The 68,436-nt window shown below is 51.9% G+C and overlaps 4 protein-coding genes and 1 long non-coding RNA gene across 11 annotated transcripts in view; 3 read left to right on the forward strand and 2 right to left on the reverse strand.

Annotated features, from left to right (window-relative positions):
- Nucleotides 1–7,033: 7,033 nt before the first annotated feature.
- On the reverse strand, nucleotides 7,034–21,858 carry VEZF1 (vascular endothelial zinc finger 1). 5 transcript variants are annotated; one of them, XM_061469969.1, is made up of 7 exons: nucleotides 21,626–21,858; nucleotides 15,520–16,325; nucleotides 14,844–14,907; nucleotides 13,760–13,943; nucleotides 12,085–12,303; nucleotides 9,837–9,881; nucleotides 7,034–9,454 (listed from the first exon to the last, which is right to left on the reverse strand). In XM_061469969.1, exons 1-7 carry the CDS (start codon nucleotides 21,656–21,658, stop codon nucleotides 9,027–9,029), a joined length of 1,779 nt encoding a protein of 592 aa, XP_061325953.1. In that variant the 5' UTR covers nucleotides 21,659–21,858; the 3' UTR covers nucleotides 7,034–9,026. The 5 variants fall into 5 exon arrangements, with proteins under 5 accessions (XP_061325953.1, XP_061325955.1, XP_061325956.1 ...); XM_061469971.1 differs by having other exon boundaries at nucleotides 15,607–16,325; nucleotides 21,626–21,857; XM_061469972.1 differs by having other exon boundaries at nucleotides 15,628–16,325; nucleotides 21,626–21,856.
- A 9,499-nt stretch (nucleotides 21,859–31,357) lies between these two features.
- Nucleotides 31,358–35,064, reverse strand: SRSF1 (serine and arginine rich splicing factor 1). Its single transcript, XM_061469976.1, has 4 exons — nucleotides 34,701–35,064; nucleotides 34,220–34,404; nucleotides 33,790–33,962; nucleotides 31,358–33,535 (listed from the first exon to the last, which is right to left on the reverse strand). The coding sequence occupies exons 1-4, from the start codon at nucleotides 34,892–34,894 to the stop codon at nucleotides 33,341–33,343; spliced, it is 747 nt and encodes a 248-aa protein (XP_061325960.1). The 5' UTR covers nucleotides 34,895–35,064; the 3' UTR covers nucleotides 31,358–33,340.
- Nucleotides 35,065–47,082: 12,018 nt separating this feature from the next.
- On the forward strand, nucleotides 47,083–52,678 carry DYNLL2 (dynein light chain LC8-type 2). 2 transcript variants are annotated; one of them, XM_061469978.1, is made up of 3 exons: nucleotides 47,083–47,194; nucleotides 50,506–50,644; nucleotides 52,279–52,678. In XM_061469978.1, the coding sequence occupies exons 2-3, from the start codon at nucleotides 50,513–50,515 to the stop codon at nucleotides 52,414–52,416; spliced, it is 270 nt and encodes an 89-aa protein (XP_061325962.1). In that variant the 5' UTR covers nucleotides 47,083–47,194; nucleotides 50,506–50,512; the 3' UTR covers nucleotides 52,417–52,678. The 2 variants fall into 2 exon arrangements, with proteins under 2 accessions (XP_061325962.1, XP_061325961.1); XM_061469977.1 differs by lacking the exon at nucleotides 47,083–47,194 and having other exon boundaries at nucleotides 50,487–50,644.
- Nucleotides 52,679–55,724: 3,046 nt separating this feature from the next.
- Nucleotides 55,725–60,937, forward strand: LOC133277814 (uncharacterized). 2 transcript variants are annotated; one of them, XR_009746348.1, is made up of 5 exons: nucleotides 55,725–55,864; nucleotides 56,346–56,621; nucleotides 59,268–59,406; nucleotides 59,982–60,074; nucleotides 60,221–60,937. It is a non-coding gene; the product is annotated as an uncharacterized LOC133277814 (long non-coding RNA). The 2 variants fall into 2 exon arrangements; XR_009746349.1 differs by having other exon boundaries at nucleotides 56,479–56,621.
- Nucleotides 60,938–63,102: 2,165 nt separating this feature from the next.
- Nucleotides 63,103–68,436, forward strand: part of HEATR6 (HEAT repeat containing 6) — a 15,193-nt gene continuing 9,859 nt past the window's right edge. Inside the window, exons 1-8 of the mRNA XM_061470717.1 lie at nucleotides 63,103–63,107; nucleotides 63,141–63,414; nucleotides 64,232–64,339; nucleotides 64,771–64,911; nucleotides 65,852–65,967; nucleotides 66,647–66,761; nucleotides 67,013–67,114; nucleotides 67,526–67,663. Coding sequence (XP_061326701.1) covers nucleotides 63,103–63,107; nucleotides 63,141–63,414; nucleotides 64,232–64,339; nucleotides 64,771–64,911; nucleotides 65,852–65,967; nucleotides 66,647–66,761; nucleotides 67,013–67,114; nucleotides 67,526–67,663 — 999 coding nt within the window. The remainder of the gene's footprint in view (nucleotides 63,108–63,140; nucleotides 63,415–64,231; nucleotides 64,340–64,770; nucleotides 64,912–65,851; nucleotides 65,968–66,646; nucleotides 66,762–67,012; nucleotides 67,115–67,525; nucleotides 67,664–68,436) is intronic.

A 68,436-nucleotide genomic window follows, 5' to 3' on the forward strand; every position in this document is an offset into this window, starting at 1 on the left:
CACTCTTCTGGGAACCCAAGGAAGGGCCAGAGCATCCATCGCTGATAAAAGCCATCTGGCACTGAAGACCTGAAGCGTTTGCACTTCTCCGTGGATGGATTTTATCTCCCTTCCCATCACGGTGTGCTTTGGCAGGGAGGATCCTCACCAGCGAGCTGGCAGCCTGCCTTCCCCCTGCTCACTATCACCCCAAACCAAACCAGCCGGAGGCAGCAGCACCAGCGCTGGGGCCATGCCAGAGCCCTGACACGCACAGCCGCGGCAGGAGGGGACAGTTCCTGCACGGCTCCGAGCTGGGCGTTTAAGACACTTGTTTGTTTCTTTGTCACCGAGCAACGGGAGAGGATGGAAAGAACCATCAATGTCACATTGTCACCTCTGAGTCACCGCCGCTCCTCCCGCTGCCAAGACCCTGAGGCACCCCAAAAGCAGCTCTCGGTGCCCCGACGACACCTTCCCCATGGGTGGCACAAGGACAGCTTTCCAAGCGCTGGGATTTGCGTTTCCTCCGGTTTCCATGGCAGGTTTGGTGCGCACCCCGAGAACCGAGGGACGCACAAAGGGGCCACAATGGCCCTGCCACTCACACACATCAAAGGCGGGCGGATGGGGCACTGCAGCCTCTGTGTCCCCCCCTCCCCAGCACCAGGGTGGACACGGGGGGGGACCCCAGTGCAGCGGCACTGCTGGAGCAGGGGTGGGGATGCAATGGGGCTGCTTGATGGATCTGAGCCGCCGTCACCCGGAGGTGGGAACCACCCCGTGCCCATCGGAAGCGGTGCAAGAGCCAGACCCAGATGTTCCCCCGTTCTCGTTCCCTGTGTTTCCACCCAGCTGGGGAGGGTTTCTTTCCCCTTCCATCCTCTCCGTGCCTGCCCTGGCCCAGCTCACACACTGCTGCGCCCATCCAGCTCCCGCGCTGACCACAGGGAACCACAGACCACGCAAAGCAGGGACCAAGGAGGGGAAACCCTGGTCCCAGCGCCATCAGTCAGAGGCGAGGATCCAGCTGGCATCTCTCCACACCCTGGCCACGGTGATGGAGACGCTGCCACGCCGGCCACAGCATAGGAGAGGAGCCCATTACTAAGGGCTCCGTGCTTCAAGCGCTTTCCTGACTTTACAGCTTACAATTATCACCATCATCGCTCACTCACGCTGCCCCAAAGCTTCCCTGCTCTGACCACAAGCACCCTGTGATGCTATGGCAGCAACCTCCTCCCTGCGGGTCCCACCCTGGGATTTCAGCCTCATGGCACAGCCACTGGACACGAATGACCTGCAGCTCCTCTGCCAGCAGCTCCCAAGTCCACAGCACGCAGCATCCCTGTTATCTGCTCCCTGGCAGAGGGTGTTTGTGGAGGCAGATAAGAACCAAGCACTTGCTATCACGCTGGGAAGCCCTGCTTGCTCTCATCAGCCTGGGGTGAAGGGGAATTGCCATGGGCAAAGCCGGCTCAGCCACGCCACGGTCACCTCAGGTCACCCCGGGATGGCGGCATTCCCGCACGGATACCCATTCCCGCACGGATATCCGTCCCCCCACGTTTGCTGTCAGAGGCAGCAGCAGGAGGAGGTGTGAGGAGGAGGTGAGACTCCACTGTTTAAAAAGTCATAGAAAGGAGCCTTCCCATCCCGCCTGGGGAGACTGCATTGAGAGCACTGCCTTGAGCAGGGGCTCGCATGGGCACTGCCTTGAGCAGGGGCTCCCATGGGCACTGCCCTGAGCAGGGGCTCGCACGGGCACTGCCTTGAGCAGGGGCTCCCATGGGCACTGCCCTGAGCAGGGGCTCGCACAGGCTCTCAGACCCTTCTCCACCGGCGCAGCCCATGTCAGTTTCAGCGCTGGCCGGGAGCAGCCTGCTGGGACGGTGCCCTCCATCCTTACGGGGTCCGCAGCGAACCCCGAGCCCGGGAGCTGGCACCGAGCTGTGCCCCAGCCCGGCCGGGGTGCGGAGCTCACCGGGGAGCTTCACCACGGAGCCGGGCAGAGGAGCGGACGCCGTCCTGCAGCAGGAACCCCCCGAACCGCGGCCCTGCCCGCACCCCCCGCTCCCCGCAGGGGTCACACCGCTGCTGCCCCACGGCTGGCGGCCCCATCCCGGCCCCACGCACGGACGGGGACCCCGCACCCTGCGCCGGGCTCCACCCGCACCCGCACCCCCCCGCTCCCGGCTCCCACCCCGCCGGTGCCCGCGGGCCGAGCGGCCGCTCCGGGAGCCGCGGCGGGGCCAGGCCGCGGGGCTGCAGCCGCAACAGGCGCCGCGCCGGGCCGCGGGCCCCGCTGGAGGCCGGTCCGGCCGCACCCCCCGCTCTCCCCGCCGGGACTCGCAGCCCCGCGCTCGGCCGCGCTCAGCGCCGGGGCCCGGGCTCAGCCCAGCGAGGCTCCGGGCCGCGGCCCGCACAGGCCGCCCGCCCGCCCGCCCCAGCCCTGCCCGGCTCAGCCCCGGCGCACAAAGAGCCCCGACCCGGCTCTTCCCCCCCCCCTTACCGGCGGTGGGCGCCGCGCTGCGGGGGTGCGGGAGGCGGCAGGCACCGGTCACGCCGGGAACCATGGAAAGGAGCCGGGCCGAGACGTGCGTGGCTGCGGGCGGGCGGGGGCGGCCGTGCCCGGCAGCTGGGGGCGGCGCGGCGGGGCCGGGGCCGGGGCCGGGCAGGCCCGGGGCGGGGGGGCGCTGGGAGCGGGGCCTAGCGGCGGCCGGGCCGAAATGCAGCGGGGCCGGGCGGGGGGCGCTCGGGGCCGGGGTTGACCCCCCCCGGGGCTGGGGTTCACCCCCATGTCCGCACGCTTCGGTGCTGGGGGGCCGGCACCGCCCGGTGCCCTCAGCCCCCGCGGGGATGCTCGGTCCCTTGGGGGGGGGGTCCCAGCAATCCCCGTGCTGCTCCCAGGCTTCCCAGCATCGCGTGGAGTGAGGCACCCCCGGCACCCGCAGCGGAGCTGCTCTGTTCCCAGCCTCCGTTACGGTTCCCGGCTCCTGGCTCTTGGACCCCCATCCCGGTGCACACAGGGGATGCAGGAGGAGGAGGAGGATGCGGCACTCCTGCCCCAAAGGGCTGAACACGGGAGGCGGATTCTAACAGAGCATCACTTCGACCACAGACAGAAAGCAGCCGCCTCCGGTCTCCGGCGCCTGACAGCTTGCAGCCATCCCGCAGCCCAGCACAGCCCAGGCCGGGGAGCGAGCTCCTCTTACACATCACAGGAGCCGATTTACACGGAGCGAACGCTTCCCGTTCTGCGGGCACCGCACACGGCAGCGGGTCAGGGCCGGCCTCCGCTTCCCTCCCCGCTTCCAGACCCTTCGGGACACCGCAGCTCCCGATACCCAGCTCGAAAGGACGGCCTCGAGCACGGGGATGGTCCAAAGCTCCCGCAGGACAGGCTCCATGCCGAGGTTTATCCCCGCGTCATCCACGTCTGGCAGCTAAGCGGTGCCGAGCCTGGCTGGCAACCTGTAAGGCTTTGACAAGGAACACAGACATCAGTAACAGAGAGAACATCAGAGGCAAACCTTCGGCTTTCAGTGCGTTCCTTTGCTTTCCCGAAGTTAACGCGGATGAGATGAGCATCTCTACCGTGTCACAGCGCTGTGCGGAGAGATCTGTTGACTGCAATGATCTCTTTTCCTGATCCAGGCTTGATTCAGGCAGGGGAAATGGGTGATTTGGTCAAGTTTCTTTACTGTCCTTTGATATGGGCCTTAGGTGCTAATGGCGCTAGGAAGTAAAGAAGAAATGGGAATAGAAATACACAACTATAAGGAATTACAATAGTGACTTTAATTCAACCAGTTCCAACGGAATCAGGAATTCCCTGAAAAACAAACCTGGCACAGAAAACACAGAACACAAATGGGTTTGTCTTGACAGCCAGGGAGCACAAGCGAAAAGGTGAATGGAATCTCTCTGCCTTCCCTGGAAAACAAAAGGGTCCACACGCTCTCAAAACGCCCCTTGCTTTCTTACTACATGGGTCGGGTTTGGAGGTAGCCACTGGAAAAGCTCTGTGAGGAAAGCCAAGGTCTGCCACAAGCAGTAATTCCAGATGCCCACGTTGAAATGCTTTACAAGTATCTTATTGTCAAAAAGTGTTTAGGTTTCCTTCAAGAAAACCCCAGGACTTTGACAAAAATAATTCCAATTAACCCCAAAACCTGAACACCTCCCCCTCCCCCCAGAAAAAAACAAACAAAAAACCTCTTAATTTTGTAAACCATAATCCCACCTTTCCCAGCAGTCTTTACTTGGGCTTCAGGGAGACACAAGGCACGAGGAAGCGATCCACTGACGAGGCTCTGAGCCTGGGATCAGGGCCTGAGCTCCTGGCTCGGCTTCTCCCAGCCCTGGAATACCTTTTTCCAAAGCAATACCAAAAAAGGGCTGTTTCTAGGTCAAGACCTCAGCGCTCGGTTTTCAGCAGGGGCTGACAGTCGAATGTGAACACAGCTGTAAAATGGATTCGCAATGGGAGCTCAGGCATTCTTTTTCTGATGAGGAAGCAGTCCCCGAGCCTTGTGCGCTTAAAGGTGAAAGCTATTTTTGACATAAAAAGGAGCACGTAGTTCCTCTGTCATCCTTCGGTGGCTGCTCTGGAAGCTGTGAGTGAATGATCCAAAGATAAGCAAGGAGTACAAACATGCGGAATTACACGAACAGGTAGAAGGGGATGGGGTTTTATTCTGCCTGACAATTAGGAGAGGAAGAGATTTCTTTCTACACTCCCTACTTAGCCTGAAAAGCACTGCTAAAAAAGGGCCACTTAAGCACTGAGACAGACCTCGATGGCATTTAAAAACTGGAAGTGCTTTTAATAGCTGCCTTTTGAAAATAATGTTAAGTCTATTTTTGAGATGGAGAAACTGAGCCACCAATAGAGCAAGGCAGGATCCAGCACTGAAGAACTGCAGTCTGCTTCCGAGCCCATACAGGGACCCCAAGGTAAGAAAACAGCAGTGGACTGGATGCTCCCAAGTGTTCTTTAAAGCCAAGTTCTCCTTCCTTCATTCTTTGAGGGGAAGCTAACCCCGCGCCTTCAAATTAACCCAAAGCAGCTTGAGAACACAGCTCAGAGGGACTGCTGCTAAAATAAAAGTGAGCGAAGAACAAGCAGAACTCGGAGGGCTTATCGCCACCCGTAATGCCCCGGCTAATCCCCGGCCCCTTTATGTAACGTGGGATTGCTGCAGCTCAAACAGCTTACTGGGGTGTGCTGCTTTGCTTTAAAGCTCTCGTGGACAAATGCAAGCACATTAAATACTTGGGTTTCTTCTGCCACTCGCAAGAAAAAGTTATTGTAAGGGGGGGGGAAAAACCCCAATCTTTTATTTGTGAACAACGGCAAACAGAACGTAACTCACACACTGAGAAGAACACGTGTCTTAGCCGTGATCTTGACAGAAATCCACCCTCTTCGCAACACCCAGGGTAACCCCCCACTGGCAAGACACAAAAGGTCGAACCCCACATTCCTCCTCCCCCCAGACACCCTCTGGAAGCGGTGGGGTGCCCCAAACCAAGGCAACACCGTGCCCGAGCTACACCTTTGGCGCAGCTCCCGCAGCACGGGTGCCTGCGCTCTCATACTTACTTCCCTGTGCCCACTTGCCCGCAGTGCTGAGCCAGCACCCAGCCGGGCACCGGTGGCTCCCTTTGCCCGCAGGACGAGCTCTCGTGCCACTGATCTGCTCTGACTTTCCACTGCACCGATCCTTCCAAGGCAAAACGCAACTTCCAAACTTGCAGTCGGTGCTAAGCCTAAGGCCGGATGCTTATGGAAACTTAAGGAGGAAAAAAAAGAAACCCCTTATTGAGCTCCTTGCAATCGGAGACCTGAGCGGGCTGGATCTAAACGCCACTCACATCAACGGCAGCAGTAGGCTTCCCTGGATGTTGGACTAGATCCAGCTTAAAAGTTTCCATGAAATAAACTAGGCTAAGCGCATCAGCTGCATCGCAACTAACTCGGTGTAACAGGAGCATCTGTTCTTCACATCCACCATTTGCTTACAGCCTCAAACTCCCCGGCGCCGCAGCGGCACGAGCTGCCGTGCGAATGGCTCATCGCTGTCGTGACACGAGACGTCGTCTCCCGACAGCAGCCGCCTCGTTAGACTGTGGATGAACCAGCGATTAGAAGGTAGCATGCATGCCGTATAAACTACTTGACCAGGTAGCTTTTGGGTGTCAAAAAACAGCTTAAATGTATTTCGTACGATGGCATTACAACGTGAAATTCATGTCCGCGTCGAGACAGCCGAGGAGCACACCTCGGAACCATTTATACACAGTACAAAGCAAATGTTTACCCAAGTACAGATGAAACAGGTTGACAATTAGCTAATGTAGCTTTGTGGACATAAACCAGGTACATTCGAGCAGAACCAACATAAAATAAAAGAGGAAACAGCCCTTTTCCTATGCCCTGCTAAGAGCAGCGTGGTTTAGTGGTTTGGGAAGCCTCTGTCATGTCGAAAAGTCTCCTTGCCGGGGTTTAATGGGTTTATTCTACTGCTACGCTGCTGGGGTATACGTAACAGCAGCAGGGCTGCACGGACCCACTGTCAGTGCTACAGGAACTGACAACGTACAATTAAGTCTCACACCTGTTTATTGTCAGTAATTCATAGATCACCACGTCTCGTACACATTTTCATCTTGGCTTTTAATGCTTCTTGGGGGTTGCTTTAAGCTCAGGGACACCCAAACTTCACCTAAGGGTCATCTCTGCAGCGTCCCCGGGTGCAGAACGCTACACACCTACTGTGTAAAACTGGTGCGAGCTGGTGTCACTGCCACGGGTGGCAGAGATGCTTTGGAAACTGCACGTCCCAACATGCACGGCCCCACCAGCACGGGCTGCTCTACGCTACGGGAGGAGGGAGTTTTCCTGGGGTGCATTCCCTTCACATGCCTCGTTCCGGCCGGATCAGCCTAAGTCATGCAGCTGTCTGCACGCAATGCTCTACACAGTGCAAAAACGAAGACCTCTACACATCTGGAGTAAGAACAGTGGTAACAAAGTCATAGCTACATATTCTTCTCTACATTTTTGTTTATTGAGACAAACTAATTAAAAGGCACAAACATAGGGCATATGTTTACATGGACATTATAACAAACATATACATTAAAAGTGTAGGAATGTGTTTCCTTTCTGCTAAACAGAAAGTTCCTAAGCTTTTATATATACAAAAGTTGTACAATTTGATGTCCTAAAGTACAAAAGATCATTTATAAAATTATTTTACACTAAGCTCTATTTTTTTTTTGTGGGTTTTTTTTTTGTTGTTTTACTATGTAGTCCAAGCCCCTAGAACAGTTTCACGTAATGATACAGATACCTGTCACCTGAGCCAGCAGCCTGGCAATCACTGCTTGTTACTGACACGGCAGGGTAGGAACGGAAGCAGCCAGTCCATTTTGACTAGTCAGTCCTGCTAGCACTCTTGTGAAAATGCACACACTCTAATCTCTGTAGCTTTCAACTTCATTAAGATATAGACATCTCAACTGTAATCTTTATTTGTCTTTTTAATGTAGAGTCTTGGGTTTAGGGTGTTTGGTTTTTTTTTTAAACAAAGGTTTAAAAACGTGAATATGTGACATGATAGTCGAAAAAGTATAGCTGTTTCCCTAGATCTTGCTTTCTACTTTATGTACAGATAAACAGGTTAAGAAATAAAAAGCACATGTAGCTTAAACATGTGTGACCATTTGTGGAGACGTTCTGGGCTGCACAGTTGAAACCATCACCCCAGAAAGCCCCACAAACTGATAGAAATGTGTTAACACAATAGAAGAGTAACGTAAAAATGATGATGTTTGCAAATATTTACAAAGTTGAACAGATTTGCACAACACTTGATTAAGAAATAGGGGAGAAATTAAAAGACGCTCTCTGCTTGTCCTGGAGGGGCATCCTACCTAGTTAGTGGTTAGAATAAAAACTGTATACAATTTAATATAAGACAAAACTTCTAGTGAACAACTAACACGTCTGTCCCCTGCTGCAACACCAGCAGGCTCTGATTGGGAGGCAGAGGGCATAAAAATCATACCCAGTGCCTCCAGAATCTTCCAGCTTAAAGCAATATTTCTTAAGTTTCAAAGCACTCCTTTTGCTCCTAGATAAGAGTCCCATAGGGGTCTGACTGTTCAGAGACCATGTTTACATACATCTCGACTCCTCTTCTGTCAGCCACGGCTGTTTCTCACCAAACCATAAGCTTTCTTAAACAAAATGTTGACTACAATGCTCTATTCCCTTAGGGTAATATGTTGGGTAATATTTACATCTCCAAATATCAGGTCACAATCCCTATTATACGTTGAAGTTAGAATGATAAGTTATCATATGCTTTGCATATCAGAGCTGGTATCACCTTTCCCATAGGGAATGCTGCCTGAAATTACCATATTCCCAAAGGTAAAATGCATATTTTTCTCCAAAATGCATTTTTCTTTTGTTTAAAATGACAACATTGTAATGCATTTACTCCGTAAAAGAAAAAACATCAACACAGACAAGGATTCTACACTAGCTCAGAAACTTAAACAACTGTCAAGTTAAGATTAGCCATCCGCCCTGTTAAACACGCAGAGGGGTCTTTGCTAGTGCTTACATTAAAGTAATTCTCTAAGTTATAATTTGGGGGATAAAACATAAAACTGGTGGGTTTTTTTAGTTGTTTTTTTTTTTTTTTTAAAACTCTGGCAATAAGTATCTGCTCTAATTCAGCATCAGTCAGCTAAGAGGGAAAACTTGCGTTAACTCAAGTGCTCCAGTGAAACTCAAGGTTGAACCATACGAGCCAAATCAACAGGGGAAGATGCTACTATGGTCTCTGATGGTGCATGTTGCCCCAGTGTCTTAGTCTGAATTTATTATTAACTAAACCAAAACGAAACAAAACGAAACAAAAAAACCCCAGCAACAGAAATAATAATAAACCCAAACAAAAACCCAGAAAAGAACTGCTGGTAAGGATTCCATTTTAATCCTTTTTAATACTGTTTAGAAACTCTTTTTACCAGGGAGGAGACGTGGGCAAGGCCTGGGGCAGGAAAGGCATGCTCTCTACCGGTCTCATGGCTATATTTAAGGGACCAGCTAACGTCATGGGCGTGGGGAGGTTCATGGGAGATGTTATAGTGACTGGATGTGCTATATTCACTGGAGCTGTTACTGGGGTAGGTAAATTGACTGGTGTGGTGAGCGTTAATGGAGATGTCATGGATAATGGACTTGTTATAGTTACAGGATGCCCTAGGTTCATCGGACTGGATATATTAACTGCACTTGATACATTTACTGGACTTCTCATGCTCATTGCAGCTGCCACTGTGACTGGGTTTGTGATAGTCCCAGAAGCCACAGAGGACGTTATATTGAATGGAGTAGTAAGAGTCACAGGCGTAGTAGCAGCAGTGGAGGTTTGGCACAAGTTAGCAGCTTCTAAAAATGAGACATAAAAAGACAAAAAGGTTTTAACACATAAAAAAAAACCATGGACAAGATATATATATAAAAAAAAATAAAAAGTAAAAAAAAACGAAAAAAAAAGAACAAAACCAAAACCCAAACAAGAACAGGTACAAATTCTGGCATCATTTTCTTTAGGAATTATTAGTAAGTTAAAACTGTTAACATTCTATAGCCTACAAGAAATACAAACTCTCATGCACTTCATTTCAATGCAATATCTTTTTTTTTTTCCCTGAGAAGTCAAGCGAGGTTGTCTTATAAAGAGGGTTTCCATGTGCATAAAAACAGTACTGTACAGTCAAAGAAATCCTCCCAAGAGGAACATTATAAATAGAGGAGAGAGTGTACATACCGAATGGTACGTACTCTATAGCCTTCTCAAAGGTGAACTGACATTCTGTGAAGGTTTTAAAAAGTCATTATTAGGGACTGATTAAGCAAAGCTCGTTTCAATATTTACCTGCTTATTTCAGTCTTAATTATTGCCACTAAATACCACTCCACTGGTCACACTTAGCGATTTTCAAGGCTACCCAGTACACCCTTCCAACCCCCAGCATCTCCTCAGCTTCCACATAAGCTACAGCTCCACACCAGCTTGGCTTGCTCTGCGGGGTTTTGGGTTGGTGGGGTGGTTTGGGTGGTGCAGCAAGCAGGAATTAAGTGCCGAACAAAGCAGCCGAGGAGCAGATCAGTGCCCGGCCCTGCTGCCACGGGGTAGGGGGGGGTGGCTCTGGCAGGGCTGGGCACTGGGGAGCGGGCAGAAGCGGTCCAGGACGTGGAGGGATCACTACACATCCATCAGCACCACCTGCCGGCTACCCATACGAGAAGGCTCCAAAACCAGAAGCGGGTTGGTGGACAGGGGTAAAGGGAAGGGATGAGTGCTAGAGAAACCAACAAAAACACATCCTACATCAACGTTACAGCACTTCTAAGCCGTGTCTTGCTCCACATTTGTAGGGTAGGACACCAAGCTCAGTCTACACCCACGTTTCAGGAGGTAAGCCAGGAGCAAAGAGTCCACTCTTGCCACTTGGGCAATACAAATGTACCAAGACAGAGTTAACTTTGAAAGCAACATTAGCCCCATTCAAGGGTTACTGTTGGTTCTTCAAAGTCCATATCTAGGAGGGGTGGAAAGGAAGGGAAAGAGTAAAAAAATAATAATAAATTGTGAAAATGAATCGTATTAGACTAAAAAAAAGTATCCCATAATGTGTTGTAAAGCCAATGCAACAGGGGGCACAAGCACTGGAGAATCAGCATGGAAAGAGCAGCACGAGGCATGGCACTGTCTGATCTAGCTTCACCTTTCAAGCACAGTAATATGTGAAGACACATCCCACCCGTGCCCCTTCCCAGTTCAGTTAAGCTCGTATCAACTGACAGCACCTCTACCCACCCGCCTCCCTCACCCACCAGTCTGCCCCAACCCACTCTTCATGTGAGTGCATATTCAATCATCTGAACAGGAAAGGGAGAGGGAACAAGACACAGGAAGGAACAAGCAGAAACCCCAAATTCTCAGAGATTTTCTAACTCTGACACCCTTCTGCTTTATCTAGTGGCCTGATGGTCTTTAACGTTTCTGTTATCACTGCATCTGAACATGCTGAAGCTGTTTCTACACTGTCTGATCACAGAATTCAACTGGAATAACAACCAAGGCAAAAGGAGCTAAGCAGCCTAATACACAAACAAGACCTAGAAAAGAAAAAAGACTGAAGATACTGAAAGTAAGCTTAGGAGAAAAGGAAAAACAAGGTGAGTCAATAACATTTATTACTAGAACAGCTAGTGAAAGCAGCAAGCGGTGGCTAGGAATTCCTTCTAAAAGGAGAGTCACAGATAGGCATTAGAAATCAAACTGTTGTGAAAGAGTAAGAAAGCAGTAACTTGAAGACTTTAAGCTGCTGAACTCCTACACTAAACTGAAAGCAACCTATTCTTTGACACAAACTGACACATTGACCAACAACGGGAAGCCATTCAACTGCAATGGCAGCAGCACACATATATGTAAGCTGTGAGCTAGTGATAACGACAAATGGGATCACTTATGAGTTAGCTCTGCAATTAAGTGAAAAATACCCCAAACAAACAAACAATGTGTTCTAGAAAACCTTCTGCAAAGCCAGTGACATGATGCTAAAGCCAATGGAATAAATTGGGGGGAGAAATGATGAAAGGGACACAGAAAGCACCCACATGCAAACTGATGATGATGCAATGACCGAGGGTGTTATGTGTGTATATACATATAAATATATATGCACACAAGTTAACAACTGGTAAATATGCACAAACACAGCTGAAAACCACATGCAAGGATAAAAAACACACTCTTGCCTTGGAGCAGACACAAGCATCCCTTTATAATGATGACTGCTCTGCGCACAGACCAAAGGGAAGCGGGTAATAAGGAGCTCATTTACAACAGGGTAATTTTGGCCATGTTATCCTCCTGCTAGTTTCTAGCTATTACTAAGAATGAAACGTTCCTGTAAGACATCCTTTTCTGACATCTTAAACTCCCTATAGAACTATCAACTCCAATATCTTACAAAGCCAAGACTGTAAGTATTGGTTTGTTTTACCTTTCTTCCTTGCTTTGACGGCCTCTTCCCATAGTCTCAGGGTCTCTACCTGCTTTCCAGGCCAACTTGTTACATGCTGCTGCTGCTGCTGCTGTTGCTGCTGCTGCTGTTGTTGTTGCTGTTGTTGTTGCTGTTGCTGCTGCTGCTGCTGCTGCTGTTGTTGCTGTTGCTGCTGCTGCTGTTGCTGCTTCTGATTGCTGGTCTCTTCACTCATGCACGCTATGCCAATTAAGTAAGAACACAAATTCACCTTGAAAAGTTACTCTGTTTTCTGCTGACATCACAAAGGCTTCTTCCATAAAGAGCATGTGGAATCTCACAGGATTCCAAGAGCAAAAATCAAAGGTGCTTAAAACCACATAATTAATTCTGTGCTTTAGAAAACTACTTTTCCAAGAGCTAAAACACAAAGTGCAAGTCGGGAACATCTGCTCTGACTTCCTTTCTGATTATTTTGTTTGCATTTTAGGAAGAATTGAAGAAAAGTCTCCAGGCTCTAGACTTCGAGCTGCTGAGCCAACTGCGCTGGTTCTAAATCTCAGCTTTTGAAAGAAAAAAGCCTTTTAACTTGTTATTCCAAGTATGACCTCACACTTTCAGTTTACCTTTACATCACAGAACAGTGCGTTACTACTCTCTGGCCGCCCAACAGCTCATCATTTCCACCTCTAACAACTGCTGTAAATGCCTCATGTGAACTGGCCGAGCAGCCCCAAACTGGCTTGGGAAGCCAGAGCTGTAACCCTATACCTTGAAAAATACTTCACACCCAAATTCTGTGTTAAGCTCAACCATCAGGCATTTCAGACATTCCCAGGACCTTCAAATTAGCCAGGAGTAACAGGCACTGAAAAGATGCTGTAAATTAATACTGTTTAAAAGGCATTAAGGACAAAGTTTCCAAAGACAACCCTTACTTCTCCCTCTAGATTCCTCTGAAAACCCATTCTGTATCATTAACCGTGCAGGTTAACTTAAGTTACAGGTATTTTAATAGGGAAGATGCGAAAACCAAGCCTTTCCTTGCTTACTAAGCACTCCCAGGTTCAGGCTTCAGCACTTCCACAGACTTTAAGACTAGAAGGAACTATTACAAGCATCCCATCTGAACTCCTGCACACCACCAGGCACATGCCATTAATGCTCAAAACGTTTCAGGGCTGGATTTAAATGCTTTTCCTGTCAGTTAATGCCAAAGGGAGGCATCATCGAACCCAAAGGGTCAAAGCTTGGAGAAAGCACAGAAATCTTTCTCCTATTTTTGAGGAGCTGTAGGGGAGGCTTCACACCTGAAACTTGCCAGATCTTAGCAGCTCTTAAATATCCTAAGCTCTCCAGAATTACCTGCTGGACTTTTAGGCCTGTGTGGTTCAGCAAGTACTTAGAAGCTGAGAAAACCTGGGAACTCTTGTTGTTCAAAGAGATGGGTTACCCTCACAAGTTGCAGCGATAACAGCACATTCTAGCAGCAAACCAATTCCACACAAGCCAATTCTTGAGCAGAAGAAGATTCTGTTATCAACCATCTATTTTTAATAGGTGTGAACAGAGCATTCACACCTATTAAAACGCACGCCTAGGACCGAGGGGTGCGTTTTGGCATTTTAACGTCACCAAAGGCAATTCCCTTTGCAAACACACTGTTATTAGAAATGTTTTTAAAACGTTCACCTACTTTTATTGATGCCTTGTTTACAGGTATTACAGTTGATACTTTGGCTCTGCCCGTGTGTCTTTAAGTGGCTGGTGATATATGCTGCACTCAGAAGTTTACCACAGATATTACACGATACCTTTCCTTCATGGCGCACCATGTGTGTCCGCAGTCTGTCTTTGGTGGCAAAGGCAGCAGTGCACGTCTATATAGAGGACAACAGTTACACTTGAAGTGCAGACAGCATCGTTACAGTATGAACTACATGCCCACCATAAGGCTGGTTTACCTTGTACGTGCAAAAATCACACTCTATGCTACTTGAACTGTCTTTAAACAGTGGTTGCTTTACCTACCATAACAAGAGGTATCTTATAAACAAAGCCCAGAAGAGGCAAAGTTGGGTTTTGATACAATTTAACTGTACAAATATGAACCTGATACCCTCAATTGCTCAATTACGTTTGTTCCTATCCAAATCAGAACAAGGAAATGAAACCTTCTACTAAGGCTATTCCTTTTACACAAGGCTTTTATTTAATGCGATGAGTCACTAAAACACAGGTTGGAACAAGCATGGCTATTCCAAGCAAAACAGTTAATTGTTCCAGGGCAGTCAAGTTTTCTTCTCTTAGACTCAGTCATCAACTTACACCAACTTGCTTTCACCTCCCAGCAAAGTAACGGACCCAGGACCAACTATTCCAACCCATTTTACATGGATATAGTGAGGAACATACGTAATTGAAACATGCTGAGCAACACACTGCACACATGACTCCAGTGATCAGCACTGAGCTGAGGATGCTGTTACAATCCTACTGCTAAGTTAAGCACATCTTAAAACAGAGCACCTATGTTGATCTCCAAGAAAGCAAAAAGCCTCTCATCTTCCTTAAAGAGCAGCCGCAGCATCCTTTTAAACTGCATCTACACTTCCATCAGAACTACAGCGCTGCTGGTACGTAAGGCAGATGTAACTTTATTCCTAAACTTCCTTGTGAACGAACAGTCCAGGAGCAAATACAGTTCTGGGAAGATTGTTCACCCGAGATGCTAACGTTACAATAAGGCATTGTTCTTAACAAATCACTTTAGCCCTTACTTGGCATTTGAAGGGTCTCTCTGTTGAGTGAACATGTTTAACGTGACAGCTTAAATGATCAGGCCTGCAAACAAGAGAGGAACAGAGAAGAGAATGCACACTGTTACAAATACATAGTAAGGACACGGCGGCTAGCAGTGCTGAACACTGCTGGTGACCCCTTGCAGCCCACCCCCTCTGCACAGCACGAATAAATCCACCCCTCACCTACGCAGTGGCTTTCAGCTAGAGTAACACACGGTTACGCTGAGACCCAACCTGCTGTGTAAAACTTAACCACGTTCCTCTTAACACACCTGAAAGTGGCACGTTTGGTGGTACCCTGTGTAAAGGTGACAGAGCAACGGCTCTAAAGGTTGAAGCTTTCTCTCTGTCACGAGCACAGGTGTAAATACAGCCAGCAGCAATGCAAGCTCCCCCGCACTGCTCTGTCAGTACACCTCAACCCTGCTACCAGACGAGGAGGCGGTTTGCCTGCTGTGCCCCATCCAGCCACTGGCCTCTGCAAAGGCTGGTCAAGGGGCTCCGTGACGCCCATCAGTGACACGGACACTCGTCCTATGGACCTGGATGAGGTCACAAGATGGTTTCAAAACACTCCCACAAAAGAACGAGCACTTTTGGCTCACAGCAAGACCCACACCCTAGAGGTAAACAAGGCTCTTTATCCCCTCACCAATCTTCTAAGATGTCTGGTTCTCCTAGCCCCTCGCTATGATAGCTTAACCCTTCTTGGTTATGAAAAGCCAATACTTGAGCTCGCCTGGGATTTTCTACATGGTACCTCGAGAAGCCTTTTCCACAAACACCACAGGTGTAGGGTTTCGTGATGCCACCTTCGTGGGACCTCACGTGGTAGGTCATGCGATCCTTCCTCTTGAAGCGCTGATTGCAAATGGGACATTCAAAGGGTTTTTCATCTGAGTGGGACAGCTTGTGCCGGTTGAGGTGGTAGACATCCCGGAAGGCCTTTCCACACATCTCACAAGCGTGGTTCTTCTTAACGGGCTTGCTGGGCTTCTTGGCTGTCTGAGTCACTGCCATGGCCGTCGCGCCGGCACTACTGCTGGGGTTGGTGGCAGAGGAAGACGTAGTGACTGTGGACAGGATGCCTGCGATAGTCGACACCAGTGAACTTCGGCTGTTGTCACCAGCGATGGTGGAGATAAGGGGCACCATTGTGGTGGGAGTTTTCTTTGGCCGTGACACTAACTTTATCCCTGTGTGGCAGGACTCGTGACGCCTCAAATGGTAGCTGTCCCTGAATGCTTTGCTGCAGTAAGTGCACACAAAGGAGGTTTTAGGTTTTTCCTTTTTAATCCCAACAATAGCATCCTTTAATGTTTCTGGTGCAGGCTGAGGTTTCTGCGTTATTGGTAAGGGCAGAATCGGCTTCTGATCGGGTGGCTCAACAGCAGAGCTCAGGAGAGGCAACAAACTGTTCTGTGCTGCCTGCTGTTGGTGATGTGAGGCTTCGTGTGCCTAAAACCAAACATTCACACTTAAATTCTATTGATGGGTGCTCGCTCTGACACGGTGAGAACATTGACAACCTACAGGAAAGCGCATTCTACACCAAAAGCCATTGAAGTTAACAACTGGAAAAGGGAACAGAACTCTGGTTTTGGACAAGAACAAACCCGCTCACGCTGTACATGCACTGGCTGTGCAGATTCTGGATGGCACACATCATAACAAGCAAATAATTAATAAGTTTCCGGAGGGCAACACTTCCTATGGAAAACAAGGAGGCGCTTGTCAGATCTTTTCCTAACACAGCATTTGATCTTTACATAACAGATAACTTGTTTTGCTAGCGATCGTATCAGACGCCACCTTGGGACTATCTTTGGAGCTTATGAATGCACTGACAGGAGTTGCAAAATAATGCCCCACCTTTAAGCCGAGCTTAGTGCACGCTGAGAATCAGACTGCAGCCACAGGGAGCCAGGATGCGCTAAGGTGTCTTATTTAAACAGCGGGCTCGTGCTGGCGCGTTAGCACTGAACCAAAGCAGCTTGAATCCAGGGCTGTCTCAAGCCACATTGCTACACTTAGCAGGCTCCCATCGCATTTATACACTGAACAGCGTGCTCTTTGCATCTGGAAACGAACGAGAATAGTGACATGTCCTTTTTCTCTCCGTCAGCAGCTACTGTGTGATAGGCAGAGGAGCTAATTGGATGAGCACTGTAGATACCTAGAGATGCTGGAGAACACAGTTGGGGGCGTTGGGGGAAAAAACAGCCCTGAGAACTGTTTCAAAACAGCCACTACCAACTGCCTGCGAACTACAGAATCAGTGGGAGAAGCTAAAGGGAAGAGACAGAAGGGGATCCCCCGCTCAGCTGAGCTGCAGCCTGTGCTGCTACAGGCTGTCCTACACGCCGCTTGTATTTGGAGGCTGTTTATTCTAAGGCAGAAAACACGGTGATTAAAACTCCTCCAGTCAGACTAGGACAAAACCCTAGCAGATTCAAATTTAAAGCGGTTTAGAAACCACACAAACCAATTCGGTCTAATGGAGCATTAAAATAAATCACTCTAGCACCCTAAGCCAGTTTAAGCGCATCTGTATTCAAGATGTGCCTCGGTCTCATCAGACCAGTTTTAAATCAGTCTCGTTATTAACGCAGCGTGCCAGGGCTGAAGCTGAGTTTGGGGAAACTTGCATTCCCATTGGATCAGTGCTGCAGCCTTCCAGGACTTCTTTCCTATGGTTTCCTTCACAAAATAACACGACCCGAGGCTGTCAGAGCCGAACAAAACGCTGCGCTGGCTCGTGCCCCCCAGCCTGTCTCCGTTTACAGCAGTTCAGGACGGGCAGCACTACAAACCGCGCTCAGGCTAATACTCTTCCTATGGGAATCCATTCCATCACGTCCTCTGGAGAAGTCAGTACCTCCACGAGCTCACTCGGGGACTTTATTCTTAGTTGCATCCAAGCTCTGGCCACTTTGCCTCTCCCGACTGCTGCAGCAGCTACAGCACCTCAGTGGGGCTCCCCCCTGGCTGCAGGGGGGGGGTCCCACCTCCTCCTGCCACCGCTGGGGCCCTGCAGCATTCAAGCCACTCACTTTTCAGGAGCACGATGCCGGTGATCTTTGGATAGAAGCCACCGGTGGACACAAACACTGACCCACGTGGGTGTGAATACGTGCTCCCTAACACTCCGAGCCTATGTGACAGGAAAACGGCTCACGGGAGAAAGCCTGGATTCGGTGTGACAACGTGCAGGACTCGGCAGGAGCCAGGCCAGCCTGTCCGGTTGGATCCCATCCGCGCCGGAGCTCGGGATGCAACAGGTAGGTTGAGAATTACCACACCGGGCCTGGCCACAGCAGCCACCTCAAACAACAGCCTCAGGGGCTGCTTTGTGATTGCTGAGGAGCCGAATGCAGAGCTCTCCTGGAACCAGCACGGTCCCAACTCCAGCGTCTCCACTAAACTCCTGCCTGACTTCAGTGGCAAACGCGGAGTTCCAGCCGCTCCTTTTCCATGATTTTACAAAGCCACTGGGACATCTACGTTGCATAAAACCAGCATGCACCACACACATTGAAAGCACAATATTAAGCAAGTTGTGTACTTAAAAGACAATTTTAATTTAAAAACTAGAAAATCTGAGATGTTTTACAGCCAGCTTGAAATAAGCGTTAGACAATGTTGTTAAACTGCATCAGAAGACACTTAAGAGCACCTAAGGATAGCTCCAGAGATACAGTTACAAAGGCAGAGCTAGCAGATCGGATAATAGAGAGCCCAAATCCTTTGGACAAGGTTCAAACTTACGCAGTTTATGGATATTTTTAAGCCTTAAAGAACCGTGAGCACTTGATGGCAACGATGCACTTATTGCTACGGAACCGATCCGGATGGGAGCCATAAAACAATGTATATTCATAAGGCTACAGGCTACGGAGCCGCTGCTTATATAAGTCTGCTTATCTTGGTTCCCAGATAGCCACCGCTATTAGCAGGGCTGTCTTCCTAACAACCCCTGTTTGCAACAAGCAGTATTCCTCCCTTCCCGAGGGCTGCAGCATCAAAGCCTTTTAGCAAAGGATCAGGCGGTATTTGTTTCACTCCCTGCTCCAGAAGGGAGCCGGCACCTGCTGCACGCCCCTGGCAAGTCATTCCTATTCAGGCACAGACCCGGCTTTGCCTGACCCAGCATTCACATCAAGTCAACAGTTCAGTGATACTTGGCTCGCCCGGGCCAAACCCCCCTTGGTTCTAGCACTGATTTGTGCTTTCCTTGGGGGGCAGTAAACACCAGCGAGCTGTAATTCCTGACCCGCAGTGCTAGGATGTGGCATTGTGAACTCCCAATGCCAGAGGCGAACATTTTTTTGCGCTCCAGCCTTAATGTGAGAGCAACAAATTAGCATGAGTCATATCTCCAGCGCTCTGCTTGATGGATGAGTCCTCCTCACATTAACAGATACAACTTTCACTTTCCCCAGCAGATACTTAAAGTGGGTTTCAAAATGAGCATTTCAGGCACTATTAAGATCCCAACGAGAACTGCTCCAAACAAGAACCGCTTACTCAGTAGCGCAGCCTTTAAAGAGAGAGCTACAAGTCATCAAAACGCCACCTAAACACAATCAGACAACTTTATTTGGAAGGAGCAATTTACAGTCACGCATCCCATCGCCGCCAAGGCTCGAATTAAGGCATCGAAGCCTCCTCCAAACACATTTAGCTAAGAATTACAACTCTACACACAGCGCCGTGAGCTGTCCCTGAGAAATCCTGTCACAGCTGGAGCGTGCTAAAAGCCCCCTAGAAGAATGAGGGGTTTATTCAGTCCCTGGCATTTGTTATTTAACCAATACCGAGGAGGGACCGGGAAGGGCTTTTAAATCCACTTTTTCCTGCTAGTTTTAACTAATCCCAGTTGGATCTCGGCTGACAGGCTGCTGGTGAGCAAGGAGGAGAACTAAACTCACATCAGGAGTTGTCTGAACAGCGCTTTCTGCCCGCTGCATGAGGATGCTCGCACCCTACACCATTATTTGAACAAAATGACTCAAGGGACGATATCCAACATTTCTTCCAAGGTCTTAAGGCTTTATTCTTTGGGGCAAAAATAAAGGAGTCAGAGGAAAACTTCCATGCCACGGCTTTATGAAGATGCTTCCAAGTCGCACAGAGCTGAGCACGTTAGGAAAGGGAGCTGCTGACTCCTTAATTAGAAGCAGCAAAATCCTACTCCTAAATCCAAGTGCGGCACCGCTATTGCAAAAGGCAGAACCCTCCTCCAGCATCAAGAGGAGCAGGAAGACGCTGGACACGTACTTAAAAGTATTACTTGGCGTTTCTTAACGGAGGCTCCTGCAACGCCACGCTGCCAGCCTGGGAAACGCTCAGCTGGGAGGCAGCAAGGCGATAAAAGCAGCCCCAGCTCGGAGGGAGATGGCCCTAAACTAAGGAGATTAACTTCTTAGCGTGAAGTTTCCTACGTGCGAATCACAACTGCCCACTAGAGTGAGGAATAATTCGCCAGCCCTCAGCCAAACTCGATGGCATCACCCATGGCGAAAAGGCGGAAAACCCAGCTCCCGGTACCGGCTCCCCGGGAACATTCCCGGCGTGTTTTTGGAGGCAAGAGCACCCGAGCGAGTGACTCATCCCTCGGTACTTGCAAGGGAATGATTTTGCCCCTCTCTGAAGGAATGGTGCTCGCTCTCGGCGGATTTATTCATTCAACTCAGGCTTTCGAACTCGTGTCACGGGGCGGGTTTGGGATTAATCCCGAGGAGGACAGGGAGCGAGTGCCCGCCGCCGGGAACGTGCAAAGGGGATTACTGTACCTTGACAAAGGTGATGTGCGGGGCTGCTTATTTCTGTCCCCTCTGCCTCCTATTGCAGCCACACATTCCCAAGCTCCGAAAGAGCAGGAGGCACCAGAAAACGATCCGGCGTGAAAGGGCTCGGCTCACAAAAGCCAAGGGAGGATCGTGCTTTCTTTTTTCCTCCTCCTTTTTTCATCGCTACCCTGCCTTTCCCTTGGAATTACATAAACAGCGGTGCTCCTAAGTCAGCCTCTCGCAGACACAGGGGGGAAAATAGTGACTCAGTTGGCAAAGGGAGGGGTTGCCCGCTCCACCGTCCCTATTCCTGCCCGTTACCGTTAGCATTTCGCCAGTTTTCACACGAATCCGGCCCGCTCGCGTCCCATTTTAAACGAAAACAAGCTCCCCCCGCCAGCGGCCCTGAGTCAGGCCGGTTAAAGAGGGATTAATGCATTCTCCCAGACACGGTGTTTGTTCCATCGGGGTTTTGTTAGAGCCCGGTGGAAGGCTGCGCTGGTTTTTATTGTTGTTTTTCTTTTTGGCGGCGGGGGGGGGGGGGGGGGGGGGGAAGGGGGTTGTTGGGAGAAAAGCAAAGCAACAACAACAAAAAGAGGTTATTTGGGGGAAAATGAAAGGTGCGGAACGATATCGGCTTCCTCTGGAAATAAATAAATAAGGGAGCAGCATCGCGGGCGGCGGCGGAGCGCGGCCAAGCCGGGAGGCGGGCGGGGAGGCAGAGGCGAGGAGGGAAAAGCGCTGCCGGCGGCGCGGGGCCCGGGGCTGCCGCTGCCCCAGGCGGGCCGGGCCCCTCCGCTCCGCTCCGGGTCGAGCCCCGCCGCCGCCGCGGGCCCGGCCGGGGGGAGGCGGGCGGGAGGCCGGGCGGCGGCGCTGACTGACAGCCCCGGCCTAGCGGGGAGCCCGGCGGGCGGCCGCTGAGGGGAGGGGGGGGCGCGGGCAGCGCCGGCCGCCGCGGGGCCTCACCTGAAAGAGGAACGCGGTCCAGTTGGCCTCCATGGCGGGGGCGTCCCGGCCCTCGGCGGGCGGCGGCGGCGGCGGCTCCGGCGGCGCGGTCCCCCCCCTCCCTCCCCCGGGCCTCAGCTACATGGAGCCGACAACAAAGCGGCGGCGGCGGCGGCGGCTCAACATGGCAGCGCCGAGCGGCCGCTTCCGCTAACCTCCGGGCTGCACCACTGCGGCCCAGAGGGGGGAGGCGGCGGCGCGGCGGCCCGGCGGGGCGGTGCGGGCCCGGGCCGCCGCGGCGCCGCCCCCGCCGCTCCCCTCACCTCGGGGCGGGCGGCGGACCCGGGCCGGCGCGGCGGGGTGTCGGGACGAGCGGCGGGGCCGGGGCGGCGCGGAGGGCCGGCCGCCCCCCCCCGCGGGGCTGGCAATGGGCCGGTCCCGAGCTGGGGAAGCCGAGGCGAGCTGTGGCGAGAGAAGATGGAGGAGCGGCCGAGCTGCCCAGGGCCGCCGCCGCCGCCGCCCCGGCCCGCGGGGGCCGCCTGCGCCGCCCGCCCTCCTCCTCCTCCTCCTCCCTCCTCTCCCTCTCCCCTCCCTCCCCGCCCGCCGCCTCCGCCCGCCGCGCAGGGAGGGAGCCGCGGGGGCGGCGGGGGGCGGCTGCGCCCGCGGGTGCGGGACGGCGCCGGGAGGAGGCCCCGCAGGTGCCGCCCCGCCCGCTGCCGCCGGGGCCCGCGGGGATGAGGCTGGGGAGGGGGGGGGGGGGGATCCCCGGGGCTGCCCTGACCCCGGTCCCCCCGCGGGGCCGCGGTTCGAGGCTCCCTCCCTCAGGGTGCGCAGCCCCGCGGCCTCCAGCCTGGCCCCCCCCAAGGCTGCTCGGCTTTACCCCCCCACCCGCACACGCCGGGGTCCGAACTGACCGGGTTCCTCGCATCGAGGCGTCTCCAGCGCAGCACCCGAATGCAAATCAAAGCCGCAAGCAATTAAGTGTATACTTACCGTTAATTACGTGTTTACACACATCAAGCGCATCCCTGAGAGGCGAAGGACGGGGCCCTGGGCTCCCTGTGCCGGGAGGGCGCCTCCTGCTTCCTGGGTGCTCCAGGAGGCAGGGAAGGATGCGGGGGCACCGCGGGCACCTGTATCCCCACCTGAGGATGAGGGACCCAAGGGGTGGATGGCGGGGATAGGGAGAACACGGGTGTGGTGACTGGATGCTGCAACAGGGACGGGGTGTTCTGAACCCAAACCCTGCTCACGCAAGGGGGGAGATGACAACAGCCTGACAGCACTTTATTATGCTTCCCCCCCTTAGTTCCGTTCAATCCCGTGCTCGCCGACCCCGCTGCATCCGAGGCCTCGGTGCCCGCTGCACCGGCTTCTGCACAGCCTGACCTCAGCGAGGAGCCAGGTTGGTCTCTCCTCCTGCTACCGGTAACACAAAGGCAGGTCCCAAAGCCCCTAACCCCGGTGCGGCACCGCTCCGATGCCCCACTGGGGGTCCCAGCCCTCCCCGGGCGTTTCTTTGCTTTCCAGGAGCGTTGCAATGGAGCCGTCGTTCCCCTCGGGATGCTTGCGGTCGTTTCACGCCTCCCTGGCCATGTGCAAGCTGTTTTCCTTGAATCCCAGTGCCAGGGTCAAGTGGTGACGTCAAATTCTGTTTGCGTTCAAAAGAACAGTAATAGGGTTTCTCGTCCGTGTGCTCCCAGAGGGAAGTTTGTGGGAATGAGGCTTCCCGGAGCCCTCTGACCCCCTCTCGGGTTCTTTTCCCTTGGGGGAATATGGAGCCTGATTGCTTTTGCCCACCCCATCGGCACCACGCAGCCCCCTGTGCCGATGCCTCAGGTGGGCGGCGCTGGGGATGCGCAGATCCCCCCCCACACACACCCTGTTCTGCAAAAGCCTTGGATTGGGAAAACCAAACCCAAATAAAGGAGCCCAAGGGGGCTCGCACATGGAGCGCTCTGAGCCCCGCTGGGATCACACCGAGCGGCTCGCAGCTCGCTCACAGAGCGGTTGTTGCGCTCGCAGAGATGCTCTTCCCGTTGTGGCACGGGGATAACCACAGCATCTTCCGTTCCACCCCGCGCACCGCCGCATTCCCCTCTCCTGCCCTTTCCCAGTAGCAGCGACCGCTATCAGCAGAGCAGGGGCTGCAGGAGAGCCGAGGGGAAGCAATGCCTTGGGAACAGGGGGAACACCGCTGCTGCTCCTGGCTACGTTCCTCCCTGTTGGTCGGGTTGGTTTGTTAATGCCCGTTCATGAAGACCTGGGAGGGCTCGCGCTGGCGTCAATTAAAGGCTAAGAAAACTGCCCGAGCATCACTGAGTCATGGGAGAAATCCCGATGAGCACGGAGGAGGCTGAGCCCCGTTCTTGGGGCTTTGCAACCGAGGAGGGGCTACGGGAACAAAACTGGGAGCTCAAACCCTTCCTATGGAGTGAGAGGAGAGGAAAACGGAGCTGGAAGCCGCTTTCCTTTCACCAGCATGCAGCTGAGGCATCCCAGCACGTCCCACAACAGCCAACACTGGGAGAGGAGCTGTGTTAGGAGCAAAGCAAAGCAGGAGCTCGGAGGAGCTCTGTTAATAAAGGGCAAGTCTATGCCAAACCTGACGAGCTTCCCTTTACCCAGAATTATAACTGGAAATGCAAAAGCCACAGTGTTTGAAAACACGTTATTTGCATTATATATGTACATATACATTATAGATGTACATATACATTATATATGCCCCAAAGCAGAATAAACAAAGGTTTGATTTGCAAACTCCCCATCTTCATTACAGCAGCGCTGCTTTGGACAAACCCACATCACAGGTGGCTTCAGGTGCTCTGCTGTTTAACTTACACCTTCCAGCTCCCTTAGCCATGGAGCCGGGACAGCGAGAGCATCATCAGCCTCCACGCAGTGCTGCCGCTCGGGTACCCACACAGGGAATTTCTAGGGCACCAGGATGCGTGGCCCATTTAACCATCCCCAGGGTGCTCTTTCCTGCCTTTCCGAACACAAACCTGCCTTCCTTTCTCGCTCAGCGCTTCCCAAGCTGGTGTCGGGAATGCTGCTGGGGTATCCCCTGCTTCCAGTGCCCCACCTCCAGAGGAGGCAATACCCATGGGTCATGTGTCAAAGCCACTTCACGGCACGACTCATACAGAGAGGAGCAGCTTCTTCCACCGTGCTCGGCCACAGGACTTGGTAAGGTGCCTGTTTGGATGGGCACCAGTGGGTGTTGCTGCAGCAAGGATGCAGCTCCCCTCCATCCAGGAGCCCAGAAGGGCTAAACTCTGAATTCCATCTAAACTCTAGTCATTTTATCCTGTTATCCTTGCAGAACCCGCGTGGACTGTCGTGGACATGAGTGATAAAGTCATAACATCTGCTCTCTGCACACTTCCCATGGTTATAGAGCTGATGGGCTGGGTCCCATGGCAGGGACCCTCCTCACCCAGCACCTTCCCAGCCCCTATCTCTGGCACGCCGTGCTCTGCTTCCTGTGTTGAGCTTGCGTGTGCATCGCTCAGAATAGAACACATTGGACATTTCAGTGCTGGAGGAGCCCCTCTCTGTTTGTCTCTGCTCCTCGAGTGGATTCCACAGCTCCGTGGGGCTGAAGAGCCCTCGAGTGTGTAAATAAGCTGCAGTGACAGAATGTGCTCCCTGCAGGCAGCTTCCCTTCAGCTGCTTCCCCAGCTCGTGTCTTCTCTGGCGTCTCTCTTTGCAGCTTCAACTTCCCTCTCCAAGTGATTAGGGAAGCTAAAAAGAGACAGTAACACACGTCAGCGGGGAGCACGCACTGCAGGCTCAGCCGCCAGCACGGCTGCCCTGTGCCAGCTACACCATGGGATGGGGCAGCATCCTCCAAAGAGCATCCCACTGCCTGCTGGACAAGCGCATCCTTGACCTGCAGCAAACACGGATAGGAGGTGCTGCAGGGGTAAAGAGCGTGTTTGCATGCAGAGGGAAAGGGAAGGCTTTTGCCATATGGCTGCCCACAGCCATCCCCTGCTGCCACCCATCCACTCTCCATCCTGTGCCATTGAGTACCAATGCCAGGACCACCACACGCACCAGCCCTGGGGCTCGGAGGCAGCACTGCTGCTGCTGCTGGTGCAGAGCGCGCCGTCGCCTTCCCATAATTAGCACATCTGAAGGATCGCTCCAGTTTTCAGAGGAGGAAAATAGGATGCAGGAATTCACCAGCCGGCTCGGCTGGATCGCTGCGGAGAGGCGTGATGGCAATCCACGGAGGAGCAGCAAGGAGCTATCAAAGGGAAGGAGCCTCCTAAGCAGGAGCCTGCGGGAATACCGCTGCATTCCCTGTTTTCATGTGTTTAGCACCAAACTTTTGAGGTGCTGCTGCTGCAGCCATGTGCATAGGAAGGACACGGAAAAGCCAGTGTGATGCCAAGGGTGGCAGAGAGACTCCCAGGTCCATATGGAGCTGGGTGTCAGCTCCCATCACACACATTCACCAGCCCAGGGCTCCCCAAGAGCCAGGCAGGAACAGTGTTACAGCTGCTCCGTGCTGTCGAGCATTCCCTGGTGAAAGCATTCCCATCCCAAACAGCCCTGCCATGGCCGATCCGTGCAGTTCTGAACACTCCCTTCCCGGCTGTCCTGCTATGGGAAACCCTCCCGCTTCCCTGGAATATCATCCTCCTCCCTCTCTGCCATCCCTCTGAATCCAGCACCATCCCAAAGACAGGCAGATCCCTGCCTTCCTGCAGCCCGAGCTTTGCCTTTATGGCACACAGCACCCTGGCTCCCATCTCCCATAGCCGTGAGTGATGCTCAGCGCTGCGGCGGGGCCAGGAGCCATCCTGGCTATGTTTAGCAGGGAGAGTGCCGTTATCTCTTCCCACCTCCTTGTCCTCAGCTGTGCCTGGGCTAATCTGCCCTCTGCACCTTGCAGCGGAGCTGCACCGCGCTCCTCATCCCCTGCCCTTGGGTGTTATTTTGGGTGTCTCCATCACAGCTGCTCTTCCCACCAAGAAGCTGCTGTCGTTGGCTGCACCGATGGAGACGAGGGGCAGGGGAAGCTCCTGCTTTGAGGCTGTCCTCAGGCATGTGCGAAGTGATTGCCCCTGCTCTAAATGGGGCTGCGCGCTGTGGGTGCGCTCACCAGGGACACCCCAGAGCAAGCGGTATACGGAGAGATGCACAGTGCCAGGGCACTGGTGCTGTGCAGTGAGGATTGCCCATGCTTAGCATCAAATACTCAGTTCTATGCATGTATATAATTTATACATATAGGTTGGTACATGTATATTAACGTGTTTATACACATGCATGTTTTACAGAGATATGCAGATATAAGGAGGACGTGGAGCTGTTGGAGCGAGTCCAGAGGAGGCCATGGAGCTGCTGTGAGGGCTGGAGCAGCTCTGCTCTGGAGCTGGGCTGGGTCAGCCTGGAGAGGAGAAGGCTCCTGAAGGGGAGACCTGAGAGCAGCTCCAGTGCCTGAAGGGGCTGCAGGAAACCTGGAGAGGGGCTTTGGACAAGGGATGTAGGGACAGGCCAAGGGGAATGGCTTTAACCTGCCAGAGGGGAGACTGAGATGAGCTCTTAGGCAGAAGCTCTTCCCTGTGAGGGTGCTGAGGCGCTGGCACAGGGTGCCCAGAGAAGCTGTGGCTGCCCCATCCCTGGCAGGGCTCAAGGCCAGGTTGGACACAGGGGCTTGGAGCAAGCTGCTCCAGTGGGAGGTGTCCCTGCCTGTGGAGCAGGGATGCTGTGCCCGAGGCTCCTGCTGGTGCTGGATGCTCATTCCTGTGGGATCAGCTGAGCGATGCAGCCGAATGCACAACCATCGATTGTCGTGGAGACGATCCATAGCTGCCAAATGGGATTAACCAACACCCGGGCCCTGGGAAAAGAGTAAACAACAAAGAATAAGGAAAATGGGGCACGGCGCTGGCAAAGGCACAAGCGGGTGCAGGGGGACCGCGGCCCTCCAGCCGGGCACTAATCCCCACCGTTCCCTCTCCCGAAGGATTTGTGAGCTCTTCTCCGCTCTTAATCACGGCAGGCCCGCGGGGAAGGTAATGCAGCATTATCCGTGTGTTCCAGCTGTGGCTGGGAGCAGGGAGGCAGCCGGCTCGCCCGGGCTTTGCCGTGTGTCAGTGAAAGATCAGGGATTAGCGCCCGGATTTCCTCGCTGCCTCGGCTGCTCTAATTCCGTGGCTGTGTTTTTCCCTGAATGCACTGACCTTACGTGCCTGATGCTGTTAAAGCCATTCCCCTTGGCCTGTCCCTACATCCCTTGTCCCAAGCCCCTCTCCAGCTTTCCTGCAGCCCCTTCAGGCACTGGAGCTGCTCTCAGGTCTCCCCTTGAGGAGCCTTCTCTTCTCCAGGCTGACCCAGCCTTGCTCTCCCAGCCTGGCTCCAGAGCAGAGCTGCTCCAGCCCTGCATCCGTGCTGGCCCGCGTCCCCAGTAGCCATCTGCGTGGTGTAAGCTCATCAGCTCCATTGCGTCACAGCGACGCAGAGCACAACCGAGGCATGCGAAACAGGGGGATATTGCTTAAAACACTGTTATAGCCAAAGCAGGGCTCTTTGGCTGACTCACAGAAACATGAAACTCGCTGCCGGGATGAACGGGAGCTATTAGAACAGCGAGGTAATTACTCATGCGAACAATGCCCTTCTCAGCTCTTTAATGATTACACAAATTAGTGCATAAAATTATGCTAATGGCCCTACAACTGTTGCACACACACGCAGCGCTCCGGTGGGGAAGGGGCAGGAACAGGCTGAGCCTGGACCCTCGCATCACCGGGAACAGGGCACAGAGGAGCTGTGGCGGCCCCATCCCTGGCAGTGTTCAAGGCCAGGTTGGACACAGGGGCTTGGAGCAGGGAAGGTGTCCGTGCCCGTGGCAGGGAATTAGGATGGGCTTTAAGGTCCCTTCAACCCAACCCATTCCAGGATTCTATGGCCGAGGGGCAGGCGAGGCTCTGTGCCCTTCAAGGAGCACACAGTGTGGCTGCTTACATGAAGCCCTGCAAGTCTGACTCACCTCTGCAGGCATGCGGGAGAGGGATGTCAGGGAACATTGGTTCCACAGGGAGCTGCCTGGAATCTTGATTCGATGGGGTGTTTCCTCCTGAAGAATTCACCTTTCTGTTTGAAACAGATTCAGCCGCAGGTGCAGCGAGGCTCATTCTGCACCTACCCTTACTGGAGCTGGTTTCAGCCAACACAGGAACTGCTCCAATTGTGCTGTACAGCTAAAAACTGCTGTTACCAGGAGCGAGAAACCTGAAGCCACAACCGATACGAACAGATCAATGAATGACTCTGCTGTTCTAAAGCAGAAGTTTCTGTTCATTAAAACAACAAACCCCCCCAAACCGTGGTTTCTGGGAGAAACCACAACTTTTCCACCCATTTCAGGTTTATGAAGCGCTCTGCTACCAGTGGGATTAAGGACAGATTCCCTCCCTCACCGCTGCGCTTCCCAAAGTGCCTGCACAATGCCAGCAGTGCTGGGCTGCCAACAGGCAGCTGCGTGGAGCCAGGGCGGCACAGAGGGACCACGCAGCCCCAGGGAGGACAATTGCCCTCAGCTGTACCAAAGCAGCACTATGGGAAGCGCAGGATCATCAGGAAAAGCAGATTCCCCTGCACAGGAACAGCAGAGCTGCTCCAGCACCGTTGCGTTAAAAGCAGGGACATGGATCAGCTGCAGCAGCCCCACATCTCTTCCCTCAGGGTAGAAAGAAGGAACTCCAGCATTCCGCCATTCCCCTTTTCCAAGTGAAAACACAGCATTCCCACCCAGCAGGGAGGGCCGGCAGCCTCCTTGCAGGGATAAAACCCCCCATCAGGTCTTTGAGAACTCAGTGTTAAAAGCTTGGCACAAAGGTGATCTGGTCCACAAATCCCAACGTGGAGGAACACTGGTGTTTCCTCCTCCTCCTCCTCACAGCATCTGGTGCCCTCCTGTGCCAGGGAGGAAGGGCCTTCCCACGAGGTGATGCTTCTTACCACGCTGCAACCCCTTCAGAGCTTGTACAGGTCCTGCTGTGTCTTGAAATCAGCTGAACCACCTCTTCAATTAGTGCCTCGGCACATTAATCAGCTCCTTATGCCCAGTGCCATTGGACTCCCTGCGTCAGAACCCAGACCCTCGTGTTTCGAAGAGGGGCCTTTAGCCCCTCCATCCCTGAGGGTCTCAGCCTCCTTCACTCCTCCTACCCCATGAAGGTCCCCTTCTTCCCAGCCCCTCGGCAGTCAAGAGGGATCCGCTCCAAGCACCACTCCAATTCAAACCAAACTCTTCAGGTTTCCTTTTGTGCAAGAAGAGGTTTTGTTTCCCTGAGCGCACTCAAACACTGCTTTAAAGCCGCTCCCATTTCACCTTCCTTGAGCTCAGGCCACACAAGGGTTTGGGGTTTTTCAGGCCAACTTCCCCTCCAACAGCACACACCTACATGCCATCGAGCACACGCTGCCCCCTCCACTCCCCGACAAACAAACCTCTCTGGCAAGAGCCACCCCACCTTCCTGCTCCCCATCCCACTCATCCCCACAGCTCTTCCCACCCAGCATTGTCCCACAACCACTCCAGCAGCCAAGTGCATTCTGTGTGCAGCATGGCTCTTACCTTGCCCTCAGGCACAGGGCTTTGCCATCAATCAGTAATTGTTTGAGAGTACATCTCATAGACACGTCTTTGGCTCCTCACGCTCATCCCCGCTCCAGCATAGGCTCCTCTCTCCATGGGACCACAGGTCCTGCCTCGACCCTGCTTCTGCACAGGTTTCCCCACATGCTCACAGCTTCCTTTGGGAATCCCCCTGCTGCACCTCCAGGGGCTGCAGGGAATCCCTGCTCTGGTGCCTGGAGCACCTTCTCCCTCCTCCTGCACTGAGTGTGTCTTGGTGTCTGCAGAGCTCTTCCTCTCTCTTCCAGCTGCTGTTGTGCAGGACTTTATCCATCTGCTTAAACGCATGATCCCAGAGGTGCCATCTCCACCCCCGAGGGCTCAGCCTTGGCCAGAGGCAGATCCATCTTGGAGCTGGCTGGCATTGGTGCCATCAGACACTGGGGAAGCTACCAGCAGCTTCTCACAGGAGCCATCCCTGCAGCCCCCTGCTACCAAAACCCAGCCCCAGCCGCACAAACCCAAGGTACCCACTTAAACAGTGACCCAACCACCCAGCCTGTGCTCCCCAGGACAGCCCTGTACACCACACTTACACTGTGCAGAACCACAACCCCTGTGCTCCACACTGACGCTTTAATTCCCTGCAAGTTTCACACAAACTTTGATAACCAAAGGAATTTTCATGGACTTCATACTAAGCGATGAGAGTCACCACACAAGAAAGGAGCCACATTCCCAGGCTGGATGTTGGGGATGACTGTGACCAGATTACATCAGCTCCTCTGTAATCATCTTCACTTGCTGCCTCCAGCCACCACCAAGGTCTGCACATCCCATTTGCCCTCAAGAGGACTGCAGGGCCAGCACAGAGCCTGCCGAACCTCCCATTTTCCCTTGAGTATCACAGGCAACATGAATATTAACACATCCTCTTTTAAGCAGCGAGAAGTCTTTCTTTCCCCCTTCTCCTGTAATAAATTCCACCCATTTCCCAGGGAACGGAGCCCTTTCTTTGGGAGCAGCTCAAACACCAGCGCTTCCTGTGAACACTACATCTCTGTGGAGCACAAAAGGCTTTTGTGCAGCCGAGCGGGGCCGTGATGGCGAGCGGAGCCCTCAGCTTGGCAACAAACCACAACCCCCGGGTGTGTGTTTCTGTAAAAATTTTATTTGTTAAAGGAAAAGAAAAAGGCAGAAGCCAATTGAAAACCTGCTCAATCTTTAACTCCAATTGGTCATTAAATTTAGAGAAATGACTTCGGTTTTATGTTTTAAACAACCCCCCCCTTTTTCCCCTTTAAGCGTTTACCATCTACTCGTGCTGAATCCTTCCAAGGAGATCGCTCCAACGCACCTCTCCAGGTCCTCGCTTTGCTCCTTTTACCAAAAACCATGGAAAAACTCCATCGTGCATCTTAAGGGCTCCCATCGTCAAAAATAGGAAAAAAAAAAAGGTATCTTTGGAATAGCCAATTGAGTTGAATAACAAAAAGACTCCACACGAGTGCGGTTTGGTTGGGGCAGGAATCCACTCCTATGTTCCTGGTAATCTGATCCCGCTCCATGAATCCTTGTAATTCAGCCTCCCTATCCTATCCACATTATGATTTGAATCCAATGATCCAGCTCCAAGGATTGGGATCCAGTGAGCCCTCTCCAATCCAAACCTTTATAACCAGCAAAACCAAAAAAGAGGAGGCAAAAAGTTAGATACTGTAATGAAAAAATAGGATTCTGGGGAATGATCAGTTATGTTTGCCATCAATTAACAGAGATGTACAGTAATAACTATCAATTCCCCAAAACAAACTCGTGAATGGTGATGCTCAGATAATTCTTTCTTAGAAATGTTAATTACTACTGGGAGGAAACATCTGTCATATTTACAATATGTCAACTGAAAATGCCAACATACTCATCGCTCGCACGGCTTTGTGGTCGCAAAAAACGGCTACGAAACTGGAAGAGCTTTAACTGCTAACACTATCCACCTGCTGCAGGCCTGAGCTACAACAGCATTCCCGGCTGGAAGGGAACGCTGGGAACTGGAGCTCGCAAACGGATCGGTGAGTCAATTGACAATTAGTCTGAGGGGGCAGGGCTGAGACTTTAAGTTATTCCCCACTTGGTTGTCTAAGTTGTTGGTTGTATTTTTGCTTTCAGTCTGATACTTTAAGAAATGCAATAGCAACGCTGTATCAGTCACACAGAGGACATGCAGATTTTAGCAGTATTGATATTATACTCCGATTTAAAGATACCCTTTGATCTACTACAAGTGCACAAATACTACAGAACATTTAACACTTGTAACCAAATGCTACATGACAAAGTAAACCAAAACTCCCACCCCCGACCCGGTTTATTCCTTAAAAAACCTAAAAATAGAATGGAATAATGGACTAGAGAATAAACAAAAGCAAGTATTTAGCCACAATTGCCCCCCCAAAAGAAGAGTTTTAAAGCAAAGAGCAATTGTAGCCTGCGGTAACTAGACCGTGCCTGACGTGACACAGAGGTGCACGCGCTCCATTAGCCTGACTCTCAGTATAAGGTCAATACTGCCAAGTTCATCTGTGACAATAGCACTTGGAGTCATACCATTGCCTCCATTATTGATCTGATCCTCCTCAATCCTCCTTTTGACAATCCTAAAATGATTGACATGTGCTCCACAATCCTTTAATCCAAAGCATTCTTAATCCATCTCTTCAGATATGTCTACAGAAAGACACACGAAAAGGCAAGATAAAATATAAGATCCCCCAGAAGAGACAAGTTAGCCACAAACATCCCAACATCCCCAGCTCGTATAAACCATAGCTGAACACTGAGACATTTACACAGCAATACCACAGCTCCAAGAATGTTGGTATTTGAACTAGAAACTAAACCGAAACAATCCTGACTGACATCAATTAAAATACAATTTACCAAAGACATGAGGGGAATGTCGATGTGAAGGAGCAAATACTCACTAGGGATTTTACACAAGAATGCAATTCAACACTTTAGCCAATTCGAGTAAAACAGTTGGAATTAAAAAAAAAAAAGAGGATAATGAAAGACTGTACTAAAGGAAAACTGTGTACAACATGGGCTTCTACAAAAAGATCAGAGCTAGTGATCGCTTATGTGCGAGATCGGGATCTGCTGTGGCGGGGAGAGTAGCGTGGAGATCCTCTGCTTCTTCTTGGGGAATAACTGCGGCTTCTGCTGTTGCTTCGACTACGGCTTCTGCTACGACTACGGCTGCGTGACCGAGATCTTCCATAGCTTGGACTTCTTGGGCCATCAACTTTAACACGGATGTAGGCAGTTTCTCCCTATTGAATAGACAGAACTTTCGATTGAAAAGTCTAGGCTTTAGGGCCATCTTTTTAGGCATGCTGACAGACTGCAGATATTGTTTACTAGCAGCACGGAAACAGACAAAGCTTTAAAGCCTATCTCCTGACAAACTGACCACAGACTTACTCAGCCGCTTTGTATATAAACGAACACCACACGTTCCTTACCTTCAAATCCTACTGTTAAGCCCCTTGTATCCAATTCTGGCCAAAGAAAGTATGAAACCTACCTCATGAGATCTAAATTTAGTGTTATCCAGTTTTCGCACAGCGTAGGTCATATCTTCCTTCCGTACAAACTCCACGACACCAGTGCCATCTCGGAAAACATCAGCATAACATACATCACCTGCTTCACGCATGTGATCCTTTAAATCCTGCCAACTTCCACTTGGAGGCAGCCCTATGTAAAAAGCAAGGAGCGACTTTAAAACCGAGTTGTACTCTAGCCTCGTGTAGCTACAGCATCAGCTCAAAGGAATCGACAGAGGCTGTTGAGGAAGCAGACAGCGTGCCTAGAGGGGATGCTCGCAGGCACAGCGTTCCTCCCAGGCTATACGAGGCAAAACAACTTGGAGCTGCACCACCTCTCCGCTGGGAAGCCTGCCTGGAGGACCCCGGGGGAGCACTGGGGTTAAGAAAATGAGAGCAAGGACTCACCCGAGACGATCACTCTGTACTCCGAGCGCCGGGACGGGGGGCCGTACCTGCCCCGGGGGGCTCCACCCCCTCCGCCGCCGCCGCCACCTCTGCCGGTGCCCCGGCCGCTCCGAGGGAACTCCACGCGGAGGCGATACCCATCGTAATCGTAGCCGTCCCGCCCGTAGACGGCGTCCTCCGCGTCCCTGCGGGACGGGACGGGGCGGTGAGCGCGGCCGCCCGCCCCGCCCTGCCCATGCACCGCCCCCCCGCCTTTGTTCCCGCTTCCCGCCCGCCCGGCGCCCCCCTCCATGGGCCCCCGACACCCGCAACGGCGCGGGGCCCGTTACCGCGGCGCAAGGAGCCGGGGCTGCAGGGCGGGGAGCGGCAGCGCGGGCGGCTGCCCCCGCCTCGGGCCCAGCGCTGTGGGACACGCACACGGGCAGGCCGCAGTGGGTTCCGGGCCGCCCTGCCCTATGGGGGGAGGCTGTGGGGGTCTCACCTGGGGTCCTCAAACTCGACGAAGGCGAAGGGCGGGCCCCCGCGGCGGTTCTTGAGGTCGATGTCGCGGATGGCCCCGTACTTGTAGAAGACGTCCTCGATGTCCTTGGTGCGGATGTCGGGGGGTAGATTCCCCACGTAGATGCGGCAGTCGTTGTTGCCGGCTGGGCCGCGGATCACGCCCCCTCCGGACATGGCAAGGTCGGCAATGGCTGCGGCGGTGCAGGGCCGGGGCGCAGGGAGCGGGCGGGCGGCGGGCACGGGGCCGGGCTGGGCACACGGGAGCGAGCGCGCCGCCTTCCCCAAACACCGCTTCAAAATGGCGACCGCGGCTCCCTCACGCTCGGAATGCGCGCACTGATTTCACCCCGGGCCGCAGCACCTCCCGCGCCCACGCAGAATGAAGCGGGAGCCGGTGTCTTCCGCCGCGTCCTCACTCCTCTATAACGCGCATGCGCGGATCCGGTGAAAAGAAGTCCCTCTTTTCTAGCCCCTCAACGGCTCCACCCGGAGCAGCCGAACGCGCGCTGGCAGCTCGGTTCCTCCGCGGGAGGCCGCAGCGGGCCCGGTTCTTCCCCGGGAGGCTCCCGGTGCCCGCGGTGAGGGAGCAACGCAACGGCCGACAGCGGCTTTTACAGCGGCAGGCCGTATGACGTCACGTCCGCTGCGGCGTCCGCGCCAAAAAGTCCCGGCCGGGGCAGGGGAGGGTGTGTCCCACAATGCACCGCGGCGGCTCTTGGCGCCAAGCGCGGGGTGTGTCCCACAATGCACCGCGCGGGTGGGGGGGTGCCGTGGTGGCAGTGGGGGTGATGGTGATGGCGGTGCCCCGGGTCCGCCCGTGCTGCCGCGGGGGTTGCTCGGCTATGTCCCCGCTCGGGCCCCGCTCCGTGCGCCCAGGAGCGGGTGCTGCTGCCGGGCAGGCGGCAGGGCTGGGGCTCGGCCACGCTGAGGTAAAATGGCTGCCCTGAGGGCACGCAGAGCCGAATCAGGCCTGGGTGCGCTGCTCAGCCGTGCCAGCCTGCTGCTCTCAGTGCCCGTCAGCAGAGAGGTGGGGTCAGGTTTTATGGCTGCGGGGTTATGGCTGTGTTGGTTTTAATCCCCCTGACGCTGCTGTGTTGCGGCTCTAAGGGGCTCTTGCATCAGACTCATCTCAGTGGTGTGCTCTGGAAGGACTCTCAAACCGACACAGGGCAGATCTGGAAGAGTACTTGGCTTTGTTCCGTGTCTGTAAGTTAAGAAAAGAACACAAGAGCACTGGAGGTGGAGGCAAAGGCACATCTGAAGTGGACACGTTCATGAGCGCATCGCTCCCCAGGCACTGGGTGCTGCGGAAGTGCCTGCTCTGTGTTGTGCCTGCAGAGTTATGCCGGGAATGGGCCCAAAAGAGGGTGGAAAAGGATTTCTGGGGAAGCAGCAAGAAAACAACAGGACTATGTTACATTTATGAGGTTATAATTTCAATTAAATCCGTTTAAAGCAGAACATATCCACAAGAAAGAACAGAGGTGGGAGGGATCCTTGTCAAAATGCTTGGAATAGTTGTACTCCTGCAGCCTGGATGTCTCATTTATCCCTTGGCATCTCTTCTATCAGCACAAGCAAATCCACACAGTGCCGGGAGGGTTGAGGCTCTGCAACCACTGTGGTGGGGTCGGAGCAGTACCTGAGCACGTAGCAAACCCCTTTAGGCTCCCTAAGTTAATTAAGGGATTTGAGAAGTGTGTCATGTCTCTTCAGAGCTGTTGTGTGCTTCATTCTTCATTAACCACGCATTTTCCTCTAGAAAACCCAGCTTAGAGAAAGGCTTGCAGGGCAATGGTATGGTGTGTTTAACTTACAGATGGAGGTGACATCAGTCATGCTTGGCTCTAGTGATTTTAGCACTGGTGATATCTGTGTTAGATTGCCCGTGGTTCAATAAGGACTGGCATTAATCACTGAAGGATGATGGGAGAAAGCCCTTCCTCAGAAGAGGAGGTTTGTGAAGTCTAAACTAGCGTCTTTCTAGGGGTTTCGTATGTTTTTAAGAGTCTTAAAGCTTCACTGTTGCATTTGTAGTGGAATGGTGACAGTGACTACTGTGGTTCCAACACTGATCTATGTGATTTCAGTGGGTGCTTTGGAGCAATAGAACATCACTTTAAACCAGCACAATTTAACCAGCTAATTCAGTTATTTGCCAGCTCACTAGAAATACTCATTGTCCCTTAAAAAGCCCAAAGAACAACTCATCTCCTCACAAAATAATCACAAAGACCCCGAATATGCTCTTCCCCAGTGCAGGAAAGGCTCCATCCTTTGCCAACAAACGAGTCTTTCCTTTCAAAAGCTTATTAAACCACTTTATTTCTTAAAGGCACCATAAAATACTAGTGAGTCTGCCCAAAAGCCCGTTGCATAATTTCTTTTGTGTGTTAATAATCCTTTAAATGGCTGCCTTAATTACCTTAATGAAGTGTCTCTTTATAGAAGTATTGGATGCTTTCTTCCTCATTACCTTTCTTAGCCTTGTGTTATCCGCAGAGGCTTGAAACACTTGGATAAGCTGCAGAGCATTTGTTTGCTTTGTCTGAGTCACTTTTGGCTTTCTGGCTGAATGTGTATGTGGAGAACCATTAGACATTAATTATGGAGGAAAGAAATGACTGGGAAGGAAATGGCAAATAATCCTGGTGGAAAAGGCAGCTACTGTAAAATGACAAAGTTTTCCTTCTCGGAATGGGAGTGATGGAAAACAGGGACTTCCAACTGTGAACGTCAGTGGATGGTGCAAAGATGGTGTGTCGCAGTATACGGAAGCAGGGCAACTTCACTAGAGCAGGTTGCTCCAAGCCCCTGCATCCAGCCTGGCCTTGAACATTGCCAGGGATGAGGCAGCCTGGGCCACAGGTACTTCTTCTTATGCAAAGATACTGAAATGCTTTATAATGGGGTCACTTGGTTTCATTTCAGAGCCGTGGCTGAGCGGGCTGCACCGCGGTTCTGTGAGCAGCTCCCATCACCTTCACCACTTGCCTGGCTCCATCAGACAAAACCTGTTTTTCCTAATCCTCGGACTGCACAATCCAGCTGGGATTAGTCTTCACTAATCTTACTTGGTGGCAAAATAACAATTCATCAAAGCCCAGATTGTTTGGAAGAAAAGGGTCATTTTCACAATGGCGCCTTAGTTATAACAGGGGGGTTTGAGAACTAAGCTTTGAATTGTCCAAACTTGTCTTTTCCTTCCCTTAACAGTTGTGAATACGCTGCTCAAGTGCTTTCCTTTGCCATTTCGACAGTAACATGAAGCTGCACAGACAGTGTCTATGGAGATTGAAATGTAAAGCTCATATTTTGGGGGCCTTTGATTTTAAAGAGTGCCTCAATGTGATCAAAGTTACTCATTTGCCTGTAGAAAAAGACAGAAAAATAGAGGCTATGATTTTCTTTCAGAGAAACTGAGTACAGCTAAGGCAGGGGGAGCATGTGCAAGTTGGAAACGATTCCCATCAAGTTCATGGTGACAGAGCTTGTTTTAGTTATGTAGGTTTAGATGTCAGCACCACGCTTTCACACGCACATGCTGCAGCATGTCTTGATGCAAACAAACACCACAAAGCGCTCTGACAGTGTGATTTCTCCTGCAGGGACACACGCAGGTAGGGATTTAAAGCAGCAAAGCCACCCAGAGGAGGAGGCTGCAGGAGAACCCTGGTGTTTTGTGTAGATAACAGCACCTGGATTCAGATCATGCCTGGCAGGCGCCATGAAAGTGCTCATTTATAGATATTCCGAAACACTGCTCTCTTTATGTCGTTAGAACAGCCACAGCATCGCAAGGCTTGGGCATGATGTGCTCAGCAGAGATCTGATCCTATGGAGCAGAAGCCTGGGGCCCTTCCAAGAGCATCCATTGCAGCCCAAGCCCATCCCTGCAGGACCATGAGCCACCTCATCACCCAACTCCGGTCTCTATCTGCCCAGCTGGCTGGAGGGACACGAGGAAATGGAATGTAGTTAAATCCTATGTGGTATTTGCCTGGCTAGTAGCAATTAAATGTTAAATTAATTAATCGTTAATTTAAGTTAGTTAATTAAAGGTTAATTTAAAAACCATTTTCAAAGAAATAAAACTTAGGGATTTGATGTGATTTCTGCTCTCATGTTTGTAATTTACTCTGATTTTCAGTGCCTTATTTCACCTTTGATTCCTGCACCATGTCTGGGGGCAGTAGTTAGCACAGACTGAAGAGTTTAAATGACCCCCTTGCCAAACCTATTTTAATTGATTTCTATCCCTGGGAAAACGTTTATGTTCCTACAGCCTGATGTGGATGGAGGAAAATGGATGCAAACTGTTAATGAAAATAAACATCAAAAAGGAGTGTATCTGTTTGGGTTGCTGATTTGAGAACGATCCTTGTGGTTAGGCAGAGACCTCAAACGCTCCTTTGCTCCTTTTTCTGTTGCCGTTTTTATTTCCCTGTGCTCTTCCTGCAGTTCCCTCCTTTCTCCTCGACACCTTCCCACGTCCCAGGCACCAGCACCAGGAGCTCACCGACCCCATTTGACACCTGCTTTCCCACCACTTGGGTTTTGTCTTGGAGCAAGTGATGCTGTCCTGATAGAGGGAACTGAAACAGCGAGTGGTGACAAAACACTGAGTGAGGCAGCCCTGTGCTGCCGGGCTCTTAAACAGGCTGTATTTGTCCATTACCAGTATCGATGGCTTCTTATTTGACACCTGGCATCTGTCACCTTCCCCACCAGGAAACCACATCAGTGAGCACACTGCATTTAGATATCCTGTGGACATCTTCATGGTGGCTGTGCCACTGAGCTGAGCCCTGGGAGCGTGGGTAGAGCTGAATCTTTTTGTCCTCCCAAAATAACCCTCATTTGCTAGGCCTGAGTGGCTTCTAAAAGGAGGTTTTCCATCTTTCCATTAGCTTTCCATCAGAGAGCCGCCGGCAGCGATGCCACCATCCCCGCTGCCTCCTTGGCTGGGGCTTTCAGCGATATCAGGATGCAGACCTTGTGGCATCATTGTGGGTTTGCTGAGTTTATTTTAATACAAGGAAATAGAATGAGTGAGAAAGGCATTAAAACGTGTTTCAAGCAGAGTAGTTTTAAATGCAACTAAAGTTTTTGGAAGTGTTTCATTGACGTGCATAATTCTATATGAACAGCTGAGAAAGGCGAAGGTAAAAGGTAAAATCAACTGCTTTTAAATGAGCAAGTTAGACTATGTCGTCGGAAATGAGGAGTGGAAGCACCCTGGTTATCTGCTACTGGCTGTTCTGCACCAAACTATGTGGGGCAAAGCAAAACCAAGTCGATTTTCTTGTCTTTTATGGTATCAGGCTTACAGCCATGGTCTTGGGCCATCCCTTGCGAGACTTTTTTGCTGTTAAGAGCAGAGGAAGAAAGAACAATGAATGTGTGCTGCCTGGTTGTATGGGCACACATAAAGCAGAGCCTCTGTGTACTTTTGTTTGCTCTGAGAGCATCAGAGATGTCAGTGAGTAATTTTTTGTCTTCAGGGCTTTCTTTTTATTATTATTCCCCATTTTACTCCTCCTTATCCACAGCAGAAGGCAGCTTTGCTCCCTAACCGATTGCTTGCCTGTTTGGGAGTTAAACACAAACTGAGTGCTGTGATGGACCTAAGTACCCCCTGAGCACTGGTGGGGCTGGGCTGAACTGGAAATGCACCTTCCAGACACCCACATGGTGGGTTTACATGAAGGAGAGGGGTTTGGGTGCTCACAGGAGCCTGGGGAACCTGCCGTGTCCCTGGTGCTCCATTGGCACAGATGTGTTTGCTGCGTGGAGCCCAGCACGGAGGCAGAGCCATCTGAGGCCACCGACGCTGTTTCCAAGGACACATGCCATCTGTGCGGAGGTTTGCTCTCCTCCACGGATGTTTCCTTGCCATGGGACCTCAGCAGCTGCTGCATTCCATTACCAACCACCACCTTTGCAGGCTTTGCCAAGTTTCCTCACTCGAAACCTCTCCTCTTCCCTTGCCATGAAGTGCATTCCTGACACCTCCTCCCTGTCTCGCCATGAATAACCAGCACCCCTCACACTGGGAATGTGGCAGGATCCTGCCCAGTAACTCCCACTCTGGGGGGCTGCCAGGCAGGGGATGGGATGCACTCACAGCCCCTGGAGTGAATTACACCCCAATAAATCAACTCTGGTGTGTTTTGCTGTACTTCCATGGCAGATTAAGCAATAGGCAGAGTAACCTTAAGCATTCCTCTAATTAAAACAAAATCCCTTGTGGCCTCTTATATACAGAGAGATACTACAGACTTCAGGGATGTATAAATTCCATTATTGATGGGATGAAGCATTGCAGCTCCTTCCATAGGGTTCAGTGAGAGCATTAACAGAGGAGAGGCCAGGCTGGTGAGGAGGGCAGGGAAGGTTTGGCTGGTGCTGTCACTGAGCCTGTGAACACTTGCCTGTATAAATATACATTTATATGCAGGGCTGCCTTGCAAAGCATCACCTCCAGTGCCTGCCCCTCATTTCTGGTCCTGCTTTAAGGGGTGTTTGTGGGTTTGCAGAGTTGCACCCACAGTGCAACGAAATCCATTCACGATGGTCGTTTTTAGCATTGCAGGATCACTTCTGGTAAAGCCTCAGCAGTGATCAAAGGACGGGACGTGTTTTCCACTGAGAAACAACCACTCAGAAGCTTTTTTTGGGCTAATTTTATGCTTAGTAAGTTGCTCTACCTTGAAGAACAACCCCAAGTAATGTGAGTGTGTAGTGGAAACGTCTGCCAGCCTGGATGAAAATGGTGCTGGCTGTAGCTTCTGCAACATAAACATTACAGAAAAATAGTGTAAATATGGGGGATTCTGTCGTTTTTTCCCCCTCATTTCTTCCCTCACGCAGGCCAGGAACTGCTACAGCTTAAATAAATCACTGCAGAAGTGAGACTGACCTAAATCGTTCTACACCATGCAGACCTCCTCGCCTGCTTTTGGAGCAGCTCGTGTTTATACTGTGCCAGCACAGAGTTTAAGCTGTCTGTGCGGCAGTAGCTGCTTCCCACACCCTGGGGAGCTCGGGGGAAGGTGTGAGATCAGCTCCCGTGTGGCTGCTGGGGAGACAGAACCACCAGCTCAGCGGGTATTGTGGTGCTGTACCATCCCATGCCTGGTGCTGGTGGGATTCCCTGCCCTGTGGGAATGCTGCTGTGCATCCATTTGGGCCAAGCACAAGTGCCCAGTTAATTAATGCACAAGTGTCTAATCACTGAATGCACAAGTGCCCAGTTCGTTTACATTTGAGCACCCAACATGCTCACGCATTAGCACCCAATTAGTGCATCAGCACCTAATTAGTTCACCCATTAGTGCCCTGGAGGTGCATGAGTGCCAGACCAGTGCAGGAGCAACCAAAAAGGTCCTGTAGTGAACCTGCACAGAGTCACAGTGAGCTCTTGCACAAGTGCAGGATTAGTCCATGCATGGACACAGGGTTGGTGAATGCCCAGTTAGTGTGCACATGACTGCTGAGCTATTCCATGCATGAGCACCAATTTACACTGGTTTCCCAGTTGGTTCCTGAAGCAGGGACACCCCATGGGGCTGAAGCCTGTGCCTCAGAGCAGGGGAGGAAGGAGGAAACAGAGAGGCTGCTGTGGATGTGCTGCAGGAGGAAACCCCAAACCTGCAGCCACCCCAAAGCAACCTGGCATTGCCTTGGCACCCACAGCTCATCCGAGAGCAATGCTGTGGTCTGCTCAACCACGAAACCAACACTGGTGGGCCCTGTGGCTCACAGGAGGGTGCAGTAGAGGATCCCAACAGCACTTCCAGCCTTAAGAGATTTAGGAAGCCTTTGATGTGGAGGCAGGGCCCCTTGTAGGACCAACTTCCTTGTAGGACCAGATTCCTTTGTTTATGTTGTCTCCAAAGCCATCTTTCACTTCGGGACAGATCAGATTGATGCGAGTTCCCAGCTCTCTGCACCCAGCTGGTGTGGGAGCCAGGGTTGGGCTGCATCACCCCTCGTCCCTCCGCATGCACAAAGGCAGATGTTGTATTACTGATAGGACCCCGCTGAGATTCCAGGCTCTTATTTACAGCTCCTGCATGAACTGCACACCGCGAGTCACTTGCAAAAACTTGCAGCAAGCGGATGACCTGAATCCATATTAATAAGGCTCACAAGTGGTTTAGTATTAGTTTTTCCTACCTCGCTTGCAGGATGCCAAGGAACGCGCTACCTCCTGGAAAGCGACGTTAGACAAGAAGCCATCTACAGCTTGTCACAGTTTTAAGCCCGTTTGCCTTGGAGATGAGCCCAGGCTGCCCTGCCGTGGTGCCACGCTGCAGCTACCACTGCTCCAGGGCAGATCCAACAGGAGACATGAGCTATTGTCTAGTGCACAAGTAGACAAGTCTAGCTATTGCATAGTGCACACCGGAGACACCAAAGGGCCTTGGTGGCTTTGGGGACAGGGCATTGCATGGCCCAAGGATGTATCTGGGGGTTTGAGACACACTGATCCCAGCAGCAATAATGGGTAGTGGCCCTCTTCCCAGCTGGGGAGCCTGGGGGACAGCTCCAGGGCTGGTTTTGTGCACTCTGGTCTGTAGATTAGGCATGGATGAGGTGCCCGGAGCATCAGGCACAAGGAGAACGTGATTCCCATTCCCTATGGGATGTGAGAGTAACTCATGGGAGACAGAAATGCACCCAGACTGGATCTGTGCCTCAAAGAGGATGGCAAGTAGTGAAAACACTTTATCCTCACAAATTTGTGAACCATAAACTGAAGGACTTGGGGTCTTATATTGAGTGTTTATGGTCACCAGATCCTCAGCATCAGCATTGCAGGTCCTCACTGGAGTTTTACATTTCCTTTTGTAGGGCATTTTCTTTTTCCACGGGATTTATTCAGGTTCTATAGCAGGATTCAGGGAGACAATAACGTACATTAACGAGGGCGCTGAAAACTGCTTCACAGACAAGACTGATCAAAGCACAGCCCTGGACTGATCACAAACCCTCCCTCATGCAGTTTGCAAAGCACTTGCCAAAACAATCAACTCCTGGTACAAAATAACAGGTGAGGATGTGGCTGCAGCAGCTGGAAAGCTGGTGGATGGAGACTGCAGCCTGTGGAAGGGCAGATCCAGCTCACCCCATGGCTGCCTCATGGATGGGCTGTCACTTGCAGGGGAGAATACTGCATCTTGTGAGGGGTCTGACCCTGCAAGGCTCCCCTGTGGCGGGAGCTGTGTGCGGGTTGAGCTGCTGGCAGTGCTTCCCTCTCACCCTTACATCTCCTTTCAGTGCAGTTGCTTTGCAGTGCATCTCTGCAAGGAGCTGCCGGCTCCCTGCTCGATGCCTCAGCCACAGGAGGATGATTATCGGTGATTGCAATGTCACCAGACAGGAAGAGTGCCCGCAGCGTGTGATGTTCGTGCTCCAGCTGCATCAGGCAGGGCCTGACAGAGAGGGTTTGTGCTGATATGATGAAGTGGCCAAATCTCCCTTAGTGTGGAGTGGCGGCTCTGCTCCAGGGTGCCTGGTGCTCACACACATCCTTTGGGACATGTGGGGAGAGTGAGGAGGGGAATTAATAAAAGAAGGTTCTTTACTTCTGCTGGTTTTATTGATTATTGGCAAAAGAGAGTGACTCATGCTGGAGCCTGGAGAAGCACAAGGAGACACGAGGGAAGGACACCAAGGTGACATTTCGACAGTCGTCTGCTACAGACCCATGCTACAAAATACATCTGTGTGCCACGTCCATGGCAGGGCAGAGCACAAGTAATGGGCTAAGTTATAGCAAAGTGGGTTTAGATTAAATAAGAGGAAAAATCTCGTGTGAGGGGTGTTACAGGGGAGGTGCAGGATGGATGCACAGTTTGTGGGATGCTGCAGCCACACTCCCAGCCTTTGGATCCCAGATCTCTGCATTTCTTATGGCAGTCTGTGGGTTTTGACTTCAAATCGTCTGGGATTGGAAATGTGTCCCATGGGAAGTGCGTGGCCACAGGGCAGGAGGAGCAGAGCCTTAGATGGCAAACGGCTCCTCGCTGCCAGACCCTTTTCCTGTGAATCCCTGTGAAGTGCCTTATATAGTGACTCAGAGGAATTTCTAAATAAATGATTTTTGTCACCATTCAGGAACGCAGCTCCCTCCCTGGCATCTGGAGCACTTTCTTCCATCAAGGCCGTGCTCCTCCACATGCCAAGGGCAGCGCCAAGCCACAGCCAGGCTGTGCTGGGCAGCAGTACAGCTCCTCCGCCTCCTCTTGCTGCAGACTCTTTGGGGAAGGAGGCAGGATGGATCTGGGATGGGGTTACAGAAGCAGCCACTAATGCTGGAGCCTGCTTTTTGGCCCACTGATTTCCCAGACAGGACCTTTCCCCCCTCCTCAGCCCCAAGATCAGCACCTCAGCCCCCTCCAGCCATCCAGAGCCCCTGGAAACAGCACTATAACAATATTTACTCCCACTGTTGTTGAGATGGGAGCTCATAAAGGGCTGTAGCTAAGCCTGTTATTGCATTAGCACCGGCATGCAGCCCAGCCAAAGCCAGGGGCCCAGCTGGGGTGGCCTGTGCTGACCCAAAGCATGTCAGTGGGTGCAGGGCATCGCCTGCATCCCAGCAGGATGGGCACTGCCCGCTCCCCTTCCTGCAGATGGAGCAAGGAAAGCCAACCTGCAGGAGAAAGCAGGAAAAACACTGCTCCAGGGGTGCAGGGAAAGCATCAGCTCTTTCTCAGAGCAATGCAGAGGGATCTCCGTGTGTAAGCCTAAGATTGCAATTTGATGGCTGCAGCCCAACCCTCTGCTCTGGCTGTGTCTTTACTTATTGACACTTTACTTCTCGGCCCAAGCAGCTCTTGGTGCTGCCATGGGATGTCCACCGCTCCTGTGTGCGGTGCAGGCAGAGAGCAGGGAGCCACAGCCGCTCCCAACTGATGCACCTGATGTGTTTGGGGTCTGAGGGGATGCTGATGCCTTCCTATTACCTGTCTGAAGGCAGGTCCTGTGCCACCAGCACTGGGTTTACAAACTTAGTGCAGCCTTAGTCCTCACTTTTTCTGCTGCTCTCTGGCTCCTGCAGTCTTACTGCTGAAGCTTAGGCAAATTTGGGAGCAGTAAATATCTTACTTGCTGGCAGGAGTTTTGACCAGTACCTCAGAGGCTGCAAAGGTCACACCATGAAATACCCATCTCATTAGCCAAAAAGGACCAGCCCATTCATGGGCTGCCTGCTTGGGAGGCAAATACACAGCCATGGAGGGAATTCCAGCCTGTCCCCTGAGTGCTTGTCCTCCCTGAGCAATCACATCAGACAGATTCCAGTACCTGGTTCTCAAGGCCAACATGTGCAATTAACACTGGTCTCGTTGAGAGCCGGATGAGCGCAGGCAGCACCGTCTCCATCTCACCACTGCTCACGGCAGGGAACTGGGACTGTGTTTTGCCGGGCTTTTCTTCAGGTGGTTCCTTTCACTTGGCACCTCAACTCATGTGAAACGGAGCAACCCAAGCAGGAGCTGCCTGGTGTCCATGGCAGACAGGCCCATGGGGCAGGTGTGTGCCCGGAGCTCCAAGGGGCCGAAGCAGCAGCATCACAGCAGTGTGCCAGGATCCTGACGGGTGCTCCCTCGCTGCCAGCCCCAGCGCAGTGGTTATGATCATGAGCCTCCGCCGCTGTCTCCCACCCTGAGGTGTGCACACAACGATAGCATGAGGTTTGACTGCCAGCCCCTGCCCGCCGCAAGGATCCTGCCACAGGGATGCTGTGGTGGACACACAGCACTTCATCCTGCTCTGACGGCACTGGCACCTGCTGACTTACTAAAGCTGAGCTTTACTACGGCTTTACTTCAGGCAGAGCAGTAATGCAAACCAGGGTATCACAGTGCTGCACGGGGAACAGAATTCAGCAGTTACCCCGAAGGAGATCAGGTCTACCAGAGGCAGTCGGCCCCTCCCAGGGGCTCACGGTCACCCCGGGATCGGGGTCCCCACGGCAGAGGGGACTCCCACAGAGGAGCCATGGCTCCCTTGGGCAGCAGAGACCGCTCCAAAGGAATCAGCCCGCCCGGGATCGGGGTCCCGGGGCCGGTTCTTGGGGGTCCCGGCGGCTCCGGGTCCCGTCCCCTCACAGAACCGGGGTAGCCCCGCCCCCGCGAGGCCCCGCCCCTCTCCGCGCTCGCCCCGCTGCATTGTGGGATGAAACAGGATGTAGGCAGAACAGCGCGGGCGGACGGGCCGGGGCGGCGGGTAGCTCCTCAGCTCAGCCAATAGGAGTGCGGCGTTCCGGGCGGTGTAGCCAATGGGGAAGCGACGGGCCGCGCGCCGCAGCGGGCGGGGCTGTATTTGAGCGCGGCGCGGCGGTGAGGCGCAGAGCGCGCGGCGCGGCGCAGGGAGCGGAGCGGGTCCGGGCGTCCTTACACCGCCTTGTTCTCCGTGCCGTGCCTCGCCTCGCCCTCCCGGGGTGGCCCTGTCACTGTGAAGGTGAGCGACACTCTCCGCCGGCCCGGGTGGTGGGTACCGGTCGCTCCGTGTGCGAAGAGGTAGTGGCACGGCCGCCCGGAAGGGAGGGAGGCGGGGATGGCGGCTTTGGCTTTGGCCGGCTGGCGGTCGCGGCCTGTAGGGAGCTCCCGGCGGCGGTCGGAGCCCGCCCCACCACGGTGCTTTGTTGCCGGTCCCGCTCCGGGCAAGGTCACCGCTGCCTCGGGCGGCCCCGGGGCTCCCCCCGTGAAGGTCACGCGGGGCTCGGGCCTGCACATGCGCCCGGCTCCTGGGAGCGCGTCCCCGGGCCCCCTTGTGCCGTGTGGGGAAAGGGCTGTGCCGCACCCCTTTCCTAGGGTCGTGATTGAGGAAATGGTAGGTGCTGGGCTTGGGCCTCGTCGCCACCTTCGGGCTCCGTGCTGTCCTGGTGGGGAAGTGATGGGTGCTGGGCCTGGGCCTTGCCCTGCCCAGTGGGGGAAAGAGTGCGTGTGGGAGCTTGTGTCTCACCTCGTTTCCAAAGCTGCATCTTGTCCTGCTGAGGGAAGGAGCGGGTGCTGATCTTGAGCATCATTTAGCTCTCAAAGTCCCATCACTGTCCTGCTGGGGGAGTGGTTGGATGCTGGACTTGCCTCTTACACTCTTTCTAAGAGCTCATCTTGCCCTGGTGAGGGAAGGGTTGGGCCTCACCCCCCACCCCAGGACTTCGTCCTGCTCTGGAGTGGCTGCTGGGGCTGTGGCCTTTTCTTCCTCAAGACTGCATCCTGCCCTGCACTGGGGAGGGGGTGGCTGCTGGAGCAGTTCTGTTCCCCCTCCCAACCTTGTCCTGTCCTGGGCTGGATGTAGAGGCCTTGTGGTTGTTGTCCGAGAGGGCCACACTCATGTGGTGAGGCCCTGAGGGCTAGCCATGATCTTGTGGCTTAGGGAAAAGAGGTGTATGTGGTGGTGCTGGGATGCTTGTGGGGAGGATGCCTCTAATCCCGTGGGATAATGAGTTGGGACTGGGGCCCTGCCCTGTGTTGTGCAGGGGGGTGGAATGGGGTGACTCTTGGAGCTGCTCCCTGCCCAACAATGGGTACAGGGGACCCTCTCTGCTGCAGTGCTGTCAGCTGCAAGCCCCTGCTGTGGGTTGGCCTGTGGAGGATGCTGTGCCCTGGAGCAGTGTGGTGGTGTGGGGAGGGCAGCACTTGCAACTCTGCTGAAGGAGAATCGTTCTCCTTTTCTATGGCGCTGTTGGCCCTTGGCAGTACGGGCCTGCACTGAGATGCTCCTTGCCTAAACAATGAGGAAGGGAGATGCTTTTTGCAGGTCACTCCGTGGCTGGTTATGTAATGGCCCTCTGAACTCGGCGTGTAGCAGAGGTGTGTGAAGGCTTGATGTGTGCGAGAGCTTGCCTCTCTTCTTCCCCTAAAGAAGCTTTCCTGGAAGAATGACCCACGAGTGAATTTCTGCTACTTCCCTTTTCCTGTGGGCTGACCCCCCAGAAGACTTTTTCCAAGAGATTGCCACATTCCTGGATAGTGAATCCAAATCTACAGGCGGTTGGTTGGGCTGTTGTGAGCTGTGTCTTGTCCTGCTGGGGTTTTTGGCCCCCAGCTTAAACCACAGCATGGAGGGGAGCAACCTGCCTGGAAGTGGCTTTTCCAGAGCTGTGGTAGGGGCGTGTGCTCTCTGTTGGCATTTGAGCTCAGTTCCTGTCATTCCTCCTGATGCTATTAGCGTATGTTAATAACAGTGCTCTATTAAACATTGTATCTAAACTGTATAAATTAAGGTTGCAATAGAAGCGTTCAACTGCAGGCAGGGTGAAGAATTGAAGTATTGTAATCATAGGGTTACAATTATGTAAGTGGATTCTCTTGCTCTCTGGATAGCAGGCTCCTTTAATTGCTGTAACAAAGCTACTCCTTCAGTTTTCTGGGACTATTCCAGGAAGTGATCATTGCAGCAGATTTTCTTCACTCCCCAGTAGAGCTAAAAATGTGTAGTTTCACTATTTCAAAACATGCTTGGTAGTATCATTCAAGACTTAGAGCACTGTAAAAAGACTTAGGAAACTTAATGGTGCTTTGCAGGCTTAATTGGAGGTACTCCTTGTCATTAGGGAGCTTATTCCCACAGTTTTAACATGCTCTGGCAAGACCTGCTGTCAGGGTGAGCAGCTGTGGTCCTTCTTGGTGAAGACCTTTGCTTGACCAGTCCCCCAGATAAAACATGTGCCTCCTGACTGGGCGTTGTGTGGCTGGGGGAGCCAGGGGTCTGTTGGAGGCAGGACTGCACAGGCCTCCTTCCACAGGGCAAGTGTGTGGCCTTTGCTTGAAGAAAGGCTGCAGGGCTGGGATTGCCCAGTTTCTGTTTTCTGCAATAATACTGACTGCACTGGAAGTTTCCCAGTGCTCCATGTCTCCCTGGGAAGGCCATGGCAGATCTATGTGCAAGTGGCTTCAGGAACTGGTGTGATGCACCTGAACTAACACAGACCGAAGGGGGCTGCATGCTCAGCTGTAGTGTACAGCTTTTGAGTTTTACTAGCACTGGCATGCTGGTATCTAGCATCTGTGGTGTGGCTCTCAGGTGGGAGGGCAAAAAGGAGGCCCTTTGCCAGGCCCTGGCTGTGCTAGCTCTGTGGTGGGGCTTGCTTCCCCTGCCCCTCTTTCTAGGCTGCAGCATGGTGTTAACCTGTTTCTGGCTTGTCAGACCAGCTTTGTCCCATGGGAGCAGCTGAAGTCTGGGTTTCCCTGGCAAAGCAGCAGTGAGGTTGAGGGAATGATGATAGGCTGAATGTGGAACAACAGCACTCCTTCCAGGCTAAACTAGCAGTGGTAACTATAACACCTGGGATGGTGGTGGTGCGTAAAAGCACTGCTGCTAACGTATGCTTCCTGAGCCTCCCTGTTGGTGATGGGCAGTCTGGGATCTTGCAAGGCTCTGAACAGATGATGCTCCAAACTGCTGGTGCTCCTGGAAGGCAAACTTGGCTTTAGCCTACTGATCTATAGGAGGGTTCTGGCTCTCTGCAGATCCCGTCTCCTCCCACACAGTAAGCTTTTCCTGCATGAATTTAATGCAGGTGTTGATGTTGGGCTATCTTTGATCTAACCTCCAGACAGTGCCAGTGCTACAGTGCTCCAGCTGTAAGGTGCACCTTAGCCTACAAGGGACTACTGTAGGCTACCCTGTGAAACTCACCCTGGTCGTAACGGGGGGCTTGTAGTATCTGCTTGTGACGCAGTGTGCCATAGAAAGGACAACCTCTGATGCACAGGAAGCTTCTCCTGTCTTGGGAAGGAATTAAAGGATTCTATGTTCTGTCTTAGGTTCACGATGTCTGACAGAAAGGCTGTGATCAAGAATGCGGACATGTCTGAGGACATGCAGCAAGATGCTGTGGACTGTGCTACACAGGCAATGGAGAAGTACAACATAGAAAAGGACATTGCAGCATATATAAAGAAGGTAACTACGGGCTGAGGGGGCTGCTCTTGCTAAGAGCTTCAGGAAGTCTCAAGTATGTGTGCCTGTCGTGAGCCTGAGTGTCTGAGGTTTGATATGTGTGTGTTTGGAGGGAGAAGATGCTTTCTTCTTGGCTTTTTTACTGCTGTTCCCAAGAGGATGGAATGACTCCTCCAAGGTCAGAGGAGGGCTATGGCAGAGCTCTGGCAAGCTCTGAGCAATGTTGAGTGCTGTCCCTCTGGATTTGCCAGCCTAGAAAGAGCTGGCTGCAGTCTCTGTTTAGGACTTGCTCCAGAGATGCTGCTGCCTCACTCACAGTACCAGTGCAGGGTGGGATTACTGATTCACTCAAAGTGGGCAGCTGTGCACGTGCAGCTCTCCCCGCTGTGTTCCTGGCTCTGGGGTGGGTGGTGTGGAGGAGGATGGGGCCTTGTGTTGGCTGGTGGGACTGTGCAAGGTGCTGCTTTAAAAACATGCAGGCAGCTGCCCTGGCTTGGGAAGAGGTGTCTTCCCACGTGCAGGAGCTCATGCTCGATGGCATCTGGGAAGCTGTCAGTTCTCTCTGTAGCCACTTCTTTGAATGGTCAGGCAAAGAGCTTTTGAAGGAGGAAAGTGACTTCATAGAGAGTGCAGTCCTGGCACCTGGCTTTTGAGCCTTGCTTGTAATCTAAGCTTGAGTAGAAAGGATTCAAAGGTGTCTCCTAACCTCTCTGATCACTTTGAGGCAAGACTTCTCTCAAACTGCTTGGGGCAATGCAGCCTGTAAAGTGAGTGAGTGACACAAAAAAGGCATCTGAAAAGAAGCTGGCCTTTATTTCCTGTGAGTGTGTTGGGAGGAGGAAAGCAATTTGATGGCCCTTCATGCCCTGGCAAGAAAGCCTTTTCCTTACTTTAAAGGTTACCTGCAAAGAGCTCAAACTGTCTTGCTGCTGTCTGAGGACTAACACTGGCTTTAATCTTGAACGTTTAGTCTGTTCTTTTGGCTCTGTCTTGGTGGAGGAAAGGGTGTTCTTGGAAGTTGGGTATTAACTAGAGGGAAGAAAATGGTCTTTAACCCCATCTTAGCTGCTAAATAGAGGACTATTAAGCCAGCATTCAACTTGCTCACCTCGGACCTCTCAGTTTTTTGTGTGCTGCCTGGCCTGTGAATTTGCCTGCTTGCTTTCAGTGTACATTCTCTTTCCTTTATGTGAAGAGACCGCAACAGTAAAAGCCAGACTTCTCCTTCCTTATTTTAGGTGACCTTTAAGCTCAAATGTTTTGCTGGAACAGACATGCCAGAACCTTATTTTTTGTGAGTGGGTTTGGAATGGGAGAGGAGAAATATTCCCCTGAGCAAGCCTACACACAGGGCTTGAATAGGCTGCACCAAGGAGAGCTCTTGTGTCTGCTGGTTCTGCCAGGGCTGATGGGTGCTTCAAGTCTCAGAAGCTGATTTGCTTGCGTTTGATCCTTTGAACTATCCAGTGCAGAGGTCTGGTTGCTTAATATGACAGTGTCTTGCAGTGGGGAATCAAAAGATGCTGGAGGTGGGAGGAGAGGCAATAGTGAGTGGACAGAACCAGCTAAGAATTTGTGCTTAGAACTATTTTCATGTGGGCTTTCTTGGCCTTAATGCCTCTCTTCTCTTTCTTCAGGAATTTGACAAGAAATACAACCCAACTTGGCACTGCATTGTTGGCAGAAACTTTGGCAGCTATGTAACACACGAGACAAAGCACTTCATCTATTTTTACTTGGGTCAGGTTGCAATTCTTCTCTTCAAGTCTGGATAGGAAGTAGGAGCAAGTGAAATTCGGACTGTAATGCACTGATGGCTGAAGCCACGACTCCCTTTAACATGGCTATGCCGCTGCATGGACTGTATACTATATTTAATGTGTATATGTTGCAGTAAAAATCTACTTCTGTTTAGTTGCCTGGGAAGAAGGCGGCATTTTTTTGTTACTGCTTTTTTTGGTTGTATTGCACTAGGAAACCTGTAAATGCTTAAAACAATGGCCTTTACGTGGGAAGAAATAAAACTATTCCACAGCAGCTCCCTCAGTGGTAACTCCTTCTTTGAGGCTGGGAAAACTTCTTTGGGCAGGCCAAAAGTTCCTGACTTCCTTACTGAGTTTTATTAGACTGTTAATCTTGTAAAGAGGAGCAAAGCCAGTGTGAGCCTCTGTACCCACCCTGCAGACTGTAGAGAGCTGGCTCTCCCAGTAACCTCAGTGCAGGTACTTAGACCTTCCCTGAAAGCTGGTGGGGCTCTTGATTACGTGGCTTTCACACTCAAGTTGAACTCCACCTTGGACTGTGATAAACAGGCTTGCAGCTGGCACCCTCGGTGTTCTCTTTCAGTGTCCATCACTGTATTTTTGGCGCTGCTGAAACATTGACCTAGACTTGTAAGCAACTCAGCCTGGTCTAGAAGACTTCAACAGCCATCCCCCTGAGCTGCTGCTTGCTGCAGAAAGTGGCATCCTGTGGCTGAAGTCTTTAGACCTTGATACTGAGATCTAAAGCCACATGGCCCGTCCCCGCAATGGAGTAGGATATCAAATTGGTGACTACTGACAACAGCTCTATTTGGCATGTTCTTAGCCAGTTGTCTCAACACTGCCTTAACTCGATGCTCTCCTTAAAGCAAGTTAGTCATGTGGAAGACTTGTAAGTGGCCACTGTCTCCTTTCTTTATTTTCTGTAGCTGATAAGCTATTTCTGGAGGAGTGTCCTCCATGTTCTGATATCTGCTTTTGTTCTTAAAGCACAGTACCAAGAAGTTAAACTTACATGTGATGTTTGTGTGAAGGAAACTCATGTGACATCTGCTTCAAAGGCAGACAAATGTCTTGGTCTCCAATAGGTTCAGCAGTGATGTTGTCTTAGTATGTACTGACTTTTGGATTATGCTGCAGGAAGTTCTTTTATCTGGGTGTGGAGAAATGCTTTGTGATGGCAAGTAAATTCCTGGTGCTTGTCATCAGGTCTATTGGCTTGTTAACTAATGCATAGACAATATCACTAGGCTGGTTGCACCTAAGTTGTGTTACTGAGATGATCTTTGTGTTGGTAATAAGTCATTGCTGGGGGGGGGAAACAACAGAGTGAAGGGACTCTTTGTTGTGGAAAGACTTGATGACCCAGGTTGATGACTTCCTGAAGTAAAAGTCCTTCTTGTCTCTGTGCAAAATCCAAAGTATGCCTAATTTTGTAATATCGATAGAACAATGTTGTAACTAGAACGAATGTAGCTGTCATAACTTCACGTTGATGGAAATGTCTGCACTGGGGTAATGTGCCTTGGGCTGCCTGGGGCACTCGTGTGGTCTTTGTCTATTCAGAACTCCACTCTGGATCTGAAAGGAGAATGTTTTGGGTTTGGTTTTTTCCAAGCATGAGTCTGATGTGAATCTGTTCACGGTCTCTCGTGGAGCAAAATCTGTTCCCTTCATAACTGCAATGGCTCAAATACCATTTTTTCTTTTTTTTTCAAACATTAAAGGTGAATTGACACATTTAAACAGCCTCTAGTTTCTTCTTCATTACCGGCTGTCCCAAGCAAAGCCAGCACTTGTCCACAGAGTGTGAGCAGTGAGTTCTTTGCCCTTGAAGGTGCTAATGACCCAAAGGACACATGTCTGCAGAGGGAGAACCTCAACCTGGGGAGTGCATGTGGCCAATCTTTGCTGGTGCTGACCTCCAGCCCTGCTCCAGACAGTGGGACTGAGGGGAGTATGACTCCTGCAGGCAGCCCTGATGGGATGCTGCTGTACCCAGTAACCTGGATGTGCAGGTTCTGGGCTGAGTCTCTTAATGACCCCAGTCGAATGGGGTGCTATAGCAGCTGGGGCCCTGGCTCCAGGACACTCTGAGCTGTCTCTCTGCTTTGCAGGAATTAGGCTTCCCCTTCAGGATTCCCCTTCAGGCTTCCTCCCTGCGCTCAGTAGAAAGGTGAGATGTAAAACTCTTGCCGGTTGCCTGAAGCTGATGTATATTTAATGCCTCCAGCACTGCAGGGACTGTGGGCTTGGCCTTAAACAACCCCCTCCGCTTGCTGTCTTGCTCCTGATGCAACCTAAATGTGGGGTTGTGGCCTCCTGATATTTTGGAAACGCTGTGGGCGCCTGCCAAGTGCTGTAGTGTAACAGCTCTGCTGTGGGACAGTAACACCAGCATGAGAAAGGAGGGGAAGCTGAGCTGCAGACAACCATGACTCATGCAAAGCAGCTCTAGAATGAGATGAACCCAAAACTCCTGAGCAGGCAGCAGTGTGGCTGTTACACACAGGCAATCTGCTATAACCTACGCCTGGCAGTGCTGAAAAGCAGAGGTGGTTTCTCCTTTGGGGAAGCTGGGAATGATGCTCCTTCCTCACTAGTCCCAGTCAGCCTTTTAGCTGGAAGTGTAGTTGCAGGGTTTAAGCCGGTCTGGCCTGGTTAGGTCTGGGTTAACACTGCAGTTCCAGGAAAGCTTCTGTAGCCTTGTGGGATGGTTGGGTCCCCTTGGTGCAGAGGGCTCTTAATCAAAGCCAGTGCAGCTGCAGCATAGGAGGGCTCATCCAAACCTGAGGTGAGGAACTTTCCCAGCCCCAGTTCCGCCTGTGGAAAGCCCCCCCTTCCAGCCATGAATCCAGTGCCTGTGGTGCTGCTGTAAATCCAGCTCTGGAGGGATGGGGAGGCCCTGCCCAGGCTTGAGGGACAGAGTTAACGCACGTGAGTAGAAAATGAGTTTGGTGTTTCCTTGGATGCATCACTGCAGTGGGAGTCCTGCTTCAGGCTCAGGAAGAGAAGCTCTAACTCACACCCTTAGCAATTAGGCAGTGAAACCGAGCCCTGCTCAGCTGCCCTAAGTCCTGCAGTGGACACTGTGTACTCAGCCTTCCCCCTAATCCATCCCTTGCATAGCCCTGGGGCTCTGGAAGACACAAACTGCCCCAAGGTGTGCAGAGCTTCCCTCTGAATGGCTGAGGGTGATGCGAGGTGTTAGCATGGGGCTCTCTGTCCTTGCTGCCTGCCCTTCGGCCTCCCCAGCAGCTGCAGGACACAGCTTTTAGCTTTGGCTTTTTCCATTGCTGGGCTCTGCTGTCTCCAGTTTCCACCAGGCGCAGGTGTCCTGCAATGAGCATTAACTGTTCCCGTGCTGGAGGAGCCAAGGGTATCCCCAGGATGGCTGCTCAGTTTCAACGGGGGCATGAAGGTGTTCGGAAACATCTGGATGTGGGGCACTGGCTGGAAGGTATGTATCCTGGGAAAGAAACTGCTTCCAGATGTGCTTGGGCAACATGCCACTGAAGGGTAAACTCAGTCCATGTTGCTGCCTTGCTTTACAAGGTTCAGAAGATGCTTGCAGGGGAGCCTGACGTGCTTGTGGGTGGGGGTCTGGGTGCGGGGCAGCGTCTGCAGATGTGCATGTGTGTTTGCTGTGGGTAACTGTGGTTTGCGGTTAGAGAGAGTGTCCCGTTACTTTCTGTTGTACAAGCCAAGTTATTCAGTTCCTCACATGGAATGTTTCCTCCAGATGTGGCCTTTGTGGCCCTGGAGAGCAGGCAGGCTGTTTGTGGGTAGCTGTGCTCCACGTGTGTAACTGCTAGCCATGATCTGGGATTCATTCTGTGGAGGGAGCATGGTGCAGCGCCCCAGGAGAAGGTGTTAGCAGGGAGAGCCAGCCTTGCTCCGCCTGTGGCACGATGTTCTTCCCTTTCTCCATGACTACTTAGGACTCCAGGAAGGGAGAAAGTGATGGCAGCATCCTCCCCACCCTGGGCGTCCTGCACAGGAACCGGGCGTTGCACCCTGCTCCAGTGGGAACACCCAGGCTGCCTGTCAGTGCTCTCCTTCCCTCCCATCCAGCCTCAAGCACGCGGAAGCAGAGCCTGCTGCTCCTAACGCGGTACCCAGGGGATGGATCCTTCTCTCCGTGCTTTTGTGGGAGATTTGAGATGAAGAGAGAAGACATGGAAATGATTTTTATCTCACTTTCAAGTCTCCATCGGGTAAGTCCTTAGGAGGCCGGTGGCACGCGGGGAAGGAAGCAGGACTGTGCCATCCCTGCCCACTCGAGGTTTCCCTGCTTTGTTCTATTTATTGAGCAATGATTCCAACACCCTTTCCCAGACTGTGACTCATAGCAGCAGTGTCTATGCATAAGCCATGTGTCTCTGAGTGCTTTATAGATACAGGAGCTGCAGGAGTCAACTGTGTTTATTAAAAGATGATCAGATGCTTCCTCCCTTAAGGCAATGTCTCACTGAGGCTGAGTAATAACTCATTACCAACGAGACAAATAACTGCTTATTGTCAGGTCAGTGCTTCCAGCAGCCCTGCTGTTAGGAGGCAGGCACCCTGCTTCTGCACTGAGCACCAGTGGTCTCAGCACCCAGAACAGGGGGGTAAGAAGGGAGCTGCCCAGCCTGAGCAGGGGCAACCCCAGGCACTGCTTTGCTCTCAGGGGGATGTAGCCTTGGGTTAAGCTGGAGGAACAGTTCTATCCAGCCCTGGTGTAGCTTGTTTCCTCCTGCCTGTGGGCACAGGCTGCTGTAGTGGCCTCACCGTCCACTTCTGTCCCAGTGCTGGGGACTGAGATCAAATGCACAGAGCTTGCTGTGGCCTGGTGGAGAACCCAGTTTCCAGAGCTCTCATCCCATCTCAACCACAGCTCTCATCCCATGCAGGCTTGGTCAGAGGCTTTCCTCAGATGCCATGCTCTGGCATGGCTGCCAGCGGCCATGGCACCTCTCCATGTCCTTTGTTCCCTCCCTTGCTTACACATCTCCATTGATTTATGGCCCTTGCGGAGCAGCCTGTCTGCAGCTCAGCTGCTTGCCCAGACCCTGCCTGCCTGTGCCCTGGCCTGCTGGACAGGGAGGCTTTTGGGGAGAGATTCATGCAGTAAGGCCCCCCTGCATTTAAACACATGCATGGCCTTTTCTTTCACCTCCTTCCATCCCGGGTGTGAATGGAGTGCTTTCAGGGGGAGGAGATTGCTGGGAGCTGCGCTCTCCCTGTGCATTGGTCGCAGCCCATAAAAGCATCCGAGGAATTCACCACAGCAGTCCCTGTGCAGGGTGAGTGCGGTGAAAGCCACCCTTTGTTCCTGCAGCCCTGGCCACGGAGTCCTACACACTGATGGGGCTGGAATCTGCAGAGCTGGATGTGTGCTCCCACCACCACGTTGGCCTGAGCACCCCCTGCGTGGGTGCCCCACTGCACTGAGGCCATTGGGAAGGGCTTTTCCACATCTTACCCCAGCCAGGATGAGCAGCAGAGGGGTGAGCAGCATGAGGTGCTGCTCGGGCATGATGGAAGGACTTCCCCAAGGTTTGCCAGCAGGGATGAGCTCCAGGGTGTACACACAGCGTGACCCAGGCTTTAGCTGCTGAAGCTGAGTCAGAGGAATGTAAATCCCTTCTTACACAGATCTCTTTGCACCAAGGGTTTGATTACAGGTTTGGGGTTTAATCTCATGCCCTTCTCGCAGGGTTTCCTTGGTGGTTGTGCTGGGGCCGCTCTGGCAGGAAAGGACCCAGGGCTGACATGGAGCTGGGACGTGCCTCTGCTGCAGCCTGCATGCAGGCAGCTGGCACCCGGCCTGGAACATGGCTCTGGAAAGAAAGAAATGCCTTTTTGTTCTTGAGGGAAGCCCAGAATGCTTCGGCAAGGACAAAACCTCTCAAATCCACTTCTAAAAGTCCTTATTTCTCTTAAGGGTTCCAAATGCCCGGGCCAAAAGTGTCTGCTCCTCTGTGGCCTTTGGGTCAGCTTGGATGGGCTCAACCTGGGCACACATTGTGAAGGCTCCATTTGAAACCATGGTTTGTGGAGGGACAGCACCTATGTGTCCTCCTTCGGCAGGGACCCACCCATGGGTGCTGCCATCCCCCTGGCCAGGAGTCCCAGGACCTTTTCGGTGTTGTAATTAGCAGGAGAAACCCATTGGGTGACTCAGCACGCATCGGGTGCCGGGCCAGGGCTTTGACACTGCCACTGTCCTCCAGCACTGACGAGTACAGTTCAGGCAGAGCCTGGGCTGGCTGAAGATAGCGGGGACTTAAATGCTTTACAGAAAATCATTAAGCAATTAAATCTGGCAGATCTCACATCACAGAACGAGCAGCTTGAGGTCTGCAGTAAACAGGGCAACGCTTCCTGGTCGGCTGGGATCTCTTCTTGGAGCCCTAACTCCAACCCGGGCTCCCGAGTAACTATAATTATCTCTTAATTGCCATTATTGTTTAACATTTTTAGCAGTTGCAAGTGCAAACTGTTGGTTTTCCATGCGGATACAATCAGGAGCTGGGGTTCACAATGAAAGCAATTAAAATCCTGTGATTATTCCAAGCCTGCATGTCTCTACAACAGCTTCAATCTGCATAACTTGCCAAGGCATGGGCTAGAAACTCAGACAAATTTAGCATTGATTTAGTAACCCAGCAGAGCTCCTACCCCTCACTGCCTCCAGTGATTTGCATCTACGGCACTTTTGGAAGGATGAGGGGAGGGGAAAGCAAGCATTTTCTAGAATACATCCCTGGGGAATATCCAGCGGAGATAAAATTATGCACATGAATTATGCATCTGAATTGTGATTTCACTCCTATTTTTGTTGGGATTAGCTCATGTTTGGTGTGTATCCCTGGCAGGTTGCTGGTGGTTCCAACTCCCAGCAGGTCGCTGTGATTTCGGGTCCTGTGTTCCTCGCTCCTCACAGAGCTTCCTGGGATCCAGCCCAGCGGCACTGATGGTAGCCTCTGCTCCTTCATCCCTCGTGGACCCAGGCAGGTAGCTTTTCTGTGTTAATTCATCAAGGTCTAACGAGAACAGATTTAGGTCGGAAACTCCAAAAGCAAGTCTGTGCTGTGTTGTGTAGAGGTGTTTGCAGGCTCTGCTCACACCAGCCAGGCTTCACCACAGTCCCCTGGGTCCCCATCATCTCCCAGGCAAGGCAGACATGGAAACATCCCGGCTTCGCCAGCTCTGGGAGGATAAACCCTCGGGAGAGGAGCATTAAGGCAGTAGCATTGTTCCCAAAATCTTGGAACCAAGTCCTTGTACCAGGCTTGGCTGCAATGGCCCTTATTACGGGGGAGGAATTATCCCAACTATCAAATCATGTCCCAGTCTCTGCTGCTGCAGGGTGCAGGTAAATCCCAGTCCCAGGGATGTATTGCCTGCATGTACACATTTGCAAGCATCCCTTTTTCCAAGGAAAGACCAGGAAAGGCATGATTGATGGAAACAGTGGTGTCTGGGAAAGCCTGGGGCTGAAAACCCCCAATTCCCGTGCAGGTTTTGGGCCAGGTATGCTCCTAGAGCAATAACATGAAGATGAACTCTCTCCATTTTGCCTTTTACAGGAAGAGACAGAGCTGACAGCTCTGCAAGGCGAGGAGGAGGCAGGAGAAGCAGCAGCAGCTCCCAGGTCATCATCACTTTGTCAAAATCAGCAGGTATCTGCCATGCCCTTGAGCTCTCCATTGTGGCTCCTGTCCAGTTTGGCTTCCCCCTGGCAGCTGTCACATCCCTGCACTATCAAACCACCTGCCTGAATTTCAAGGAAGTCATCCATGTATTCAACAGGGATATCAACTTCCAGGAGCCCCTGAGGGCCTTGAGATCAGAGCAGCTAAACCAGGGATTTCTGTTCACACCACTGGGGCTGGAACTTGCCCTGGCTGAGATGTCTGCTGGGGGGTGTCCTGGGCCTAAGCCCCATCCCAGCACCATCCCACTGGTGGGATGGAACCAGCCCAAGTGAGGGCACCTCCTCCATATGTTTTTAAACCAAAGGTGGCTTCTGGAATCAATAGAGAAGGTGATTCCTCCACAGCCTGGGGAATCCTGACCGCATTCCTCCCTGAGACCTTCAAAGGAGCCTGAGGAATGCAATTCCCACTAATTTGCTTTGAAAATACCAACTTAAAATCACCATTCTGGCATGCTGGGAGGAAGGATCAGACCGGACTGTAGCTTTGCTGAGACAACAGTTTTGATGATTTATTAAGACTTACATTCTGAACAGCATCATCTTGGTTAATGTTAAGATGCTCCTGCGATTAATGAGAATGTCATACACTGACTGGGGAAGAAAGAGCCCATTTTATGTCCCCAACCAGATGGCCCAGACCAGCTGCTCACTTTTCTTCTTTGAACTGTGATTCTAATGACTTCTGTGTCCTTTGAAGTCTGCTTCTGAGCTGCTGAACCAGATGTATTTGCATGACAGTAGCAGAGTTTTAACAGTCGAGGATTTGTGCTGTTTTCCCTCATACCCCACCTCATTTGCTCTCCTCTGGGGGTTTGGAAGGGTGAGGAAACATAAAATGTACCTTGGTGTAGCATCACCAGCTGCAGTGGAGTAATTCCCTAGACCCGCAGCATCTGAGCTCTGATTGTAAACCCAGCTCTGGGCTGGTTTCTAAACCCATGAGCAGTGTCAGTCTGCTTTCAGTCATGGATTTCTGAGGGCATCACAAAAGCAGGAGCTGCTGTCAGAACACACATTGCAGCACCGCTTTGAAAACAGGACAAGGAAAAAGGAAGAGTTTAAATATGTGTTAAGAAGGTCTAAAAAGAATAAACCACAAAATAAATCGGCAACAAAAGGAACACCCCCCAAAGTGTGGGTTTGGTGGAATTTTGTGCCAAATAGAGAAGTTGGGAAGGCAACGCTGACATTCCTGGCTTTCAGACTTCAATCCCAACGCAGCCCTGCCTGAGTCCGTCCCCAGATGCTGCCTCCCACAGCACTTAGAGGCTATGAAGCAGCTGCACTGCCCAGAGCAGTGGCTGGGCTGAGATGGCAGAGAGCGCTCTAAAATCATCCTTGCACAATATTAACACGCTTGAGGGTGTCTCTTTGCTACTTGTTTTGCTGTGACTGCCTCAGAGGTCTGTTGGAACAAATAATAAATGGAATGGTAAGGGTAAGAAGCACAGCAATTAGAACCAGACAGCCCCAGGGCAAAGAAGAAAGCCAAGGCCACAGCGCTGGTGGCACAGCATGTACTTTTCCTACTCGAGGTGCTCAGTATGACAGGGAGATGAAGGGAAGGTAAAGTGAGGTGAACCAGGGGTAAGAGCCTCTCGAGTGAGGTTCCAGACCTTGGCTTTGCCTGCCTGTGCCATGGAAGGAGAGGACACCATGCCCTGGTCCTGCAGCTCTCCTGCTCCGTCCTGGCTGATGCAGATCCCTGTGTTGGCGCCGGTCCACGTGCAGCAGCCTTGGCTCGGTCCCGATCAAGTGCATTTCCTTATCAACGGGGGCCTTTCAGCCCTTGGCTTCTCTCCTGGGATCCTGTTCACAAGGAAGTGGCGGGAGGCTGCTGCTCACCTGATGCAAGGAATGAATTCCAGGTGAGGTGCAGATCCTATCTGGAGGAGTGTTTCTCTTCCCAGCGACCAGTCCCTCGTGTCCCCAGTGCTGTAAATCTGTTACATCTCTGTGCCTCAGCCAGGTACAGACAGATCTGGGCCAGGGCGACGGGTGCGCGACGGGAACAGCCTGTGACAGTTCAGCAGCCCTCCTCTGCGCTCTGATTCCAGGTTACATCCATCGCTTCCAGTTGCTCTTAAAGAAACACTGAGTGTCCATGATGGTTAAAGCCTGCACAGCCCCCCCAAAACAGCTCCTTGGGGAACACGGTGTTTGGCTTCTCAGGGCTCCTACTCCAGTCAGGGAGCACTGAACCACAGTCCCAATGGCTCTGGGTGTTGTGGCCATGGTGTGGGCAGGCAGTGCCACCCGCTGTGGTGCTCCCCATGGCCATGGCACCCAGTCCCAGGGCCCAGAGGTGCAGTCACTGCCTGGGGCAGGTGCCTGTGCTTGTCCTGCTGCTCCATCATCGTGAATTCCCCTTCCTCCCTGGGCTCAGCGCCATGTGAGAGTGGAATGGCCATGATGGTAACACTGCTGTGAGGGTGACATTGCCATGGTGGTGGCAGTACCATGATGGTGGTGCAGCTGTGAAGGTGACGTTGCTATGATGGTGGCAGTGTCATGATGGTGATGCTGCAGTAAGGGTGACATTGCTATGATGGTGCCAGTGCTGTGAGGGTGACACAACCACAAGGCTGACGATGCTGTGATGGTGACACTGCTGTGATGGTGTCAATGCAGTGAGGGTGACACAGCCACAAGGGTGACGATGCTGTGAGGGTGACACTGCTGTGATGGTGTCAATGCAGTGAGGGTGACACAGCCACAAGGGTGACGATGCTGTGAGGGTGACACTGCTGTGATGGTGTCAATGCGGTGAGGGTGACACAGCCACAAGGGTGACGATGCTGTGAGGGTGACACCGCTGTGATGGTGTCAATGCGGTGAGGGTGACACGACCACGACGGTGTCACTGTGGTGAGGGTGACACCGCCGCGATGGTGTCACTGCAGTGAAGGTGACACAGCCACAAGGGTGATGATGCAGTGAGGTTGACACCGCCGCGATGGTGTCACTGCGGTGAGGGTGACACCGCCGCGATGGTGTCACTGCAGTGAAGGTGACACCCGGCCCCTAGGCCCCTCCTGCTGCTCCCGCCCGCCCCGGAAGTGCTCCGCGTTGCCATAGCGCCGCCGGCGGGAAGGCGGAAGATGGCGGCGGCCGTGGCCGAGGAGCCGGAGCCGGAGCTGGGCGGCTCCGTCCGCCGGTACCTGGCTCGCCTGGGGGCCCTGCGGCCCGGGCCCGGCGCGGAGCGGCCCGACAGCAGCCGCCGCACCGAGCTCCACCTGCTCTTCGACCAGCTCATCTCCGAGAGCTGCGGCACGGCGCCGGCGGCCGGGCCCAGCCCGCAGGTACCGCGTGGTGGGAGCGGGGCCATCGCGGGGTTCTCCAGCGCCTCCTCCGCTCTCCCCCCTTGCCCAGGACCGTGGACCCCCTCTGCCTCCACCCGGGTTCCCTCCCCTGCCTCCGCAGGCGCTTGTGAGCTCTGCTGCCGGCGTGGGGGGGAGCGGTGGTGGGGATGGAGGGTGGGCACGGTGGGAGATGCTGGTGAGCGCGCAGTGATGGGTCTGTAGGCAGCAGGAGTAAGTAACGGGCAAAGGACTGAGTGATATCATAGTCTGGTATTCAGACGATAAAACATGTCAAGTTTAAAGTGAGCCGTTCAATGCTGAGTGCTGTAGGTACACAGTATTGACACTGCTTTGTTTGGAGCACACTGTACTTCGTTACTGCTCCATAAGCACTGCTGATTTACCCGCTTTTCTTCATTTTATTTCCAGACTAGGATTACTTTGCACTTTGGAATTTATTTCTTTGGAGAGTGGTCTCCCCCTGCCCCTTCCGTGTCTTGATCTAACTCTAGATACTTCTTTTGCTACTATTATCGGCTTGGATTTAACTCCAGTGCCTAAGCTGTGTTGTTTGAGCAGTACTATTGCAATATGAGTCCTGTGTCAGCATCCCCCTGCACAGGGATGAAGGCCTGGTGGTGAATGAGGGGAAGGGAAGCTCACTATCTGGAGTTTCATTCATTTCATTATCCCTGTGTATTGATTCCAGTGGTACCCACACGCAGATCTGGTTGTGCAGGCAGAGCCTCAGCTGACGATGTGGTTTCCGCCCTGGCTTTGTAGTCTCTAAGTAATAAACTGAGGCTTTGTTTTCCAGGATGTCTGTGCTCTGCTTGTCCAAGCCTGTCAGCTGGTTCACCTTGATCAGGAACATCTTGTCAGCAAAGTCTGTCAGCTTATCCATCACTTACTTAACAGGTTTCAGGTATGGAAAGTTTGGCCTTGTCCCTCCTTTCCTTGTGTGCTGCCTCCCAGGGAGACCTCCTGCCTTCTTACAGTGCTGTGGAGCCAACCTACATGCAGAGTTACTTGGATTTTCCCCTGTATTGCATGTTTACTCTTAGCTGAGGTTCTGATCTGTGGCTCTAGCTTGGTTCCCCATGTAAAAACAGCTCTGTCAAACATGATACACCATCAAAAATATCCCGGTTACAGGACACTTGTGTTGGTTTGTCCGTTTGTCCGTTTGTGTTGGCTGATTCTGTGATGCTCTGTAGTTTTAACAGCCAGATCACCCAAGTCTGTAACCAGTGTATCTGAGTATATTAGTATGTACTAATATACTAGTTAATACACACAGTATATTAGCTCCAGCAGTACATAATGATGTTTTCTTGACCTTCTCTGTTCCAACAGGTGCTGGTTGATGAACAGAACTTGAACTTCCTTCTCTCCTATTGCATCTCGGCTCTTAAACAGTGCAGCTCTTGGACACATGTGGAAATTGTGCAAGCCTTGGCAGCTCTTGTCTACAATAATGGACCTAAATGTCAGAAAGTGAGTTTGCAAGCACCCCATTTCTACTTTTATTTATTTTTTCCCTAAAAGAAAGAATAGAAAACTATCATGTTCTCAAATTGCCTTATCTTCATGTTAAGATTAGGTATCATTTAAATAGTGACTGATGGAAGTTGAATTTCAGGTGTGGTAGGTGTATATGCTAATAATAAGGATATAACAAGATCCTTCCCATGCCAAATACCTCTATATCTGCAGGCTGCAGCTATAGGGACCACCTCATACCTGGCTTGAGCCAAAGGCAGTCTATTGAAGAAGTGCACCAGGCTTAGGCTGCAGTCTGACCACCCTGGTATACCTGTGTACTGGGCAGGAAGAACACGGGGAGCTTCAAATTGCACGTTACTCAGCAGTCTCCATTGAGGAGCCTGAAATTTACCCAGTAACCAGATCAGTGGGCTCAAAGCCTTTCCAAAGCGGAGCCTATCAGGTATCAGTCTTGAGGTCTGCATGAAGCTCCTTGTTGCTGCAGTGTGACTGATGGTGCTTGGTATGTTGAATCCTGCCGTCACCAGCTCTTGGCAGCGTGCAGAGCAGTTTCTGCTGCTGGGCTGAAGCACGGGGAGGTGATGGTAGCAGTTTTGGAGCTGCCAGCTTGCGTGGGTTTGTAGCCTATATAACTGCAGCCATTTGGTACAGCAGTTGTTACTAACTTAGCTTTGTGTCTGGGAAGAAAGCATAAACTGGGACTCAGCCTCAACTGTGCTCACACTCAGTAATTTTCAATACAAAATAGGAGAACTTTGGAAATTTATATTTTCATGTAATTTTTGTCTAAACATAATCTGTCTGTGGGATCTGGATCTGCAGCTGACAGCTCTTTTTTTGGTAGCATAGATATCTTTAGCTACCAAACAGAAGAAGCAGGAGGCTGAGGGAAGAGCTCTGATTCCTAACGGCTCCTGGTGGTTTGTTTTAGCATCTCCCGGATTTGCTGGGCAAGGCTGGGCTCTTGGTGCAGCTCAGCGATGCTGCTCAGCCCGACATGGAACTCCGGAGGGCAGCAGTACGCAGCATGGCAAACCTCTGTCTCAGGTGCGTGCGAGCCTTCCAGATGGGGGAGTGGGTGCCCTGGGAGATGCACCTCTGACAGCAAGGACGGCTGCTGTGCTCTGGGCTGGGAACAGCAAATTTAAGTCTAAAAGGGGTATATGCATGAATTTGAGATGTAGAACTTCAGTGCTCCAGGGTCTCTTTGGATAAAATGGTAAACTCTCAGTCTTCCAGATACAGCGACACAGAGATTAGTTTAAGGAAGAAAACAAGTGTAGTTCTTTGTGGTCCCTGCAATGATTCTCTGGGTTAATTTTGCATAAGAAATTGCCAGTTAAAAGCTTTTACAGTGATTGTCAGTTACTCCCTTTTTCTGTTCCACATGTAAATATGCTGATGCCACAGTCATTCTAAGCCCTTTTCAATGCTGGTTTTTGCCTAAAAAGCATTTATAAGCATGAGAGCTTGTTAAGCTGTGCTTGGAGAGTCATTGTAATCAAGAAGCAGGCCACAGAAGCAGCGTAGGTGTAAGACACGCTATGACTGTACTAGCTCTTTGTGCAGAAGGTTTCCTTCTGTTCTTTACAGTGGTAGAGCTGCTCCCTTTGAAAGAGCCACCATCCACCTGAGGCTGTGCTCTTCAGCCTGGCAGAGGGCTTAGGTCTCAGTCTGTGGGATGGATTGTAAACCAACCACTTGTGTCTTCCTGCTTTAATCTCAGCGTGCCTGAACAGCCATACTTGGATGAGTCCTACAGAAGTGTCTGTTTTGAGACTTTCCTAAATGTTCTGCAGTCTTCAAAAACCTCTGATGTAGATGACATCACTTTTTGCATGGTGAGTGTAATTGTCTAGAATACTCTCATTAGGAGATTGTGCTGCTGGAATATTGGAATGTGGAATATGTGACATTTGGAATGTTGTCAACTGAGGTTTTGCTTAAATAGTCTGGGTTTTTAATAAACATAAGTAAGTGTCCCAGTAATTATGTTGAGTTAAACCATAATTCCCCAGAAGGTCACTTGAAAAATGTGAACCTTCAGTGTTTTGGGAAGGAAAAGTGAGTAATTCTGTGTGTTGGTTTTCAGTTACTGCAGAATGCACTGAAAGGTATCCAGTCGCTTCTCAATGGTGGGAAGATGAAACTAATGCAGACTGACCAAATTGGATCTCTTCTTGCAGTATTGAAAGTGAGTACTTCAGTCCACCTTGAGAAGGAGGCAGACTCTGGAAGGTGCATCTTCCAGGTGCTTGTTAAATGGGAAACAATAGAAGACAAGAAGGAGGGAGCAGAGAAGCACGAGCATGGTGGGAATATGTATTGTGGGATATAAAGATGACACTGAGTTTCTCTTACAGCTTCTTAACTGGAGTTCCCACAGAAGAATGTGAGAGAAAGATGGGAGGCTCATTTCTTTGGACCCACTTAAAATCCTTCTAGATATAGTTGAATTTCTGATGTTGCAGTGCTGTTATACAGCACTTAGAGGGGGCAAGGATTACAACCCCAACTGAAAATGGATGAACACCTGAGTAAATACAGAGTAAATCTTTGTGCATCTCAAAGGGAAAGGACCATAATGTTTTTGTTTCTATTCTAGAAATGTATGTTTCATGGACTGCCAGGCCTAAGCATAGAGATGCCAGCAGCCTTGTACCCAGTTCCATTACCTCAGTACGACAAAAGGTTGCCTGCCAAACAGGAACAGTCAGAACCAGCCACCTTTAAGCAGACAGGGGTAAGTTTGAATTACACCGCTTCTGCTGCATGTTCATTGTGCACGTGTTTGTGCAGTTGTGTGTTACCTGACTGATGTTGGTGGCTCTTTGTGTTCTGAGCATCTGATACACTTCTCATTCTTTGCTTTAAAGGTATTGATCATAAATCTCTGCTCCTAGTAAAATTGCTTTGTAAACTCAGATGAGGAGAACACAAATGGCTCTGAGGAGATTGCTTTTCCTGAGCTGAGCTCTGTGCATCAGTTACTCATCTATAGCCAAGAATTCTTGGCCTGCAGACATGGGATTGGTGCGTGCAGACGAGGCAAAGCTTCTTATTTTATAAGTTACATTTTCTCTGTAACACTTGCACAATTGTTTGACTCTTTCCTAGGGGAGTCAAGTTCATCTCGAGACTGATTTCCTCCCCCCGCCCCTTAATCCTTCTACAGGTTATTTTTTAACCCTGTAAACATTTTGGATTACCAATTATCTGAAAGACATGAGAGAAAATAAAGATGTGCAGTCATGTTGACTTGTTTCTTTTCACATGTTAAATGTCTACTGTAAGTCTACAGCAGCATTTACCATTCCTCTTCTTCAATCACTTTTGTGTGAAATAGGGGTTTTAACTGAAAGCTTTCTTGGAAATCTTTTGCTTTACTGATGAAGAGGCCAAACCTTAAATTTTGAGGCTATTCAGATATTAACTGCTTGCTTACACTAAGGTATTCCTATACTGATGTTACTGTTGCTGCTAATAAGCAGAGTTTGCAGACTCTCAGATACTAAA

This window comes from Pezoporus flaviventris, unplaced genomic scaffold (assembly GCF_033815535.1).
Source record: "Pezoporus flaviventris isolate CSIRO_AGI_PZ_B2104156 unplaced genomic scaffold, CSIRO_AGI_Pfla_v1 ptg000063l, whole genome shotgun sequence".
NCBI classification, from domain to species: Eukaryota; Metazoa; Chordata; class Aves; order Psittaciformes; family Psittacidae; genus Pezoporus; species Pezoporus flaviventris.

Coding starts and splice junctions, on each gene's coding strand:
- VEZF1 (XM_061469969.1), bottom strand. CDS start 21,658: ATGGAGGCCAACTGGACCGCGTTCCTCTTTCAG. Junction 14,908..15,519: donor CCAGACATCTTAGAAGATTG/GTGAGGGGATAA, acceptor TCTTGTTTGCAG/GCCTGATCATTTAAGCTGTC. Junction 9,455..9,836: donor TATAGAGTACGTACCATTCG/GTATGTACACTC, acceptor TCTCATTTTTAG/AAGCTGCTAACTTGTGCCAA.
- DYNLL2 (XM_061469977.1), top strand. CDS start 50,492: ATGTTCTGTCTTAGGTTCACGATGTCTGACAGAAAGGCTGTGATCAAG. Junction 50,645..52,278: donor TTGCAGCATATATAAAGAAG/GTAACTACGGGC, acceptor CTCTTTCTTCAG/GAATTTGACAAGAAATACAA.
- SRSF1 (XM_061469976.1), bottom strand. CDS start 34,894: ATGTCCGGAGGGGGCGTGATCCGCGGCCCAGCCGGCAACAACGACTGC. Junction 34,405..34,700: donor GTCGAGTTTGAGGACCCCAG/GTGAGACCCCCA, acceptor CCCGTCCCGCAG/GGACGCGGAGGACGCCGTCT. Junction 33,536..33,789: donor CTAAATTTAGATCTCATGAG/GTAGGTTTCATA, acceptor TCTATTCAATAG/GGAGAAACTGCCTACATCCG.